Genomic DNA, 70,887 nt, shown 5'->3' with positions numbered 1-70,887 from the left:
GAAGTGGGTTTTTTAAGTGCTCTGGAGTCATTTTGTTGCAAGCGGGTTTTTAAGTGCTCTGGAGTCATTTCGTTGCAAGCGGGTTTTTAAGTGTTCTGGACTCATTTCGTTGCAAGCGGGTTTTTACATACTTCTTAGACATTTCACTGGAAGTGGGTTTTTTAAGTGCTCTGGAGTCAGTTCGTTGCAAGCGGGTTTTTAAGTGTTCTGGACTCATTTCGTTGCAAGCGGGTTTTTACATACTTCTCAGACATTTCACTGGAAGTGGGTTTTTTAAGTGCTCTGGAGTCATTTCGTTGCAAGCGGGTTTTTAAGTGCTCTGGAGTCATTTCGTTGCAAGCGGGTTTTTAAGTGTTCTGGACTCATTTCGTTGCAAGCGGGTTTTTAAGTGCTCTGGAGTCATTTCGTTGCAAGCGGGTTTTTAAGTGCTCTGGAGTCATTTCGTTGCAAGCGGGTTTTTAAGTGCTCTGGAGTCATTTCGTTGCAAGCGGGTTTTTAAGTGCTCTGGAGTCATTTCGTTGCAAGCGGGTTTTTAAGTGCTCTGGAGTCATTTCGTTGCAAGCGGGTTTTTAAGTGCTCTGGAGTCATTTCGTTGCAAGCGGGTTTTTACGTGCTCTGGAGTCATTTCATTGCAAGCAGGTTTTTACATACTTCTCAGACATTTCACTGGAAGCGGGTTTTTTAAGTGCTCTGGAGTCATTTCGTTGCAAGCGGGTTTTTAAGTGCTCTGGAGTCATTTCGTTGCAAGCGGGTTTTTAAGTGCTCTGGAGTCATTTCGTTGCAAGCGGGTTTTTAAGTGTTCTGGACTCATTTCGTTGCAAGCGGGTTTTTAAGTGCTCTGGAGTCATTTCGTTGCAAGCGGGTTTTTAAGTGCTCTGGAGTCATTTCGTTGCAAGCGGGTTTTTAAGTGCTCCGGAGTCATTTCGTTGCAAGCGGGTTTTTAAGTGCTCTGGAGTCATTTCGTTGCAAGCGGGTTTTTACATACTTCTCAGACATTTCACTGGAAGTGGGTTTTTTAAGTGCTCTGGAGTCATTTTGTTGCAAGCGGGTTTTTAAGTGCTCTGGAGTCATTTCGTTGCAAGCGGGTTTTTAAGTGTTCTGGACTCATTTCGTTGCAAGCGTGTTTTTACATACTTCTCAGACATTTCACTGGAAGTGGGTTTTTTAAGTGCTCTGGAGTCATTTCGTTGCATGCGGGTTTTTAAGTGTTCTGGACTCATTTCGTTGCAAGCGGGTTTTTACATACTTCTCAGACATTTCACTGGAAGTGGGTTTTTTAAGTGCTCTGGAGTCATTTCGTTGCAAGCGGGTTTTTAAGTGCTCTGGAGTCATTTCGTTGCAAGCGGGTTTTTAAGTGTTCTGGACTCATTTCGTTGCAAGCGGGTTTTTAAGTGCTCTGGAGTCATTTCGTTGCAAGCGGGTTTTTAAGTGCTCTGGAGTCATTTCGTTGCAAGCGGGTTTTTAAGTGCTCTGGAGTCATTTCGTTGCACGCGGGTGTTTAAGTGCTCTGGAGTCATTTCGTTGCAAGCGGGTGTTTAAGTGCTCTGGAGTCATTTCGTTGCAAGCGGGTTTTTACATACTTCTCAGACATTTCACTGGAAGTGGGTTTTTTAAGTGCTCTGCAGTCATTTTGTTGCAAGCGGGTTTTTAAGTACTCTGGAGTCATTTCGTTGCAAGCGGGTTTTTAAGTGCTCTGGAGTCATTTCGTTGCAAGCGGGTTTTTAAGTGCTCTGGAGTCATTTCGTTGCAAGCGGGTTTTTAAGTGCTCTGGAGTCATTTCGTTGCAAGCGGGTTTTTAAGTGCTCTGGAGTCATTTCGATGCAAGCGGGTTTTTAAGTGCTCTGGAGTCATTTCGTTGCAAGCGGGTTTTTAAGTGCTCTGGAGTCATTTTGTTGCAAGCGGGTTTTTAAGTGCTCTGAAGGTATTTCGTTGTAAGCGGGTTTTTCAGTGCTCTGGAGTCATTTCGTTGCAAGCGGGTTTTTATGAACTCTGGAGTCATTTCATTGCAAGCGGGTTTTTACATACTTCTCAGACATTTCACTGGAAGCGGGTTTTTTAAGTGCTCTGGAGTCATTTCGTTGCAAGCGGGTTTTAAAGTACTCTGGATTCATTTCGTTGCAAGCGGGTTTTTAAGTGCTCTGGAGTCATTTCGTTGCAAGCGGGTTTTTAAGTGCTCTGGAGTCATTTCGTTGCAAGCGGGTGTTTAAGTGCTCTGGAGTCATTTCGTTGCAAGCGGGTTTTTAAGTGCTCTAGAGTCATTTCGTTGCAAGCGGGTGTTTACGTGCTCTGGAGTCATTTCGTTGCAAGCGGGTTTTTAAGTGCTCTGGAGTCATTTCGTTGCAAGCGGGTTTTTACGTGCTCTGGAGTCATTTCATTGCAAGCGGGTTTTTACATACTTCTCAGACATTTCACTGGAAGTGGGTTTTTTAAGTGCTCTGGAGTCATTTTGTTGCAAGCGGGTTTTTAAGTGCTCTGGAGTCATTTCGTTGCAAGCGGGTTTTTAAGTGCTCTGGAGTCATTTCGTTGCAAGCGGGTTTTTACATACTTCTCAGACATTTCACTGGAAGTGGGTTTTTTAAGTGCTCTGGAGTCATTTTGTTGCAAGCGGGTTTTTAAGTGCTCTGGAGTCATTTCGTTGCAAGCGGGTTTTTAAGTGTTCTGGACTCATTTCGTTGCAAGCGGTTTTTACATACTTCTCAGACATTTCACTGGAAGTGGGTTTTTTAAGTGCTCTGGAGTCAGTTCGTTGCAAGCGGGTTTTTAAGTGTTCTGGACTCATTTCGTTGCAAGCGGGTTTTTACATACTTCTCAGACATTTCACTGGAAGTGGGTTTTTTAAGTGCTCTGGAGTCATTTCGTTGCAAGCGGGTTTTTAAGTGCTCTGGAGTCATTTCATTGCAAGCGGGTTTTTAAGTGTTCTGGACTCATTTCGTTGCAAGCGGGTTTTTAAGTGCTCTGGAGTCATTTCGTTGCAAGCGGGTTTTTAAGTGCTCTGGAGTCATTTCGTTGCAAGCGGGTTTTTAAGTGCTCTGGAGCCATTTCGTTGCAAGCGGGTTTTTACATACTTCTCAGACATTTCACTGGAAGTGGGTTTTTTAGGTGCTCTGCAGTCATTTTGTTGCAAGCGGGTTTTTAAGTACTCTGGAGTCATTTCGTTGCAAGCGGGTTTTTAAGTGCTCTGGAGTCATTTCGTTGCAAGCGGGTTTTTAAGTGCTCTGGAGTCATTTCGTTGCACGCGGGTGTTTAAGTGCTCTGGAGTCATTTCGTTGCAAGCGGGTTTTTAAGTGCTCTGGAGTCATTTCGTTGCAAGCGGGTTTTTAAGTGTTCTGGACTCATTTCGTTGCAAGCGGGTTTTTAAGTGCTCTGGAGTCATTTCGTTGCAAGCGGGTTTTTAAGTGCTCTGGAGTCATTTCGTTGCAAGCGGGTTTTTACATACTTCTCAGACATTTCACTGGAAGTGGGTTTTTTAAGTGCTCTGGAGTCATTTTGTTGCAAGCGGGTTTTTAAGTGCTCTGGAGTCATTTCGTTGCAAGCGGGTTTTTAAGTGTTCTGGACTCATTTCGTTGCAAGCGTGTTTTTACATACTTCTCAGACATTTCACTGGAAGTGGGTTTTTTAAGTGCTCTGGAGTCATTTCGTTGCAAGCGGGTTTTTAAGTGTTCTGGAGTCATTTCGTTGCAAGCGGGTTTTTACATACTTCTCAGACATTTCACTGGAAGTGGGTTTTTTAAGTGCTCTGGAGTCATTTCGTTGCAAGCGGGTTTTTAAGTGCTCTGGAGTCATTTCGTTGCAAGCGGGTTTTTAAGTGTTCTGGACTCATTTCGTTGCAAGCGGGTTTTTAAGTGCTCTGGAGTCATTACGTTGCAAGCGGGTTTTTAAGTGCTCTGGAGTCATTTCGTTGCAAGCGGGTTTTTAAGTGCTCTGGAGTCATTTCGTTGCACGCGGGTGTTTAAGTGCTCTGGAGTCATTTCGTTGCAAGCGGGTTTTTAAGTGCTCTGGAGTCATTTCGTTGCAAGCGGGTTTTTACATACTTCTCAGACATTTCACTGGAAGTGGGTTTTTTAAGTGCTCTGCAGTCATTTTGTTGCAAGCGGGTTTTTAAGTACTCTGGAGTCATTTCGTTGCAAGCGGGTTTTTAAGTGCTCTGGAGTCATTTCGTTGCAAGCGGGTTTTTAAGTGCTCTGGAGTCATTTCGTTGCACGCGGGTGTTTAAGTGCTCTGGAGTCATTTCGTTGCAAGCGGGTTTTTAAGTGCTCTGGAGTCATTTCGTTGCAAGCGGGTTTTTAAGTGTTCTGGACTCATTTCGTTGCAAGCGGGTTTTTAAGTGCTCTGGAGTCATTTCGTTGCAAGCGGGTTTTTAAGTGCTCTGGAGTCATTTCGTTGCAAGCGGGTTTTTAAGTGCTCTGGAGTCATTTCGTTGCAAGCGGGTTTTTAAGTGCTCTGGAGTCATTTCGTTGCAAGCGGGTTTTTAAGTGCTCTGGAGTCATTTCGTTGCAAGCGGGTTTTTAAGTGCTCTGGAGTCATTTCGTTGCAAGCGGGTTTTTAAGTACTCTGGAGTCATTTCGTTGCAAGCGGGTTTTTAAGTACTCTAGAGTCATTTCGTTGCAAGCGGGTTTTTAAGTGCTCTGGAGTCATTTCGTTGCAAGCGGGTTTTTAAGTGTTCTGGACTCATTTCGTTGCAAGCGGGTTTTTAAGTGCTCTGGAGTCATTTCGTTGCAAGCGGGTTTTTAAGTGCTCTGGAGTCATTTCGTTGCAAGCGGGTTTTTAAGTGCTCTGGAGTCATTTCGTTGCAAGCGGGTTTTTAAGTGCTCTGGAGTCATTTCGTTGTAAGCGGGTTTTTATGTGCTCTGGAGTCATTTCGTTGCAAGCGGGTTTTTACGTGCTCTGGAGTCATTTCATTCCAAGCGGGTTTTTACATACTTCTCAGACATTTCACTGGAAGCGGGTTTTTTAAGTGCTCTGGAGTCATTTCGTTGCAAGCAGGTTTTTACGTGCTCTGGAGTCATTTCGTTGCAAGCGGGTTTTTAAGTGCTCTGGAGTCATTTCGTTGCAAGCGGGTTTTTATGTGCTCTGGAGTCATTTCGTTGCAAGCGGGTGTTTAAGTGCTCTGGAGTCATTTCGTTGCAAGCGGGTTTTTAAGTGCTCTGGAGTCATTTCGTTGCAAGCGGGTTTTTAAGTGCTCTGGAGTCATTTCGTTGCAAGCGGGTGTTTAAGTGCTCTGGAGTCATTTCGTTGCAAGCGGGTTTTTAAGTGCTCTGGAGTCATTTCGTTGCAAGCGGGTTTTTAAGTGCTCTGGAGTCATTTCGTTGCAAGCGGGTGTTTAAGTGCTCTGGAGTCATTTCGTTGCAAGCGGGTTTTTAAGTGCTCTGGAGTCATTTCGTTGCAAGCGGGTTTTTACGTGCTCTGGAGTCATTTCATTGCAAGCGGGTTTTTACATACTTCTCAGACATTTCACTGGAAGTGGGTTTTTTAAGTGCTCTGGAGTCATTTTGTTGCAAGCGGGTTTTTAAGTGCTCTGGAGTCATTTCGTTGCAAGCGGGTTTTTAAGTGCTCTGGAGTCATTTCGTTGCAAGCGGGTTTTTACATACTTCTCAGACATTTCACTGGAAGTGGGTTTTTTAAGTGCTCTGGAGTCATTTTGTTGCAAGCGGGTTTTTAAGTGCTCTGGAGTCATTTCGTTGCAAGCGGGTTTTTAAGTGTTCTGGACTCATTTCGTTGCAAGCGGGTTTTTACATACTTCTCAGACATTTCACTGGAAGTGGGTTTTTTAAGTGCTCTGGAGTCAGTTCGTTGCAAGCGGGTTTTTAAGTGTTCTGGACTCATTTCGTTGCAAGCGGGTTTTTACATACTTCTCAGACATTTCACTGGAAGTGGGTTTTTTAAGTGCTCTGGAGTCATTTCGTTGCAAGCGGGTTTTTAAGTGCTCTGGAGTCATTTCGTTGCAAGCGGGTTTTTAAGTGTTCTGGACTCATTTCGTTGCAAGCGGGTTTTTAAGTGCTCTGGAGTCATTTCGTTGCAAGCGGGTTTTTAAGTGCTCTGGAGTCATTTCGTTGCAAGCGGGTTTTTAAGTGCTCTGGAGTCATTTCGTTGCAAGCGGGTTTTTAAGTGTTCTGGACTCATTTCGTTGCAAGCGGGTTTTTAAGTGCTCTGGAGTCATTTCGTTGCAAGCGGGTTTTTAAGTGCTCTGGAGTCATTTCGTTGCAAGCGGGTTTTTAAGTGCTCTGGAGTCATTTCATTGCAAGCGGGTTTTTAAGTGCTCTGGAGTCATTTCGTTGCACGCGGGTGTTTAAGTGCTCTGGAGTCATTTCGTTGCAAGCGGGTTTTTAAGTGCTCTGGAGTCATTTCGTTGCAAGCGGGTTTTTAAGTGTTCTGGACTCATTTCGTTGCAAGCGGGTTTTTAAGTGCTCTGGAGTCATTTCGTTGCAAGCGGCTTTTTAAGTGCTCTGGAGTCATTTCGTTGCAAGCGGGTTTTTAAGTGCTCTGGAGTCATTTCGATGCAAGCGGGTTTTTAAGTGCTCTGGAGTCATTTCGTTGCAAGCGGGTTTTTAAGTGCTCTGGAGTCATTTTGTTGCAAGCGGGTTTTTAAGTGCTCTGAAGGTATTTCGTTGTAAGCGGGTTTTTCAGTGCTCTGGAGTCATTTCGTTGCAAGCGGGTTTTTATGAACTCTGGAGTCATTTCATTGCAAGCGGGTTTTTACATACTTCTCAGACATTTCACTGGAAGCGGGTTTTTTAAGTGCTCTGGAGTCATTTCGTTGCAAGCGGGTTTTTAAGTACTCTGGAGTCATTTCGTTGCAAGCGGGTTTTTAAGTGCTCTGGAGTCATTTCGTTGCAAGCGGGTTTTTAAGTGCTCTGGAGTCATTTCGTTGCAAGCGGGTGTTTAAGTGCTCTGGAGTCATTTCGTTGCAAGCGGGTTTTCAAGTGCTCTGGAGTCATTTCGTTGCAAGCGGGTGTTTAAGTGCTCTGGAGTCATTTCGTTGCAAGCGGGTTTTTAAGTGCTCTGGAGTCATTTCGTTGCAAGCGGGTTTTTACGTGCTCTGGAGTCATTTCATTGCAAGCGGGTTTTTACATACTTCTCAGACATTTCACTGGAAGTGGGTTTTTTAAGTGCTCTGGAGTCATTTTGTTGCAAGCGGGTTTTTAAGTGCTCTGGAGTCATTTCGTTGCAAGCGGGTTTTTAAGTGCTCTGGAGTCATTTCGTTGCAAGCGGGTTTTTACATACTTCTCAGACATTTCACTGGAAGTGGGTTTTTTAAGTGCTCTGGAGTCATTTTGTTGCAAGCGGGTTTTTAAGTGCTCTGGAGTCATTTCGTTGCAAGCGGGTTTTTAAGTGTTCTGGACTCATTTCGTTGCAAGCGGGTTTTTACATACTTCTCAGACATTTCACTGGAAGTGGGTTTTTTAAGTGCTCTGGAGTCAGTTCGTTGCAAGCGGGTTTTTAAGTGTTCTGGACTCATTTCGTTGCAAGCGGGTTTTTACATACTTCTCAGACATTTCACTGGAAGTGGGTTTTTTAAGTGCTCTGGAGTCATTTCGTTGCAAGCGGGTTTTTAAGTGCTCTGGAGTCATTTCGTTGCAAGCGGGTTTTTAAGTGTTCTGGACTCATTTCGTTGCAAGCGGGTTTTTAAGTGCTCTGGAGTCATTTCGTTGCAAGCGGGTTTTTAAGTGCTCTGGAGTCATTTCGTTGCAAGCGGGTTTTTAAGTGCTCTGGAGTCATTTCGTTGCAAGCGGGTTTTAAGTGCTCTGGAGTCATTTCGTTGCAAGCGGGTTTTTAAGTGCTCTGGAGTCATTTCGTTGCAAGCGGGTTTTTACGTGCTCTGGAGTCATATCATTGCAAGCAGGTTTTTACATACTTCTCAGACATTTCACTGGAAGCGGGTTTTTTAAGTGCTCTGGAGTCATTTCGTTGCAAGCGGGTTTTTAAGTGCTCTGGAGTCATTTCGTTGCAAGCGGGTTTTTAAGTGCTCTGGAGTCATTTCGTTGCAAGCGGGTTTTTAAGTGTTCTGGAGTCATTTCGTTGCTAGCGGGTTTTTAAGTGCTCTGGAGTCAATTCGTTGCAAGCGGGTTTTTAAGTGCTCTGGAGTCATTTCGTTGCAAGCGGGTTTTTAAGTGCTCTGGAGTCATTTCGTTGCAAGCGGGTTTTTACGTGCTCTGGAGTCATTTCGTTGCAAGCGGGTTTTTAAGTGCTCTGGAGTCATTTCGTTGCAAGCGGGTTTTTAAGTGCTCTGGAGTCATTTCGTTGCAAGCGGGTTTTTAAGTGCTCCGGAGTCATTTCGTTGCAAGCGGGTTTTTAAGTGCTCTGGAGTCATTTCGTTGCAAGCGGGTTTTTACATACTTCTCAGACATTTCACTGGAAGTGGGTTTTTTAAGTGCTCTGGAGTCATTTTGTTGCAAGCGGGTTTTTAAGTGCTCTGGAGTCATTTCGTTGCAAGCGGGTTTTTAAGTGTTCTGGACTCATTTCGTTGCAAGCGTGTTTTTACATACTTCTCAGACATTTCACTGGAAGTGGGTTTTTTAAGTGCTCTGGAGTCATTTCGTTGCAAGCGGGTTTTTAAGTGTTCTGGACTCATTTCGTTGCAAGCGGGTTTTTACATACTTCTCAGACATTTCACTGGAAGTGGGTTTTTTAAGTGCTCTGGAGTCATTTCGTTGCAAGCGGGTTTTTAAGTGCTCTGGAGTCATTTCGTTGCAAGCGGGTTTTTAAGTGTTCTGGACTCATTTCGTTGCAAGCGGGTTTTTAAGTGCTCTGGAGTCATTTCGTTGCAAGCGGGTTTTTAAGTGCTCTGGAGTCATTTCGTTGCAAGCGGGTTTTTAAGTGCTCTGGAGTCATTTCGTTGCACGCGGGTGTTTAAGTGCTCTGGAGTCATTTCGTTGCAAGCGGGTGTTTAAGTGCTCTGGAGTCATTTCGTTGCAAGCGGGTTTTTACATACTTCTCAGACATTTCACTGGAAGTGGGTTTTTTAAGTGCTCTGCAGTCATTTTGTTGCAAACGGGTTTTTAAGTACTCTGGAGTCATTTCGTTGCAAGCGGGTTTTTAAGTGCTCTGGAGTCATTTCGTTGCAAGCGGGTTTTTAAGTGCTCTGGAGTCATTTCGTTGCACGCGGGTGTTTAAGTGCTCTGGAGTCATTTCGTTGCAAGCGGGTTTTTAAGTGCTCTGGAGTCATTTCGTTGCAAGCGGGTTTTTAAGTGTTCTGGACTCATTTCGTTGCAAGCGGGTTTTTAAGTGCTCTGGAGTCATTTCGTTGCAAGCGGGTTTTTAAGTGCTCTGGAGTCATTTCGTTGCAAGCGGGTTTTTAAGTGCTCTGGAGTCATTTCGTTGCAAGCGGGTTTTTAAGTGCTCTGGAGTCATTTCGTTGCAAGCGGGTTTTTAAGTGCTCTGGAGTCATTTCGTTGCAAGCGGGTTTTTAAGTGCTCTGGAGTCATTTCGTTGCAAGCGGGTTTTTACGTGCTCTGGAGTCATTTCATTGCAAGCAGGTTTTTACATACTTCTCAGACATTTCACTGGAAGCGGGTTTTTTAAGTGCTCTGGAGTCATTTCGTTGCAAGCGGGTTTTTAAGTACTCTGGAGTCATTTCGTTGCAAGCGGGTTTTTAAGTGCTCTGGAGTCATTTCGTTGCAAGCGGGTTTTTAAGTGTTCTGGACTCATTTCGTTGCAAGCGGGTTTTTAAGTGCTCCGGAGTCATTTCGTTGCAAGCGGGTTTTTAAGTGCTCTGGAGTCATTTCGTTGCAAGCGGGTTTTTAAGTGCTCTGGAGTCATTTCTTTGCATGCGGGTTTTTACGTGCTCCGGAGTCATTTCGTTGCAAGCGGGTTTTTAAGTGCTTTGAAGGCATTTCGTTGTAAGCGGGTTTTTATGTGCTCTGGAGTCATTTCGTTGCAAGCGGGTTTTTACGTGCTCTGGAGTCATTTCATTCCAAGCGGGTTTTTACATACTTCTCAGACATTTCACTGGAAGCGGGTTTTTTAAGTGCTCTGGAGTCATTTCGTTGCAAGCAGGTTTTTAAGTACTCTGGAGTCATTTCGTTGCAAGCGGGTTTTTAAGTGCTCTGGAGTCATTTCGTTGCAAGCGGGTTTTTAAGTGCTCTGGAGTCATTTCGTTGCAAGCGGGTGTTTAAGTGCTCTGGAGTCATTTCGTTGCAAGCGGGTTTTTAAGTGCTCTGGAGTCATTTCGTTGCAAGCGGGTTTTTAAGTGTTCTGGAGTCATTTCGTTGCAAGCGGGTTTTTAAGTGCTCTGGAGTCATTTCGTTGCAAGCGGGTTTTTAAGTGCTCTGGAGTCATTTCATTGCAAGCGGGTTTTTACATACTTCTCAGACATTTCACTGGAAGTGGGTTTTTTAAGTGCTCTGGAGTCATTTTGTTGCAAGCGGGTTTTTAAGTACTCTGGAGTCATTTCGTTGCAAGCGGGTTTTTAAGTGCTCTGGAGTCATTTCGTTGCAAGCGGGTTTTTAAGTGCTCTGGAGTCATTTCGTTGCACGCGGGTGTTTAAGTGCTCTGGAGTCATTTCGTTGCAAGCGGGTTTTTAAGTGCTCTGGAGTCATTTCGTTGCAAGCGGGTTTTTAAGTACTCTGGAGTCATTTCGTTCCAAGCGGGTTTTTAAGTGCTCTGGAGTCATTTCGTTGCAAGCGGGTTTTTAAATGCTCTGGAGTCATTTCGTTGCAAGCGGGTTTTTACATGCTCTGGAGTCATTTCATTGCAAGCGGGTTTTTACATACTTCTCAGACATTTCACTGGAAGTGGGTTTTTTAAGTGCTCTGGAGTCATTTTGTTGCAAGCGCGTTTTTAAGTACTCTGGAGTCATTTCGTTGCAAGCGGGTTTTTAAGTGCTCTGGAGTCAGTTCATTGCAAGCGGGTTTTTAAGTGCTCTGGAGTCATTTCGTTGCAAGCGGGTTTTTACGTGCTCTGGAGTCATTTCATTGCAAGCGGGTTTTTACATACTTCTCAGACATTTCACTGGAAGTGGGTTTTTTAAGTGCTCTGGAGTCATTTTGTTGCAAGCGCGTTTTTAAGTACTCTGGAGTCATTTCGTTGCAAGCGGGTTTTTAAGTGCTCTGGAGTCATTTCGTTGCAAGCGGGTTTTTAAGTGCTCTGGAGTCATTTCGTTGCAAGCGGGTTTTTAAGTGCTCTGGAGTCATTTCGTTGCAAGCGGGTTTTTAAGTGCTCTGGAGTCATTTCGTTGCAAGCGGGTTTTTAAATGCTCTGGAGTCATTTCGTTGCAAGCGGGTTTTTACATGCTCTGGAGTCATTTCATTGCAAGCGGGTTTTTACATACTTCTCAGACATTTCACGGGAAGTGGGTTTTTTAAGTGCTCTGGAGTCATTTTGTTGCAAGCGCGTTTTTAAGTACTCTGGAGTCATTTCGTTGCAAGCGGGTTTTTAAGTGCTCTGGAGTCATTTCGTGCAAGCGGGTTTTTAAGTGTTCTGGACTCATTTCGTTGCAAGCGGGTTTTTAAGTGCTCTGGAGTCATTTCGTTGCAAGCGGGTTTTTAAATGCTCTGGAGTCATTTCGTTGCAAGCGGGTTTTTAAGTGTTCTGGAGTTATTTCGTTGCAAGCGGGTTTTTAAGTGCTCTGGAGTCATTTCGTTGCAAGCGGATTTTTAAGTACTCTGGAGTCATTTCGTTGCAAGCGGGTTTTTAAGTGCTCTGGAGTCATTTCGTTGCAAGCGGGTTTTTAAGTGCTCTGGAGTCATTTCATTGCAAGCGGTTTTTTACATACTTCTCAGACATTTCACTGGAAGTGGGTTTTTTAAGTGCTCTGGAGTCATTTTGTTGCAAGCGGGTTTTTAAGTGCTCTGGAGTCATTTCGTTGCAAGCGGGTTTTTAAGTGCTCTGGAGTCATTTCATTGCAAGTGAGTTTTTACATACTTCTCAGACATTTCACTGGAAGCGGGTTTTTTAAGTGCTCTGGAGTCATTTCGTTGCAAGCGGGTGTTTAAGTGCTCTGGAGTCATTTCGTTGCAAGCGGGTTTTTAAGTGTTCTGGAGTCATTTCGTTGCAAGCGGGTTTTTAAGTGCTCTGGAGTCATTTCGTTGCAAGCGGGTTTTTAAATGCTCTGGAGTCATTTCATTGCAAGCGGGTTTTTACAAACTTCTCAGACATTTCACTGGAAGTGGGTTTTTTAAGTGCTCTGGAGTCATTTTGTTGCAAGCGGGTTTTTAAGCACTATGGAGTCATTTCGTTGCAAGCGGGTTTTTAAGTGCTCTGGAGTCATTTCGTTGCACGCGGGTGTTTAAGTGCTCTGGAGTCATTTCGTTGCAAGCGGGTTTTTAAGTGCTCTGGAGTCATTTCGTTGCAAGCGGGTGTTTAAGTGCTCTGGAGTCATTTCGTTGCAAGCGGGTTTTTAAGTGCTCTGGAGTCATTTCGTTGCACGCGGGTGTTTAAGTGCTCTGGAGTCATTTCGTTGCAAGCGGGTTTTTAAGTGCTCTGGAGTCATTTCGTTGCACGCGGGTGTTTAAGTGCTCTGGAGTCATTTCGTTGCAAGCGGGTTTTTAAGTGCTCTGGAGTCATTTCGTTGCACGCGGGTGTTTAAGTGCTCTGGAGTCATTTCGTTGCAAGCGGGTTTTTAAGTGCTCTGGAGTCATTTCGTTGCAAGCGGGTGTTTAAGTGCTCTGGAGTCATTTCGTTGCAAGCGGGTTTTTAAGTGCTCTGGAGTCATTTCGTTGCACGCGGGTTTTTAAGTGTTCTGGAGTCATTTCGTTGCAAGCGGGTTTTTAAGTGCTCTGGAGTCATTTCGTTGCAAGCGGGTTTTTAAATGCTCTGGAGTCATTTCATTGCAAGCGGGTTTTTACAAACTTCTCAGACATTTCACTGGAAGTGGGTTTTTTAAGTGCTCTGGAGTCATTTTGTTGCAAGCGGGTTTTTAAGCACTATGGAGTCATTTCGTTGCAAGCGGGTTTTTAAGTGCTCTGGAGTCATTTCGTTGCAAGCGGGTTTTTAAGTGCTCTGGAGTCATTTCGTTGCACGCGGGTGTTTAAGTGCTCTGGAGTCATTTCGTTGCAAGCGGGTTTTTAAGTGCTCTGGAGTCATTCCGTTGCAAGCGGGTTTTTAAGTACTCTAGAGTCATTTCGTTGCAAGCGGGTTTTTAAGTGCTCTGGAGTCATTTCGTTGCAAGCGGGTTTTTAAATGCTCTGGAGTCATTTCGTTGCAAGCGGGTTTTTACGTGCTTTGGAGTCATTTCATTGCAAGCGGGTTTTTACATACTTCTCAGACATTTCACTGGAAGTGGGTTTTTTAAGTCCTCTGGAGTCATTTTGTTGCAAGCGCGTTTTTAAGTACTCTGGAGTCATTTCGTTGCAAGCGGGTTTTTAAGTGCTCTGGAGTCATTTCGTTGCAAGCGGGTGTTTAAGTGCTCTGGAGTCATTTCGTTGCAAGCGGGTTTTTAAGTACTCTGGAGTCATTTCGTTGCACGCGGGTGTTTAAGTGCTCTGGAGTCATTTCGTTGCAAGCGGGTTTTTAAGTGCTCTGGAGTCATTTCGTTGCAAGCGGGTTTTTAAGTGTTCTGGACTCATTTCGTTGCAAGCGGGTTTTTAAGTGCTCTGGAGTCATTTCGTTGCAAGCGGGTTTTTAAGTACTCTGGAGTCATTTCGTTGCAAGCGGGTTTTTACATACTTCTCAGACATTTCACTGGAAGTGGGTTTTTTAAGTGCTCTGGAGTCATTTTGTTGCAAGCGGGTTTTTAAGTGCTCTGGAGTCATTTCGTTGCAAGCGGGTTTTTAAGTGTTCTGGACTCATTTCGTTGCAAGCGTGTTTTTACATACTTCTCAGACATTTCACTGGAAGTGGGTTTTTTAAGTGCTCTGGAGTCATTTCGTTGCAAGCGGGTTTTTAAGTGTTCTGGAGTCATTTCGTTGCAAGCGGGTTTTTACATACTTCTCAGACATTTCACTGGAAGTGGGTTTTTTAAGTGCTCTGGAGTCATTTCGTTGCAAGCGGGTTTTTAAGTGCTCTGGAGTCATTTCGTTGCAAGCGGGTTTTTAAGTGTTCTGGACTCATTTCGTTGCAAGCGGGTTTTTAAGTGCTCTGGAGTCATTACGTTGCAAGCGGGTTTTTAAGTGCTCTGGAGTCATTTCGTTGCAAGCGGGTTTTTAAGTGCTCTGGAGTCATTTCGTTGCACGCGGGTGTTTAAGTGCTCTGGAGTCATTTCGTTGCAAGCGGGTTTTTAAGTGCTCTGGAGTCATTTCGTTGCAAGCGGGTTTTTACATACTTCTCAGACATTTCACTGGAAGTGGGTTTTTTAAGTGCTCTGCAGTCATTTTGTTGCAAGCGGGTTTTTAAGTACTCTGGAGTCATTTCGTTGCAAGCGGGTTTTTAAGTGCTCTGGAGTCATTTCGTTGCAAGCGGGTTTTTAAGAGCTCTGGAGTCATTTCGTTGCACTCGGGTGTTTAAGTGCTCTGGAGTCATTTCGTTGCACGCGGGTTTTTAAGTGCTCTGGAGTCATTTCGTTGCAAGCGGGTTTTTAAGTGTTCTGGACTCATTTCGTTGCAAGCGGGTTTTTAAGTGCTCTGGAGTCATTTCGTTGCAAGCGGGTTTTTAAGTGCTCTGGAGTCATTTCGTTGCAAGCGGGTTTTTAAGTGCTCTGGAGTCATTTCATTGCAAGCGGGTTTTTAAGTGCTCTGGAGTCATTTCGTTGCAAGCGGGTTTTTAAGTGCTCTGGAGTCATTTCGTTGCAAGCGGGTTTTTAAGTGCTCTGGAGTCATTTCGTTGCAAGCGGGTTTTTACGTGCTCTGGAGTCATTTCATTGCAAGCAGGTTTTTACATACTTCTCAGACATTTCACTGGAAGCGGGTTTTTTAAGTGCTCTGGAGTCATTTCGTTGCAAGCGGGTTTTTAAGTACTCTGGAGTCATTTCGTTGCAAGCGGGTTTTTAAGTGCTCTGGAGTCATTTCGTTGCAAGCGGGTTTTTAAGTGTTCTGGACTCATTTCATTGCAAGCGGGTTTTTAAGTGCTCCGGAGTCATTTCGTTGCAAGCGGGTTTTTAAGTGCTCTGGAGTCATTTCTTTGCATGCGGGTTTTTACGTGCTCCGGAGTCATTTCGTTGCAAGCGGGTTTTTAAGTGCTTTGAAGGCATTTCGTTGTAAGCGGGTTTTTATGTGCTCTGGAGTCATTTCGTTGCAAGCGGGTTTTTACGTGCTCTGGAGTCATTTCATTCCAAGCGGGTTTTTACATACTTCTCAGACATTTCACTGGAAGCGGGTTTTTTAAGTGCTCTGGAGTCATTTCGTTGCAAGCAGGTTTTTAAGTACTCTGGAGTCATTTCGTTGCAAGCGGGTTTTTAAGTGCTCTGGAGTCATTTCGTTGCAAGCGGGTTTTTAAGTGCTCTGGAGTCATTTCGTTGCAAGCGGGTGTTTAAGTGCTCTGGAGTCATTTCGTTGCAAGCGGGTTTTTAAGTGCTCTGGAGTCATTTCGTTGCAAGCGGGTTTTTAAGTGCTCTGGAGTCATTTCGTTGCAAGCGGGTGTTTAAGTGCTCTGGAGTCATTTCGTTGCAAGCGGGTTTTTAAGTGCTCTGGAGTCATTTCGTTGCAAGCGGGTTTTTAAGTGCTCTGGAGTCATTTCGTTGCAAGCGGGTGTTTAAGTGCTCTGGAGTCATTTCGTTGCAAGCGGGTTTTTAAGTGCTCTGGAGTCATTTCGTTGCAAGCGGGTTTTTACGTGCTCTGGAGTCATTTCATTGCAAGCGGGTTTTTACATACTTCTCAGACATTTCACTGGAAGTGGGTTTTTTAAGTGCTCTGGAGTCATTTTGTTGCAAGCGGGTTTTTAAGTGCTCTGGAGTCATTTCGTTGCAAGCGGGTTTTTAAGTGCTCTGGAGTCATTTCGTTGCAAGCGGGTTTTTACATACTTCTCAGACATTTCACTGGAAGTGGGTTTTTTAAGTGCTCTGGAGTCATTTTGTTGCAAGCGGGTTTTTAAGTGCTCTGGAGTCATTTCGTTGCAAGCGGGTTTTTAAGTGTTCTGGACTCATTTCGTTGCAAGCGGGTTTTTACATACTTCTCAGACATTTCACTGGAAGTGGGTTTTTTAAGTGCTCTGGAGTCAGTTCGTTGCAAGCGGGTTTTTAAGTGTTCTGGACTCATTTCGTTGCAAGCGGGTTTTTACATACTTCTCAGACATTTCACTGGAAGTGGGTTTTTTAAGTGCTCTGGAGTCATTTCGTTGCAAGCGGGTTTTTAAGTGCTCTGGAGTCATTTCGTTGCAAGCGGGTTTTTAAGTGTTCTGGACTCATTTCGTTGCAAGCGGGTTTTTAAGTGCTCTGGAGTCATTTCGTTGCAAGCGGGTTTTTAAGTGCTCTGGAGTCATTTCGTTGCAAGCGGGTTTTTAAGTGCTCTGGAGTCATTTCGTTGCAAGCGGGTTTTTAAGTGTTCTGGACTCATTTCGTTGCAAGCGGGTTTTTAAGTGCTCTGGAGTCATTTCGTTGCAAGCGGGTTTTTAAGTGCTCTGGAGTCATTTCGTTGCAAGCGGGTTTTTAAGTGCTCTGGAGTCATTTCATTGCAAGCGGGTTTTTAAGTGCTCTGGAGTCATTTCGTTGCACGCGGGTGTTTAAGTGCTCTGGAGTCATTTCGTTGCAAGCGGGTTTTTAAGTGCTCTGGAGTCATTTCGTTGCAAGCGGGTTTTTAAGTGTTCTGGACTCATTTCGTTGCAAGCGGGTTTTTAAGTGCTCTGGAGTCATTTCGTTGCAAGCGGCTTTTTAAGTGCTCTGGAGTCATTTCGTTGCAAGCGGGTTTTTAAGTGCTCTGGAGTCATTTCGTTGCAAGCGGGTTTTTAAGTGCTCTGGAGTCATTTCGTTGCAAGCGGGTTTTTAAGTGCTCTGGAGTCATTTCGTTGCAAGCGGGTTTTTAAGTGCTCTGGAGTCATTTCGTTGCAAGCGGGTTTTTAAGTGCTCTGGAGTCATTTCGTTGCAAGCGGGTTTTTAAGTGCTCTGGAGTCATTTCGATGCAAGCGGGTTTTTAAGTGCTCTGGAGTCATTTCGTTGCAAGCGGGTTTTTAAGTGCTCTGGAGTCATTTTGTTGCAAGCGGGTTTTTAAGTGCTCTGAAGGTATTTCGTTGTAAGCGGGTTTTTCAGTGCTCTGGAGTCATTTCGTTGCAAGCGGGTTTTTATGAACTCTGGAGTCATTTCATTGCAAGCGGGTTTTTACATACTTCTCAGACATTTCACTGGAAGCGGGTTTTTTAAGTGCTCTGGAGTCATTTCGTTGCAAGCGGGTTTTTAAGTACTCTGGAGTCATTTCGTTGCAAGCGGGTTTTTAAGTGCTCTGGAGTCATTTCGTTGCAAGCGGGTTTTTAAGTGCTCTGGAGTCATTTCGTTGCAAGCGGGTGTTTAAGTGCTCTGGAGTCATTTCGTTGCAAGCGGGTTTTTAAGTGCTCTGGAGTCATTTCGTTGCAAGCGGGTGTTTAAGTGCTCTGGAGTCATTTCGTTGCAAGCGGGTTTTTAAGTGCTCTGGAGTCATTTCGTTGCAAGCGGGTTTTTACGTGCTCTGGAGTCATTTCATTGCAAGCGGGTTTTTACATACTTCTCAGACATTTCACTGGAAGTGGGTTTTTTAAGTGCTCTGTAGTCATTTTGTTGCAAGCGGGTTTTTAAGTGCTCTGGAGTCATTTCGTTGCAAGCGGGTTTTTAAGTGCTCTAGAGTCATTTCGTTGCAAGCGGGTTTTTACATACTTCTCAGACATTTCACTGGAAGTGGGTTTTTTAAGTGCTCTGGAGTCATTTTGTTGCAAGCGGGTTTTTAAGTGCTCTGGAGTCATTTCGTTGCAAGCGGGTTTTTAAGTGTTCTGGACTCATTTCGTTGCAAGCGGGTTTTTACATACTTCTCAGACATTTCACTGGAAGTGGGTTTTTTAAGTGCTCTGGAGTCAGTTCGTTGCAAGCGGGTTTTTAAGTGTTCTGGACTCATTTCGTTGCAAGCGGGTTTTTACATACTTCTCAGACATTTCACTGGAAGTGGGTTTTTTAAGTGCTCTGGAGTCATTTCGTTGCAAGCGGGTTTTTAAGTGCTCTGGAGTCATTTCGTTGCAAGCGGGTTTTTAAGTGTTCTGGACTCATTTCGTTGCAAGCGGGTTTTTAAGTGCTCTGGAGTCATTTCGTTGCAAGCGGGTTTTTAAGTGCTCTGGAGTCATTTCGTTGCAAGCGGGTTTTTAAGTGCTCTGGAGTCATTTCGTTGCAAGCGGGTTTTTACATACTTCTCAGACATTTCACTGGAAGTGGGTTTTTTAGGTGCTCTGCAGTCATTTTGTTGCAAGCGGGTTTTTAAGTACTCTGGAGTCATTTCGTTGCAAGCGGGTTTTTAAGTGCTCTGGAGTCATTTCGTTGCAAGCGGGTTTTTAAGTGCTCTGGAGTCATTTCGTTGCACGCGGGTGTTTAAGTGCTCTGGAGTCATTTCGTTGCAAGCGGGTTTTTAAGTGCTCTGGAGTCATTTCGTTGCAAGCGGGTTTTTAAGTGTTCTGGACTCATTTCGTTGCAAGCGGGTTTTTAAGTGCTCTGGAGTCATTTCGTTGCAAGCGGGTTTTTAAGTGCTCTGGAGTCATTTCGTTGCAAGCGGGTTTTTAAGTGCTCTGGAGTCATTTCGTTGCAAGCGGGTTTTTAAGTGCTCTGGAGTCATTTCGTTGCAAGCGGGTTTTTAAGTGCTCTGGAGTCATTTCGTTGCAAGTGGGTTTTTAAGTGCTCTGGAGTCATTTCGTTGCAAGCGGGTTTTTACGTGCTCTGGAGTCATTTCATTGCAAGCAGGTTTTTACATACTTCTCAGACATTTCACTGGAAGCGGGTTTTTTAAGTGCTCTGGAGTCATTTCATTGCAAGCGGGTTTTTAAGTGCTCTGGAGTCATTTCGTTGCAAGCGGGTTTTTAAGTGCTCTGGAGTCATTTCGTTGCAAGCGGGTTTTTAAGTGTTCTGGACTCATTTCGTTGCAAGCGGGTTTTTAAGTGCTCTGGAGTCATTTCGTTGCAAGCGGGTTTTTAAGTGCTCTGGAGTCATTTCGTTGCAAGCGGGTTTTTAAGTGCTCTGGAGTCATTTCGTTGCAAGCGGGTTTTTACGTGCTCTGGAGTCATTTCGTTGCAAGCGGGTTTTTAAGTGCTCTGGAGTCATTTCGTTGCAAGCGGGTTTTTAAGTGCTCTGGAGTCATTTCGTTGCAAGCGGGTTTTTAAGTGCTCCGGAGTCATTTCGTTGCAAGCGGGTTTTTAAGTGCTCTGGAGTCATTTCGTTGCAAGCGGGTTTTTACATACTTCTCAGACATTTCACTGGAAGTGGGTTTTTTAAGTGCTCTGGAGTCATTTTGTTGCAAGCGGGTTTTTAAGTGCTCTGGAGTCATTTCGTTGCAAGCGGGTTTTTAAGTGTTCTGGACTCATTTCGTTGCAAGCGTGTTTTTACATACTTCTCAGACATTTCACTGGAAGTGGGTTTTTTAAGTGCTCTGGAGTCATTTCGTTGCAAGCGGGTTTTTAAGTGTTCTGGACTCATTTCGTTGCAAGCGGGTTTTTACATACTTCTCAGACATTTCACTGGAAGTGGGTTTTTTAAGTGCTCTGGAGTCATTTCGTTGCAAGCGGGTTTTTAAGTGCTCTGGAGTCATTTCGTTGCAAGCGGGTTTTTAAGTGTTCTGGACTCATTTCGTTGCAAGCGGGTTTTTAAGTGCTCTGGAGTCATTTCGTTGCAAGCGGGTTTTTAAGTGCTCTGGAGTCATTTCGTTGCAAGCGGGTTTTTAAGTGCTCTGGAGTCATTTCGTTGCACGCGGGTGTTTAAGTGCTCTGGAGTCATTTCGTTGCAAGCGGGTGTTTAAGTGCTCTGGAGTCATTTCGTTGCAAGCGGGTTTTTACATACTTCTCAGACATTTCACTGGAAGTGGGTTTTTTAAGTGCTCTGCAGTCATTTTGTTGCAAACGGGTTTTTAAGTACTCTGGAGTCATTTCGTTGCAAGCGGGTTTTTAAGTGCTCTGGAGTCATTTCGTTGCAAGCGGGTTTTTAAGTGCTCTGGAGTCATTTCGTTGCACGCGGGTGTTTAAGTGCTCTGGAGTCATTTCGTTGCAAGCGGGTTTTTAAGTGCTCTGGAGTCATTTCGTTGCAAGCGGGTTTTTAAGTGTTCTGGACTCATTTCGTTGCAAGCGGGTTTTTAAGTGCTCTGGAGTCATTTCGTTGCAAGCGGGTTTTTAAGTGCTCTGGAGTCATTTCGTTGCAAGCGGGTTTTTAAGTGCTCTGGAGTCATTTCGTTGCAAGCGGGTTTTTAAGTGCTCTGGAGTCATTTCGTTGCAAGCGGGTTTTTAAGTGCTCTGGAGTCATTTCGTTGCAAGCGGGTTTTTAAGTGCTCTGGAGTCATTTCGTTGCAAGCGGGTTTTTACGTGCTCTGGAGTCATTTCATTGCAAGCAGGTTTTTACATACTTCTCAGACATTTCACTGGAAGCGGGTTTTTTAAGTGCTCTGGAGTCATTTCGTTGCAAGCGGGTTTTTAAGTACTCTGGAGTCATTTCGTTGCAAGCGGGTTTTTAAGTGCTCTGGAGTCATTTCGTTGCAAGCGGGTTTTTAAGTGTTCTGGACTCATTTCGTTGCAAACGGGTTTTTAAGTGCTCCGGAGTCATTTCGTTGCAAGCGGGTTTTTAAGTGCTCTGGAGTCATTTCGTTGCAAGCGGGTTTTTAAGTGCTCTGGAGTCATTTCTTTGCATGCGGGTTTTTACGTGCTCTGGAGTCATTTCGTTGCAAGCGGGTTTTTAAGTGTTCTGGAGTCATTTCGTTGCAAGCGGGTTTTTAAGTGCTCTGGAGTCATTTCGTTGCAAGCGGGTTTTTAAGTGCTCTGGAGTCATTTCATTGCAAGCGGGTTTTTACATACTTCTCAGACATTTCACTGGAAGTGGGTTTTTTAAGTGCTCTGGAGTCATTTTGTTGCAAGCGGGTTTTTAAGTACTCTGGAGTCATTTCGTTGCAAGCGGGTTTTTAAGTGCTCTGGAGTCATTTCATTGCAAGCGGGTTTTTAAGTGCTCTGGAGTCATTTCGTTGCACGCGGGTGTTTAAGTGCTCTGGAGTCATTTCGTTGCAAGCGGGTTTTTAAGTGCTCTAGAGTCATTTCGTTGCAAGCGGGTTTTTAAGTACTCTGGAGTCATTTCGTTGCAAGCGGGTTTTTAAGTGCTCTGGAGTCATTTCGTTGCAAGCGGGTTTTTAAATGCTCTGGAGTCATTTCGTTGCAAGCGGGTTTTTACATGCTCTGGAGTCATTTCATTGCAAGCGGGTTTTTACATACTTCTCAGACATTTCACTGGAAGTGGGTTTTTTAAGTGCTCTGGAGTCATTTTGTTGCAAGCGCGTTTTTAAGTACTCTGGAGTCATTTCGTTGCAAGCGGGTTTTTAAGTGCTCTGGAGTCAGTTCATTGCAAGCGGGTTTTTAAGTGCTCTGGAGTCATTTCGTTGCAAGCGGGTTTTTACGTGCTCTGGAGTCATTTCATTGCAAGCGGGTTTTTACATACTTCTCAGACATTTCACTGGAAGTGGGTTTTTTAAGTGCTCTGGAGTCATTTTGTTGCAAGCGCGTTTTTAAGTACTCTGGAGTCATTTCGTTGCAAGCGGGTTTTTAAGTGCTCTGGAGTCATTTCGTTGCAAGCGGGTTTTTAAGTGCTCTGGAGTCATTTCGTTGCAAGCGGGTTTTTAAGTGCTCTGGAGTCATTTCGTTGCAAGCGGGTTTTTAAATGCTCTGGAGTCATTTCGTTGCAAGCGGGTTTTTACATGCTCTGGAGTCATTTCATTGCAAGCGGGTTTTTACATACTTCTCAGACATTTCACGGGAAGTGGGTTTTTTAAGTGCTCTGGAGTCATTTTGTTGCAAGCGCGTTTTTAAGTACTCTGGAGTCATTTCGTTGCAAGCGGGTTTTTAAGTGCTCTGGAGTCATTTCGTTGCAAGCGGGTTTTTAAGTGTTCTGGACTCATTTCGTTGCAAGCGGGTTTTTAAGTGCTCTGGAGTCATTTCGTTGCAAGCGGGTTTTTAAATGCTCTGGAGTCATTTCGTTGCAAGCGGGTTTTTAAGTGTTCTGGAGTTATTTCGTTGCAAGCGGGTTTTTAAGTGCTCTGGAGTCATTTCGTTGCAAGCGGGTTTTTAAGTACTCTGGAGTCATTTCGTTGCAAGCGGGTTTTTAAGTGCTCTGGAGTCATTTCGTTGCAAGCGGGTTTTTAAGTGCTCTGGAGTCATTTCATTGCAAGCGGTTTTTTACATACTTCTCAGACATTTCACTGGAAGTGGGTTTTTTAAGTGCTCTGGAGTCATTTTGTTGCAAGCGGGTTTTTAAGTGCTCTGGAGTCATTTCGTTGCAAGCGGGTTTTTAAGTGCTCTGGAGTCATTTCATTGCAAGTGAGTTTTTACATACTTCTCAGACATTTCACTGGAAGCGGGTTTTTTAAGTGCTCTGGAGTCATTTCGTTGCAAGCGGGTGTTTAAGTGCTCTGGAGTCATTTCGTTGCAAGCGGGTTTTTAAGTGTTCTGGAGTCATTTCGTTGCAAGCGGGTTTTTAAGTGCTCTGGAGTCATTTCGTTGCAAGCGGGTTTTTAAATGCTCTGGAGTCATTTCATTGCAAGCGGGTTTTTACAAACTTCTCAGACATTTCACTGGAAGTGGGTTTTTTAAGTGCTCTGGAGTCATTTTGTTGCAAGCGGGTTTTTAAGCACTATGGAGTCATTTCGTTGCAAGCGGGTTTTTAAGTGCTCTGGAGTCATTTCGTTGCAAGCGGGTTTTTAAGTGCTCTGGAGTCATTTCGTTGCACGCGGGTGTTTAAGTGCTCTGGAGTCATTTCGTTGCAAGCGGGTTTTTAAGTGCTCTGGAGTCATTCCGTTGCAAGCGGGTTTTTAAGTACTCTAGAGTCATTTCGTTGCAAGCGGGTTTTTAAGTGCTCTGGAGTCATTTCGTTGCAAGCGGGTTTTTAAATGCTCTGGAGTCATTTCGTTGCAAGCGGGTTTTTACGTGCTTTGGAGTCATTTCATTGCAAGCGGGTTTTTACATACTTCTCAGACATTTCACTGGAAGTGGGTTTTTTAAGTCCTCTGGAGTCATTTTGTTGCAAGCGCGTTTTTAAGTACTCTGGAGTCATTTCGTTGCAAGCGGGTTTTTAAGTGCTCTGGAGTCATTTCGTTGCAAGCGGGTTTTTAAGTGCTCTAGAGTCATTTCATTGCAAGCGGGTTTTTAAGTGCTCTGGAGTCATTTCGTTGCAAGCGGGTTTTTAAGTGCTCTGGAGTCATTTCGTTGCAAGCGGGTTTTTAAGTGCTCTGGAGTCATTTCGTTGCAAGCGGGTTTTTAAGTGCTCTGAAGGCATTTCGTTGCAAGCGGGTTTTTAAGTGCTCTGGAGTCATTTCGTTGCAAGCGGGTTTTTAAGTGCTCTGGAGTCATTACGTTGCAAGCGGGTTTTTATGTGCTCTGGAGTCATTTCGTTGCAAGCTGGTTTTTAAGTGCTCTGGAGTCATTTCGTTGCAAGCGGGTTTTTAAGTGCTCTGGAGTCATTTCGTTGCAAGCGGGTTTTTAAGTGCTCTGGAGTCATTTCGTTGCAAGCGGGTTTTTAAGTGCTCTGGAGTCATTTCGTTGCAAGCGGGTTTTTAAGTGCTCTGGAGTCATTTCGTTGCAAGCGGGTTTTTAAGTGCTCTGGAGTCATTTCGTTGCAAGCGGGTTTTTAAGTGCTCTGAAGGCATTTCGTTGCAAGCGGGTTTTTAAGTGCTCTGGAGGCATTTCGTTGCAAGCGGGTTTTTAAGTGTTCTGGACTCATTTCGTTGCAAGCGGGTTTTTAAGTGCTCTGGAGTCATTTCGTTGCAAGCGGGTTTTTAATTGCTCTGGAGTCATTTCGTTGCAAGCGGGTTTTTAAGTGCTCTGGAGTCATTTCGTTGCAAGCGGGTTTTTAAGTGCTCTGGAGTCATTTCGTTGCAAGCGGGTTTTTAAGTGCTCTGGAGTCATTTCGTTGCAAGCGGGTTTTTAAGTGCTCTGGAGGCATTTCGTTGCAAGCGGGTTTTTAAGTGCTCTGGAGTCATTTCGTTGCAAGCGGGTTTTTAAGTGCTCTGGAGTCATTTCTTTGCAAGCGGGTTTTTAAGTGTTCTGGACTCATTTCGTTGCAAGCAGGTTTTTAAGTGCTCTGGAGTCATTTCGTTGCAAGCGGGTTTTTAAGTGCTCTGGAGTCATTTCTTTGCAAGCGGGTTTTTAAGTGTTCTGGACTCATTTCGTTGCAAGCAGGTTTTTAAGTGCTCTGGAGTCATTTCGTTGAGGGCGGGTTTTTAAGTGCTCTGGAGTCATTTCGTTGCAAGCGGGTTTTTAAGTGTTCTGGAGTCATTTCGTTGCAAGCGGGTTTTTACGTGCTCTGAAGGCATTTCGTTGTAAGCGGGTTTTTCAGTGCTCTGGAGTCATTTCGTTGCAAGCGTGTTTTTACGTGCTCTGGAGTCATTTCATTGCAAGCGGGTTTTTACATACTTCTCAGACATTTCACTGGAAGCGGGTTTTTTAAGTGCTCTGGAGTCATTTCGTTGCAAGCGGGTTTTTAAGTACTCTGGAGTCATTTCGTTGCAAGCGGGTTTTTACATACTTCTCAGACATTTCACTGGAAGCAGGTTTTTTAAGTGCTCTGGAATCATTTCGTTGCAAGCGGGTTTTTAAGTGCTCTGGAGTCATTTCGTTGCAAGCGGGTTTTTAAGTGTTCTGGAGTCATTTCGTTGCAAGCGGGTTTTTAAGTGCTCTGGAGTCATTTCGTTGCAAGCGGGTTTTTAAGTACTCTGGAGTCATTTCGTTGCAAGCGGGTTTTTAAGTGCTCTGGAGTCATTTCGTTGCAAGCAGGTTTTTAAGTGCTCTGGAGTCATTTCGTTGCAAGCGGGTGTTTAAGTGCTCTGGAGTCATTTCGTTGCAAGCGGGTTTTTAAGTGCTCTGGAGTCATTTCGTTGCAAGCGGGTTTTTAAGTGTTCTGGAGTCATTTCGTTGCAAGCGGGTTTTTAAGTGCTCTGGAGTCATTTCGTTGCAAGTCGGTTTTTAAGTGCTCTGGAGTCATTTCATTGCAAGCGGGTTTTTACATACTTCTCAGACATTTCACTGGAAGTGGGTTTTTTAAGTGCTCTGGAGTCATTTTGTTGCAAGCGGGTTTTTAAGTACTCTGGAGTCATTTCGTTGCAAGCGGGTTTTTAAGTGCTCTGGAGTCATTTCGTTGCAAGCGGGTTTTTAAGTGCTCTGGATTCATTTCGTTGCACGCGGGTGTTTAAGTGCTCTGGAGTCATTTCGTTGCAAGCGGGTTTTTAAGTGCTCTGGAGTCATTTCGTTGCACGCGGGTTTTTAAGTGCTCTGGAGTCATTTCGTTGCAAGCGGGTTTTTACGTGCTCTGGAGTCATTTCATTGCAAGCGGGTTTTTACATACTTCTCAGACATTTCACTGGAAGCGGGTTTTTTAAGTGCTCTGGAGTCATTTCGTTGCAAGCGGGTGTTTAAGTGCTCTGGAGTCATTTCGTTGCAAGCCGGTTTTTAAGTGTTCTGGAGTCATTTCGTTGCAAGCGGGTTTTTAAGTGCTCTGGAGTCATTTCGTTGCAAGCGGGTTTTTAAGTGCTCTGGAGTCATTTCATTGCAAGCGGGTTTTTACATACTTCTCAGACATTTCACTGGAAGTGGGTTTTTTAAGTGCTATGGAGTCATTTTGTTTCAAGCGGGTTTTTAAGTACTCTGGAGTCATTTCGTTGCAAGCGGGTTTTTAAGTGCTCTGGAGTCATTTCGTTGCAAGCGGGTTTTTAAGTGCTCTGGAGTCATTTCGTTGCACGCGGGTGTTTAAGTGCTCTGGAGTCATTTCGTTGCAAGCGGGTTTTTAAATGCTCTGGAGTCATTCCGTTGCAAGCGGGTTTTTAAGTACTCTGGAGTCATTTCGTTGCAAGCGGGTTTTTAAGTGCTCTGGAGTCATTTCGTTGCAAGCGGGTTTTTAAGTGCTCTGGATTCATTTCGTTGCACGCGGGTGTTTAAGTGCTCTGGAGTCATTTCGTTGCAAGCGGGTTTTTAAGTGCTCTGGAGTCATTTCGTTGCAAGTGGGTTTTTAAGTACTCTGGAGTCATTTCGTTGCAAGCGGGTTTTTAAATGCTCTGGAGTCATTTCGTTGCAAGCGGGTTTTTAAGTGCTCTGGAGTCATTTCGTTGCAAGTGGGTTTTTAAATGCTCTGGAGTCATTTCGTTGCAAGCGGGTTTTTACGTGCTCTGGAGTCATTTCATTGCAAGCGGGTTTTTACATACTTCTCAGACATTTCACTGGAAGTGGGTTTTTTAAGTGCTCTGGAGTCATTTTGTTGCAAGAGGGTTTTTAAGTACTCTAGAGTCATTTCGTTGCAAGCGGGTTTTTAAGTGCTCTGGAGTCATTTCGTTGCAAGAAGTTTTTAAGTGCTTTGAAGGCATTTCGTTGTAAGCGGGTTTTTAAGTGCTCTGGAGTCATTTCGTTGCAAGTGGGTTTTTAAGTGCTCTGGAGTCATTTCATTGCAAGCGGGTTTTTACATACTTCTCAGACATTTCACTGGAAGCGGGTTTTTTAAGTGCTCTGGAGTCATTTCGTTGCAAGCGGGTGTTTAAGTGCTCTGGAGTCATTTCGTTGCAAGCGGGTTTTTAAGTGTTCTGGAGTCATTTCGTTGCAAGCGGGTTTTTAAGTGCTCTGGAGTCATTTCGTTGCAAGCGGGTTTTTAAGTGCTCTGGAGTCATTTCATTGCAAGCGGGTTTTTACATACTTCTCAGACATTTCACTGGAAGTGGGTTTTTTAAGTGCTATGGAGTCATTTTGTTTCAAGCGGGTTTTTAAGTACTCTGGAGTCATTTCGTTGCAAGCGGGTTTTTAAGTGCTCTGGAGTCATTTCGTTGCAAGCGGGTTTTTAAGTGCTCTGGAGTCATTTCGTTGCACGCGGGTGTTTAAGTGCTCTGGAGTCATTTCGTTGCAAGCGGGTTTTTAAATGCTCTGGAGTCATTCCGTTGCAAGCGGGTTTTTAAGTACTCTGGAGTCATTTCGTTGCAAGCGGGTTTTTAAGTGCTCTGGAGTCATTTCGTTGCAAGCGGGTTTTTAAATGCTCTGGAGTCATTTCGTTGCAAGCGGGTTTTTACGTGCTTTGGAGTCATTTCATTGCAAGCGGGTTTTTACATACTTCTCAGACATTTCACTGGAAGTGGGTTTTTTAAGTCCTCTGGTGTCATTTTGTTGCAAGCTCGTTTTTAAGTACTCTGGAGTCATTTCGTTGCAAGCGGGTTTTTAAGTGCTCTGGAGTCATTTCGTTGCAAGCGGGTGTTTAAGTGCTCTGGAGTCATTTCGTTGCAAGCGGGTTTTTAAGTGCTCTGGAGTCATTTCGTTGCAAGCGGGTTTTTAAGTGTTCTGGACTCATTTCGTTGCAAGCGGGTATTTAAGTGCTCTGGAGTCATTTCGTTGCAAGCGGGTTTTTAAATGCTCTGGAGTCATTTCGTTGCAAGCGGGTTTTTAAGTGTTCTGGAGTCATTTCGTTGCAAGCGGGTTTTTACGTGCTCTGAAGGCATTTCGTTGTAAGCGGGTTTTTCAGTGCTCTGGAGTCATTTCGTTGCAAGCGGGTTTTTACGTGCTCTGGAGTCATTTCATTGCAAGCGGGTTTTTACATACTTCTCAGACATTTCACTGGAAGCGGGTTTTTTAAGTACTCTGGAGTCATTTCGTTGCAAGCGGGTTTTTAAGTACTCTGGAGTCATTTCGTTGCAAGCGGGTTTTTACATACTTCTCAGACATTTCACTGGAAGCGGGTTTTTTAAGTGCTCTGGAGTCATTTCGTTGCAAGCGGGTTTTTAAGTGCTCTGGAGTCATTTCGTTGCAAGCGGGTTTTTAAGTGTTCTGGAGTCATTTCGTTGCAAGCGGGTTTTTAAGTACTCTGGAGTCATTTCGTTGCAAGCGGGTTTTTAAGTGCTCTGGAGTCATTTCGTTGCAAGCGGGTTTTTAAGTGTTCTGGAGTCATTTCGTTGCAAGCGGGTTTTTAAGTGCTCTGGAGTCATTTCGTTGCAAGCGGGTTTTTAAGTGCTCTGGAGTCATTTCATTGCAAGCGGGTTTTTACATACTTCTCAGACATTTCACTGGAAGTGGGTTTTTTAAGTGCTCTGGAGTCATTTTGTTGCAAGCGGGTTTTTAAGTACTCTGGAGTCATTTCGTTGCAAGCGGGTTTTTAAGTGCTCTGGAGTCATTTCGTTGCAAGCGGGTTTTTAAGTGCTCTGGAGTCATTTCGTTGCACGCGGGTGTTTAAGTGCTCTGGAGTCATTTCGTTGCAAGCGGGTTTTTAAGTGCTCTGGAGTCATTTCGTTGCAAGAGGGTTTTTAAGTACTCTGGAGTCATTTCGTTGCAAGCGGGTTTTTAAGTGCTCTGGAGTCATTTCGTTGCAAGCGGGTTTTTAAATGCTCTGGAGTCATTTCGTTGCAAGCGGGTTTTTACGTGCTCTGGAGTCATTTCATTGCAAGCGGGTTTTTACATACTTCTCAGACATTTCACTGGAAGTGGGTTTTTTAAGTGCTCTGGAGTCATTTTGTTGCAAGCGCGTTTTTAAGTACTCTGGAGTCATTTCGTTGCAAGCGGGTTTTTAAGTGCTCTGGAGTCATTTCGTTGCAAGCGGGTTTTTAAGTGCTTTGAAGGCATTTCGTTGTAAGCGGGTTTTTAAGTGCTCTGGAGTCATTTCGTTGCAAGCGGGTTTTTACGTGCTCTGGAGTCATTTCATTGCAAGCGGGTTTTTACATACTTCTCAGACATTTCACTGGAAGCGGGTTTTTTAAGTGCTCTGGAGTCATTTCGTTGCAAGCGGGTGTTTAAGTGCTCTGGAGTCATTTCGTTGCAAGCGGGTTTTTAAGTGTTCTGGAGTCATTTCGTTGCAAACGGGTTTTTAAGTGCTCTGGAGTCATTTCGTTGCAAGCGGGTTTTTAAGTGCTCTGGAGTCATTTCGTTGCAAGGGGGTTTTTAAGTGCTCTGGATTCATTTCGTTGCAAGCGGGTTTTTAAGTGCTCTGGAGTCATTTCATTGCAAGCAGGTTTTTACATACTTCTCAGACATTTCACTGGAAGTGGGTTTTTTAAGTGCTCTGGAGTCATTTTGTTGCAAGCGGGTTTTTAAGTACTCTGGAGTCATTTCGTTGCAAGCGGGTTTTTAAGTGCTCTGGAGTCATTTCATTGCAAGCGGGTTTTTAAGTGCTCTGGAGTCATTTCGTTGCACGCGGGTGTTTAAGTGCTCTGGAGTCATTTCGTTGCTTGAGGGTTTTTAAGTGCTCTGGAGTCATTCCGTTGCAAGCGGGTTTTTAAGTACTCTGGAGTCATTTCGTTGCAAGCGGGTTTTTAAGTGCTCTGGAGTCATTTCGTTGCAAGCGGGTTTTTAAATGCTCTGGAGTCATTTCATTGCAAGCGGGTTTTTTCGTGCTTTGGAGTCATTTCATTGCAAGCGGGTTTTTACATACTTCTCAGACATTTCACTGGAAGTGGGTTTTTTAAGTCCTCTGGAGTCATTTCGTTGCAAGCGGGTTTTTATGTGCTCTGGAGTCATTTCGTTGCAAGCGGGTTTTTAAGTGCTCTGGAGTCATTTCGTTGCAAGCGGGTTTTTAAGTGCTCTGGAGTCATTTCGTTGCAAGCGGGTTTTTAAGTGCTCTGGAGTCATTTCGTTGCAAGCGGGTTTTTAAGTGCTCTGGAGTCATTTCGTTGCAAGCGGGTGTTTAAGTGCTCTGGAGTCATTTCGTTGCAAGCGGGTTTTTAAGTGCTCTGGAGTCATTTCGTTGCAAGCGGGTTTTTAAGTGTTCTGGACTCATTTCGTTGCAAGCGGGTTTTTAAGTGCTCTGGAGTCATTTCGTTGCAAGCGGGTTTTTAAATGCTCTGGAGTCATTTCGTTGCAAGCGGGTTTTTAAGTGTTCTGGAGTCATTTCGTTGCAAGCGGGTTTTTACGTGCTCTGAAGGCATTTCGTTGTAAGCGGGTTTTTCAGTGCTCTGGAGTCATTTCGTTGCAAGCGGGTTTTTACGTGCTCTGGAGTCATTTCATTGCAAGCGGGTTTTTACATACTTCTCAGACATTTCACAGGAAGCGGGTTTTTTAAGTGCTCTGGAGTCATTTCGTTGCAAGCGGGTTTTTAAGTACTCTGGAGTCATTTCGTTGCAAGCGGGTTTTTAAGTGCTCTGGAGTCATTTCATTGCAAGCGGGTTTTTACATACTTCTCAGACATTTCACTGGAAGTGGGTTTTTTAAGTGCTCTGGAGTCATTTTGTTGCAAGCGGGTTTTTAAGTACTCTGGAGTCATTTCGTTGCAAGCGGGTTTTTAAGTGCTCTGGAGTCATTTCGTTGCAAGCGGGTTTTTAAGTGCTCTGGAGTCATTTCGTTGCACGCGGGTGTTTAAGTGCTCTGGAGTCATTTCGTTGCAAGCGGGTTTTTAAGTGCTCTGGAGTCATTTCGTTGCAAGAGGGTTTTTAAGTACTCTGGAGTCATTTCGTTGCAAGCGGGTTTTTAAGTGCTCTGGAGTCATTTCGTTGCAAGCGGGTTTTTAAATGCTCTGGAGTCATTTCGTTGCAAGCGGGTTTTTACGTGCTCTGGAGTCATTTCATTGCAAGCGGGTTTTTACATACTTCTCAGACATTTCACTGGAAGTGGGTTTTTTAAGTGCTCTGGAGTCATTTTGTTGCAAGCGCGTTTTTAAGTACTCTGGAGTCATTTCGTTGCAAGCGGGTTTTTAAGTGCTCTGGAGTCATTTCGTTGCAAGCGGGTTTTTAAGTGCTTTGAAGGCATTTCGTTGTAAGCGGGTTTTTAAGTGCTCTGGAGTCATTTCGTTGCAAGCGGGTTTTTACGTGCTCTGGAGTCATTTCATTGCAAGCGGGTTTTTACATACTTCTCAGACATTTCACTGGAAGCGGGTTTTTTAAGTGCTCTGGAGTCATTTCGTTGCAAGCGGGTGTTTAAGTGCTCTGGAGTCATTTCGTTGCAAGCGGGTTTTTAAGTGTTCTGGAGTCATTTCGTTGCAAACGGGTTTTTAAGTGCTCTGGAGTCATTTCGTTGCAAGCGGGTTTTTAAGTGCTCTGGAGTCATTTCGTTGCAAGGGGGTTTTTAAGTGCTCTGGATTCATTTCGTTGCAAGCGGGTTTTTAAGTGCTCTGGAGTCATTTCATTGCAAGCAGGTTTTTACATACTTCTCAGACATTTCACTGGAAGTGGGTTTTTTAAGTGCTCTGGAGTCATTTTGTTGCAAGCGGGTTTTTAAGTACTCTGGAGTCATTTCGTTGCAAGCGGGTTTTTAAGTGCTCTGGAGTCATTTCATTGCAAGCGGGTTTTTAAGTGCTCTGGAGTCATTTCGTTGCACGCGGGTGTTTAAGTGCTCTGGAGTCATTTCGTTGCAAGAGGGTTTTTAAGTGCTCTGGAGTCATTCCGTTGCAAGCGGGTTTTTAAGTACTCTGGAGTCATTTCGTTGCAAGCGGGTTTTTAAGTGCTCTGGAGTCATTTCGTTGCAAGCGGGTTTTTAAATGCTCTGGAGTCATTTCATTGCAAGCGGGTTTTTTCGTGCTTTGGAGTCATTTCATTGCAAGCGGGTTTTTACATACTTCTCAGACATTTCACTGGAAGTGGGTTTTTTAAGTCCTCTGGAGTCATTTCGTTGCAAGCGGGTTTTTATGTGCTCTGGAGTCATTTCGTTGCAAGCGGGTTTTTAAGTGCTCTGGAGTCATTTCGTTGCAAGCGGGTTTTTAAGTGCTCTGGAGTCATTTCGTTGCAAGCGGGTTTTTAAGTGCTCTGGAGTCATTTCGTTGCAAGCGGGTTTTTAAGTGCTCTGGAGTCATTTCGTTGCAAGCGGGTGTTTAAGTGCTCTGGATTCATTTCGTTGCAAGCGGGTTTTTAAGTGCTCTGGAGTCATTTCGTTGCAAGCGGGTTTTTAAGTGTTCTGGACTCATTTCGTTGCAAGAGGGTTTTTAAGTGCTCTGGAGTCATTTCGTTGCAAGCGGGTTTTTAAATGCTCTGGAGTCATTTCGTTGCAAGCGGGTTTTTAAGTGTTCTGGAGTCATTTCGTTGCAAGCGGGTTTTTACGTGCTCTGAAGGCATTTCGTTGTAAGCGGGTTTTTCAGTGCTCTGGAGTCATTTCGTTGCAAGCGGGTTTTTACGTGCTCTGGAGTCATTTCATTGCAAGCGGGTTTTTACATACTTCTCAGACATTTCACAGGAAGTGGGTTTTTTAAGTGCTCTGGAGTCATTTCGTTGCAAGCGGGTTTTTAAGTACTCTGGAGTCATTTCGTTGCAAGCGGGTTTTTACATACTTCTCAGACATTTCACTGGAAGCGGGTTTTTTAAGTGCTCTGGAGTCATTTCGTTGCAAGCGGGTTTTTAAGTGCTCTGGAGTCATTTCGTTGCAAGCGGGTTTTTAAGTGTTCTGGAGTCATTTCGTTGCAAGCGGGTTTTTAAGTACTCTGGAGTCATTTCGTTGCAATCGGGTTTTTACATACTTCTCAGACATTTCACTGGAAGCGGGTTTTTTAAGTGCTCTGGAGTCATTTCGTTGCAAGCGGGTTTTTAAGTACTCTGGAGTCATTTCGTTGCAAGCGGGTTTTTAAGTGCTCTGGAGTCATTTCGTTGCAAGCGGGTTTTTAAGTGCTCTGGAGTCATTTCGTTGCAAGCGGGTGTTTAAGTGCTCTGGAGTCATTTCGTTGCAAGCGGGTTTTTAAGTGCTCTGGAGTCATTTCGTTGCAAGCGGGTTTTTAAGTGTTCTGGAGTCATTTCGTTGCAAGCGGGTTTTTAAGTGCTCTGGAGTCATTTCGTTGCAAGCGGGTTTTTAAGTGCTCTGGAGTCATTTCATTGCAAGCGGGTTTTTACATACTTCTCAGACATTTCACTGGAAGTGGGTTTTTTAAGTGCTCTGGAGTCATTTCGTTGCAAGCGGGTTTTTAAGTGCTCTGAAGGCATTTCGTTGTAGGCGGGTTTTTATGTGCTCTGGAGTCATTTCGTTGCAAGCGGGTTTTTTACATGTTCTGGAGTCATTTCGTTGCAAGCGGGTTTTTACATACTTCTCAGACATTTCACTGGAAGCGGGTTTTTTAAGTGCTCTGTAGGCATTTCGTTGCAAGCGGGTTTTTACATGCTCTGGAGTCATTTCGTGGCAAGCGGGTTTTTACATACTTCTCTGACATTTCACTGGAAGCGGGTTTTTTAAGTGTTCTGGAGTCATTTCGTTGTAAGCGGGTTTTTAAGTACTCTGGAGTCATTTCGTTGCAAGCTGGTTTTTAAGTGCTCTGGAGTCATTTCGTTGCCAGCGGTTTTTTAAGTGCTCTGGAGTCATTTCGTTGCAAGCGGGTTTTTAAGTACTCTGGAGTCATTTCGTTGCAAGCGGGTTTTTAAGTGTTCTGGAGTCATTTCGTTGCTAGCGGGTTTTTAAGTGTTCTGGAGTCATTTGTTCCAAACGGGTTTTTAAGTGTTCTGGAGTCATTTCGTTGCAAGCGGGTTTTTAAATGCTCTGAAGGCATTTCGTTGTAAGCGGGTTTTTAAGTGCTCTGGATTCATTTCGTTGCAAGCGGGTTTTTACGTGCTCTGGAGTCATTTCGTTGCAAGCGGGTTTTTTCATACTTCTCAGACATTTCACTGGAAGCGGGTTTTTTAAGTGCTCTGGAGTCATTTCGTTGCAAGCGGGTTTTTAAGTGTTCTGGAGTCATTTCGTTGCAAGCGAGTTTTTAAGTGTTCTGGAGTCAGTTCGTTGCAAGCGGGTTTTTAAGTGCTCTGAAGGCATTTCGTTGTAAGCGGGTTTTTAAGTGCTCTGGAGTCATTTCGTTGCAAGCGGGTTTTTAAGTGCTCTGGAGTCATTTCGTTGCAAGCGGGTTTTTAAGTGCTCTGAAGGCATTTCGTTGTAAGCGGGTTTTTACGTGTTCTGGAGTCATTTAAAAATTGGGATACAGAACTAAACCAAGAATTTTCAATACAGGAATATCAAGTTTAGGAGAAATGATGAAAGATATGCTTAACATCCTTAGCTATCAGAGACATGGAAATCAAAATGAATGTAGATTTCATCTTACACCAATCAAAATAGCTAAGATCAAAAATTCAATTGACAACACATGCTGGAGAGGATGTGGAGAAAAGGAAGCCTTCCTCCATTGCTGGTAGGAATGTTAACTGATACAACCACTTTGAACATTAATCTGACACTTTTTCAGACAATTAGGAATAGTGCTACCTCAAGATCCAGCTATACCACTCTTAGGCATATATAAAAAAGATGATCAAGTATAAAAAAAGGACAATTGCTCAATCACTTTCATAGCTGCTTTATTTGTAATAGCCTATTTGTAATAGTCTGGAGACAACCCAGATGTCCCTCAGTTGAGGAATGGATACAGAAATTGTGGTACATTTACAGAATGGAATACTATTCAGCAATTAAAAATAAGGAAATCATAAAATTTGCATTCAAATGGTGGGAATTAGAAAAGATCATCTTGAGTGAGGTATCCCAGAAGAAGAAAGAAAGACATGGTATATACTCACTTATCACTTCTAAGTGGATATTAGACATATAATATAGGATAATCATAGTAAAATCTGTATAGCTAAAGAAGCTAATCAAGAAGGATGACTCTGGGTAGGATGATCTATACTCATTCAGAAAGGCAAATGGGATGGATATTCAGAAGAGTGAGAAAACAGGGAACAGGAGAGGAGCCTACCACAGAGGGCCTCTGAAAGACTCAATCCTGCAGGGTATCAAAGCAGAGGCTGAGACTCATAGCCAAACTTTGGGGCAGAGTGCAGGGAATCTTATGAAAGAAGTGGAAGATAGAAAGACCTGGAAGGGACAGGACCTCCACAAGTATAGAAAAATAAATCTGACGAAAGGGATCTTTTCTGAGATTGATACTCCATCCAAGAACCATTCATAGAGATAATCTAGAACCCCTGAACAGATATATCCCATGGCAGCTCAGTATCCAAGTGTGGTCCTTAGTGAGGGGAACAGGGACTGTCTCTGACTTGAACTCAGTGGCCTGCTCTTTGATCACCTTTCCTGAGGGGGGCACAGCCTTTCTGGGCCACAGAGGAAGAGAATGCAGCCAGTCCTGATAAGTCAGCAATAAACTGCCAGGTATTCAACTTGCACACTGCTGATGCTGAGAGTGAAATCCGTCCCAGGTCCACTGCCTGTGAAGCAATCAGGGACCCCAGTGTGCCGAGTGGATGCCCAGTAGATCAGCAGCTTAGAGGATTGCCCTGGTTTCTGCTGGTACTTGGCCAAGTAGGTTTTGTTTGTTTGTTTGTTTGGTTGGTTGGTTTCTGATGCTTAAACACTCAGACTGGACGTTCAACTGATGGTGACCTTCTCTTCTGCTGACACATCCAGGGAGGATGGAAACTGGGTCATAACGATGTTCGCACTGGTATCTTCAATAATGAGCAGATATTGAAAATGAATACATACACAAAAACAGAGTATGATACGAGGATTGAAATTTGTTACTTAATCCCAACACTCAGGATACAGAGGCAGGCAGTTTTCTGTGAGTTAGGTTAGAAGCTAGCTTGGTCAATAAAGCAAGTCCAGGACAGCCAGGGTTCAGTTAAACAGAGAAACCATATATATATATATATATATATATATATATATATATATATATATATATGAGAGAAGGAAAGAAAAAAATAAAGAGAAATTATGAAATTTGTTATTTAAATGTCCTTATCATATTATTAAGAAATTATGTAAGAAATCTACACCCTGGTACAAATGTGTAAATTTCTTCCATACAAAGATGTGACCATGAAATGAAAATAACACTTTTGAATTTCTCAGCAGACACCCAGAACAGCACCAATATGAGGACCTGGGTCTGTGACTCCATCTTGCTCCTCTGACTGTCTGATATTGATCAGTTCACACGAAAAAGGCCTGCTTTATAAATTCTGAGCAGCTGTGCTGTGCTGGAGAAGCCCATGCAAAGCACTCAGCAAATACAAAAGCACATGTCCTGGCAGCATGGCTGTGTATGTGTGAGAGTGGGTGGAGACAATCAATAACTAAAAATGCTATCAGAGAGAGCATGAGCATCACAGAATGTGAGCAGTTAGCAGCTCTCAAGAAGAATTGTATTTGGTGCTCAAAAAGAAGTTTTGGGTAAAAGTCCAAGACAGCAGTTGACCTTTTCAGAAACTTTAGGGGAGTTATCTCAGATTAACAGTCCTAGGGAAATGATGTATTCAAGAAATCATAACAACAGCAGAAGAAGCACAGACTAGGAAAACATGCAATAAAAGAAAGTAAGGGCAGAGGTGAGGAAAGAAGAAATGCAAAACACAGGAAATTGGTGCTAATTTTGTTCATTGTCTTCCACCTGCAAAGCCACTCATACTGAGCACAAGGAACAGTGGCTCAGACAAGTGAGCTTCTGTTTCCAGGCTACACATGGGGCTCAGATAAAAAGAGAAGCCAAGTTGTGCCTTCATTTTCATTGAAGTTTAGGAAGTCTCTAACTTCTTTTTTTATTTCTTCCTTGACAAGGAAGACCCTAGGGAAGATTCTCAATCCTCATTCAGAAAGAAAATGTGATAGACATCAGAAGCAGGAGAAGGCAGAGAACAGGACAGGGTCCTATTACAGAGGGACTCTGAAAGACTGTACTGATCAAGGTATTGATTCAGAGGCTGAGACTCATAACCAAACTTTGGGCAGAGTGTGGGGAATCTTATGAAAGAAGGGAGAGATAGAAAGACATTTAGGGGACAGGAGCTCCATAAGAAGACCATTAGAGCCATAAAAACTGAGCTCTTGGGAACCTAACGAAAATGGTACCCCAACCAAGGACAATGCATACAGAGGGGCTAAAACTCTGGCTCAGATGTTGTTCATAGACTCAGTCTCCAAGTGTGGTTCCTAGTAAGGGGAGCAGGGACTTTCTCTGCATGAACTCAGTGGCAGGCTCTCTGATTACCTCCCGCTGGGGCATGCAGCCTTGCCCATCAAGAGAGGAAGATAATGCAACCAGTCTTGAAGTGACACGGTAGGCTAGGGTAAGATAGAAGGGAAGGAGAAACTCCCCTATCAGTAGATTAGGGGAGGGATATAGGGAGAAAAGAAGGAAGGAGAGTAGGATTGGGAGGAGAAGAGGGAGGAGGCCACATCTAGGATACAAAGTGAATAAATTTTAATAAATGATAATAAAAAGAAAAGAAAAAGAGAACCCAAAAATTCATTCTGTGGAAACTCTAAAACATATTAGTTTAATCCCGTGACCAGAGAAGCTTTAATCTCACAGAAAAGGTTAACCCAGCAAAAACTAACAAGTATTTCCCCCACAACTTTGTGGAATTGAAAGAGAGCTCTAAACTGAAACAATGGAAGGGAATGAAACAAACCAGACTTCCCCATGAAATCATCCCTGTAGACCAACATTGGCTAGCCTGTTTTAATTTCAGAAATTCATCTTCTTGGGTAATTTAGAAATCAGCAGCATTTAAATTGGGTTGTGATGGTCTCGCCTGCATAGTTAACTAGATTAAAAAAAAAAAAATTATCCAGAAGGGAGTTCACAGCCTTTTTAAAAATCAAGCAATAATATTTTAATCTTGATAAATTTTGTTATTGTTTTTATTCACAATTGTTTCATTACATATCCAGATTAAGGCCCCATCCCTAAACTCTCACCTTTCCTCTCTCTTCCCCTTATCCCCTTCCTGTAGTCCACTGAAAGGGGGAGTTCTCCATCATTGCCTTCTGCCCATAGCTTGTTAAGTCTCATCAGGACTGCTTGGATCCTCTTTCTCTGTGGCCTGGCAAGGCTGCATCCACAGGGGCAATGATCAGAGAGAGCAGTGAACTGAGTTCATGATAGAGGCAGCCCCTGCTCCCCTCACTCAGAGGTCCACATGGACTTGTATGAAAGAATCTTCAAGTATGTGAAGAAACAAATAGAACAAGATATCAGAAAATGGAAAGATCTTCCATGCTCACAGCTCAAAAGGATTAACATAGTAAAAATGGCCATCTTACCAAAAGCAATCTACAGATTCAATGCAATTCCCATCAAATTACCAACTCAATTCTTCACAGACCTTGAAAGAAAAATTCTCAGCTTGGCCCTTAGTGGCACCATGGGTCCAAACATCACAGCCTTCGGGGGCAGTGCAGGCCACTCACATCTGCCTGGTCCTCACTGCCATCAGCAGTCCCTGCAGCAGGAGAGCAGCTGACCTCATCTCTGAGAGCTGGACTGGAGGCTGCTTCTTGGACATTGAAAAGCTGCCTGTAAAGATGCTTTGAAGAACATACACTGTGGCTAATGTCTCAACGTGCAAATCAGCTCAGAACAGCTTGACTTACTGCTCAAAGGACACCTGCACTTGTGTTACCCTATGGCAGTTGGGATAGCAAAGAATTCCGTAGAGTATTTTAAGTGTATCACAGTGATTTTCTGGATGACATTATGGAATCATCATGTGCAATTATTCTGAGCTATCATGTCACAGCACTGCTGTAAAATAGATGGGGTACAGGAGCACTTTCATCCCTCAGAATTAAAATGTTAAAAAAAATTCTTTGTGCTTCTGGGTTATCTCACACATCCATTTGCCTACAGTTTTCATGATTTCCTTGTTTTTAATAGCTGTGTAGTACCCCATTGTGTAAATGTGCCACAATTTCTGTATCCATTCCCAGGGTGAGGGACATCTAACTTGTTGCCAGATTCGGGCTACCACAAATAAACCTGCAATGAACATAGTTGAGCAAATGTCCTTGTTGAACGGTAGAGCATCTACTGTGTTTATGCTAAGGAGCATTACAGCCTGATCTTGAAGAGGCACTCTTCCCCATATTCTGAGAAAGTGCCAGATTGATTTCCAAAGTGGATGTACAACTTTGCATCCCACCAGCAATGGAGGAGGGTTCCCCTTTCTCCATATTCTTTCCATCATGTGCTGTGACTTGAGTATTTTATCTTAGCCATTGTCATATGTATTGATTCTCAAGGTAGTTTAGATTTGCATTTGCCTGATGACTAAGGATGTTGAGAATTTCTTTGTTTTTCCACCATTCTATATTATCTGCTGAGAATTCTCTGTTTAGTTATGTACCTCACTTGTAATTGGATTATTTAGTTTATTGGTGTCTAATTTCTCGAGTTTTTTTTTTATATATTCTGGATATTAGCCTTTAGTCTGATGTTGGGTTGGTGAAGAACTTTTCTCTGTCTATAGACTGTCATTTTTTGTTTTGTTTTGTTTGTTTGTTTGTTTGTTTTTTTATTTTTTATTTTTTTCAATTACATTTTAGTTGAAAAGTCTCCCTTACAGACATAAATCTCTCATATCCTTTGTATTTAGGATTTCAGAAATGGACATGTAGGTAATCTGGGGCATGTCAATTATATCACCAAGATCGAGAGAAAAGGATAAATGGGTTATTATTTCTCTGTTTATTTATTTTTATTATTACTTACATTTCATTAACTCTGTATCTCAGCTGTATGCTGCTCCCTCATTCCCTTCCAACCCCACCCTCCGTCCCTCATCTCCTCCCCACCCCTTTCCAAGTTAACTGATAGGGGAGGACATTCTCCCCTTTCATTTGACCCTGTTTTATCAGGTATCTTCAGGACTGGCTGCAAAGTCCTCCTCTGTGGCCTAGCAGGGATTTAGAGACAGTCCCCATTCTTTTGGCCAAGCATTACTATGGACTTGGCCTGCCTTCTCCCTTTTCCTCCCACCTGCTTCAGTATATAGATAACCTCCTTCTTTATACTCCCTCTTTCTCTAATAGCTAATCTGACCTCACTCCTCAACTTTCTCATTTCCAGAGATTTCTGTCTCTCACCATCCAAAGCACAATTCTCCTTTCCTGAAGACATCCATCTCAAGATTCTCTCTCACACTTCCCGTAGACACTAGACACCTTACATTAAAAGCACCTTGCATATCTCCACTCCCCAGCTCTACAGTCTCAGCCAGCCTCCTCCATCACATGTTGTAGGCAGTCATTAATATTTACTATTAATTATCTTTTAGTAATGCTGCTCTTAATCCTAAACAGCTGTATAACCAAATCACCACACAGAGACTGGGTTTATTTAGTTAAACTAGAACACAATGCTGGGCAATAGTTTCTCCATCCTAAACCTCCAAGCCCTCATAGTTTCCTAAGTCTTAGATTTCCCACATTATACTTACTTTTAGTGCTATCTTAGGTTCAGTCCATCTGTCCACATTGCTCCAAGATCTCTCCTCCAGCTCTCTCTCCTAGCTCTCTCCCAAGCTCTGCTCTCCCACCCTCTCTCCTCCCACTCCTTTCCTCCCTCTGGCTCCTCCCATCACTCAACATTGTGTCTAGTGCCTTTATTTTGGCCTGTTTACACACAGTTGGGACAGGATACTTAGAATAAGTATCACAATGCAATATCCAGATTGAAACCAGAGAGTGGGGGGGGGGGAGAAATCAGCATTTGAATCAACAAGGGTAAGGTATATACATTTCAAAAGAACATTACACCAACAATCATAGATCTCTACATACTCCTGATATATTCCCTATACCATGTTACTTTTGGACCACCACTTACTTCCCATGCACCTACAATTCCTCAAACAGAAAACATTCTCTTTTCTGTTTCAGCTGTCTGCATCCCAGTTATACAGAAACTTTCCAACATTAGACTTCCACACAAGCGCTGCTCTTAGCTCCTGCTGCCTACCTCTCCACAACTCTATACAGCACAGTTTACAGCTGAACTTTTTGTCTACAACCCTTGCCACAGCTCCTCTGCTTACCACTAAATATAGCAAACAGCTATGGTTCCCTAATGGTATTCCACCCCCAACACCTGCTAAAGCTGAAGGTAAAGACAGAATCTCCAGGGTCCCCTCTCCTAATCTACTCAAGGCACATTCTCTCTCAGTTCTTGAATTACAAAGGACCCCACCACCCCTTCCACTTTCTCAGATTTCATCTCTCCATACTTCTCTTATGAAAGGCTCATCAGTCATATTCCTTTCCTATCCTTCTCCTAATCTCTCCACAGTTAAACTCTTTGCCTCAACATTTCCCAGACCCTCTCCACCACTGATCAAAAGTTTTCAAAGAACTCCTGTCTCATCCCTTTCACACAGAAGAAGGTTTCATAGCGACTTCTGCTATAATTTTTATATGGATGGCAGCTCTTTCCTGTCAGACAGGCACATCAGACTGACCCCTCCATTACTATTATTCATCCTTAGCTTCAAGCTCCTGTGCTCTTGAGATCACCCATTCCACACAAACCTCACACTCCTACTTTATTCTCACACTCCTACTTTTTCTCTGCCCAAGTGATTGCCAGACATCTACTGGCAACTGACTCCCCTAAATTGTCTAGGTGTTCTCAGACATCAAACATGCTAAACAAATCATAAATCCTACTCACCCAATTACAAGATGTAACCAAAGGAAGCCATTTCATCACTCTCTCCTTGTCACACACACACACACACACACACACACACAAACATTCATGATTAAACCCTCACCTGGGTCAAGGTCATCCAACAAAATCTCTCCTCAACTACTTAAATGCTTCCTACAGTTTTCTTTCTGCCTCTTCTTCAAATTCATTGCTTAACCATGGTCTGTTTCTCTGCTAATACCATAGTAACACTGCCCTATTCTCTCTAAGGGCTACTTATATCCTTGACCATCTAAGTCCCCCTTTAGGAACAAGAGCCAAGTGCTCTCAACATGTCCACACCACTCCAGCTCCCAAAGAAACCTCTTAAAAACTGTTCCACTTACTGTCTGTCAGTACCCTCCCCAATCTTCAATTGTTTTAGAATATCTCAATTTAATATTCTACCAGGACACACTTAAAAAAATAAAAGACTATCTTGATGCAACGAGAGCTTCTCAAATTATATTCTCTCCAACACAACCTGACCCTGCTTTCAGATTAGTTACAGCCAAATTAACCTTATATAGCCAAACTAAATTTTCATGGCTCCTCGCAAGAACTATGAAACAGATTCCAGATAAGTACTCCTGACAATCAACAGCCTAAATTATCCTGCCTATTGCCTTCTCTAAAGGGTGGGATCTCTCCCCCTTTCCCTGTGCATGGCACTCCTCTTGTCTACTACCAGGATCATGAACCTAACACTTTCAAATGTAAAACTAAGGTTGAATTTTGCTTTCTAAACTGCTTAACTTTGTTCTGGTAGGTTGCAAATCAACCACAGATTACTCTAGCAACTCCTATGCGGTCCCAGCTATTTTCTCAGAATCTATATCCTGGTCCAGTGTCAAAGGGTACACTTCCATAGCCACTTACCCGAAGCTCAGAATTGCATTTATTGGCACTGGCTATTGAAATGGAGTCCATATCAAAATGTGCTTTTAGTGTAAAATATATTCTAAAGATTTAAGTCCACAGATTCTTATTACCTGTTAAAGTGGCTAAAAATTGCCATGTCCTTATGCAGCTCTTATCATGCTTCTAAGAGCAACCAGGTGTCCTCATATCACCTGGCTCTTACACATGGAAGACCAGGAGCACTCAATGCAGAACACTTGTGTGTCTTCATGGACAGATCACTCTCCAGAAAGGGGCTATAAGGCAGACTGGGAGAGGCACTTGAAAACCAACTGGCTGCAGCCAGTTGTATCTCACAGTTGTATCGCACAGTTGTTATCTATTTTAAACACTAGGATTATAAAATTAAATTAGCCATTTTTATGCATTTTTTTACTTTTTCTAATGGACATAATATTGCCTTTTCATCAGAAAAAGTTAAACATCTTACATTTTTTATAATGTTAGAGCTGCCAAAAATTTTGACTTTCATCCTGGCCTACAGTATCAGATATCTTAAACTGTGCCATTCCTTTCATTTATATCAGGTCCAATAAGCCCAGGAGAATTTGCAGCTTCACTGTACAGAAATTACCAGTGTCATCTATATTACTCTGAATCAGCTGACATTTAATGAAGTGTTCCCATCATGAGACTTACATTTCTCCACCAGTTTCATGAAAAATAGGTGATTTTCTGTCAAACAGGAAATGGAATGGGCACATTTAATCCATAAAATGTGTCTGAGGATGAGCACCTCTCTTCTTTCCCTGTAGCCTGGGAGCCAGCCCTTTTGCAGCAAACGCTGCTAGTCATGGTCTTCTCACATTGGAGCCTGCTCATAAGTCATCTTGAATGTGATTAGTTAATGGTTTTCAGCAAAATACAGCACAATGTTTGCTCTTTTCCTTGTTGGTTCAGGGCAGCTTATTCTGGCTTGTTACCCTGTGTTTGCACACTGCTGTGTGGTGGAACCTTATGCTTCAAATGCTGTCATTTTGTCATCTGTCTTGCAATGAGGTCACTCAGATCCTAGTTTGGATTAAAACTCTGATGTTTTCCCTTCATCTGCAAGAGTAACTGGCAATGCTGCCCATCAGTGCATCTACAGCAGAACATCTAGTGTGAAGTCTAATGATGTGCGTAACTTGTCCTACTCCCAATTGTTTAACTGCACAAGGTTCTTCCACTTCTCATCTTTTCCTTGTTTTGCTCAGCTTCTACTACTTGGGATGTTTGCCCTACAATAACCTGGAATTCCTTCTTTCTCGTTGCTTATATATACTTCATTCACATAATTTTCCTTTTTGTGCCCATGAAATGTTTCATTTGTTGTTTATGTTTTTTTTGGAAGGGGGCTGTTTTGTTTTTCCTTCTTTCAATTCTTCAAGAGTTCAGTAATCAGCTTCTGTAGGATTTCTTCTTGAACTTGATTAAACTGGAAGGAATTCTTGTTTACCCTGCAGCTCATTAACTTGATCTTGGGAGGCTTTTTCCATAATGTCTTTCTTGTTTATTTGGGAATTTTGCAGCAGAAGGTCATAAAGATGATCCTTCACCTGAATCCATGAGGATGTCCATAGATTATCTTGACTGTTCTGCACTGCCACCGGAGGCCATGCTAATGTTCTTGGACTGTGCTGCTGCCAAGGGTTCTGATGGTGTCTGTGGCCCACACTGTGGCAGGGGGCAGTGTTGGTGTCTGTGGTCTGTACAGGAGACCATGCTGAGGCCCAAGGCATGTACTGACTCAAGATTTCACATGGATGTTTATTGTATATACTGTCATCACAAACCATGTGGAAGTCCATGATCAGTGCCCAACTGACTTACAGTTGAGACACAGACATAGAATGATTCTGTGACAAACCCTACAGCCACCTCAGCTGCCCCTACCCTGAAAACATAACAGCCTTAATGGAAATGTTTTATAGATACTTCGTAAGTAATGAGTTTGCAATTCAGTTTGTCCATTTTAGAAGATTATTTATTTATTTTTAATATTTATTTTTTTACATTAATTACATTTTATTCACTTTGCATCCCAGCTGTAGCCCAGTCCCTCATTCCATCCCAGTTCCACCCTCTCTCCCTCATCTCCTCTCCATCCCCTCTCCAGGTCCACTGATAGGGGAGGTCCTCCTCCCCTTCCATCCTACCCTAGCTTATCATGTCTCATCAGGACTGGCTGAAATTATCTCCTCTGTGGCCTAGCAAGGCTGCTCTTCCCTCAGGGCAGTGGTCAAAGAGCCAGCCACTGCATTCATGTCAAAGACAATCCCTCTTCCCCCAACTAGGGAACCGACTTGGATACTGAGGTGCTATGGGCTACATCTGAGCAGGGGTTCTAGGTTATATCCAGGTTATAACCTAGGTTATATCTAGGTTGGAGTATCAGTCTCAGAAAATACCCTTGAGCCCAGATATTTTGGTACTGTTGCTTTCCTTGTGGATCTCCTATACTCTCCAGGTCTTACTGACTACCTCTTCTTCTTTTATATGAATACATGCACATAGTTTGGTTATGAGTCTCAGCATCTGCTTTGACTCACTGCTAGGCAGAGTCTTTCAGAGGCCCTCAGTGGTAGGCTCCTGTCCTGTTTCTTGTTTTCTTCTTCTTCCACCATCCTTCCCCTTTGTCTAACTAAGTGAGAATTGATCCTTTTACCCCGGCTCCTCCTAGAAAAAAAATATATAAATATATTAAATATATATATATATATATATATATATATATATATATTTAACTGAGCTTTGGAAAAGGAATTCCTTTATTTCCTTCTGATGAGGTGCAATTTTTTGAGGGACACAATGTGTCATCTTTGATGCTTCTGTGGAGTTTTCAAATTCATAAATTGATGCTTCAGATTTCATCTTCAGCCTTTTTTTTCTCTCTCTCTAAAATCAATCCCTATAGCATGTTTCTCCATCTGAAGTTTTCTTATAAAACCTCTGAATTATGGGATTCAGCAAAGGTAAGTGGCTGATATGGTTGCAGTCCAGTGTTCTAGGGCAGGAGTTTGCATTTCCTCTATTTGAGCACAAAACATCTCTCCTCAATCTTTTGGCAGATGTTTTCTCTCTGCTCCTGAGGCTCTGATTGAACAGCCTTATTCTTCTGCGGCTTCTCCACAATTTTCAAACTGTTGTATCTCTCTTTTTTTGCATCTTGTTCTTTGTCAAGTCTTGCCCATTTGCATTAGTCTGCTCTCCCTGGAATTCTATAGACTACTAATCCTGATTATCTTTGTCATTCTTCTTGTGTTCCAACAGCAGTTTGTTGTTTAAAAACATCTACATCAGCTTCCATATTTCTTACTGTAATCTAATGGCCTCCTTTCTGTCCCCAAGGTTCTACAGAAGGCAAAGATAGATAGTCCTGAATTCTTTTTTTTTTTTTTTGCATTTTCAGATAAAGGATTTTCATACCAAAAGACATAAGACACTTTGAACCCATAATGTGTACTGGGTGCTGCAAACTGTTCACCATTTTATTTTCAGGCACACCTGCTATCAGGCAGAAGAAGGAAGTGCACAGGGCCAAGGCTGTGTGTGGTGCAGGCAGCTGGTGAGACACTCAAGGAGGTTTGTGTTGGAGACTGAAGCACTGTGAGAGGATGTTTGTAATGTTGCAGACAGTAATAAACTGCCAGGTCTTCAGCCTGCACACTGCTGATGCTGAGAGTGAAATCTGTCCCAGATCCACTGCCTGTGAAGCGATCAGGGACCCCAGTGTCCAGATTGGATACATAGTAGATCAGCCGTTTAGGGGATTGCTCTGGTTTCTGCTGGAACCAGACCAAGTAGTTCTTTTGGTCTTTGCTGTATAAAAGGCTCTGACTGGACCTGCAGCTAATGGAGACCTTCTCTCCTGCTGACACAGCCAGGGAGGATGGAGACTGAGTCATCACAATGTCTGCACAGGCACCTGCAATCAGGAATACACAATGAACATGCATATGAATACAAACACAGACAGTAAAAACAGTTGAAATTTGTCAATTAATATATTTGTACTATCATGTTGTCAGAGCATTATTATTGAAATATAAAATATTGAGCCTGGCAGACTCTAAGTTTCTTATCTACAAGGGAAGTGACTCTGTAAAGATTATAATATTTTGAGCTTCTCACCAGACACCCAAAGCAGCAAGGCTATGAGAAACTGAGTCTGTGACTTCATCTTGCTCCCCCTGCTGTCTGATGCAGTTCAGTTCTCACTGCAGAAGCTGGTTTATATATTCTCAGCAGCTGGGCTCAGTTTTAGGGGGCCCATGCAAAGCAGCCATCAAATACAAAAGCAAATGCCTGTGCAGTGTCCGTGAGTGTAGCTGGTGTCAATCAACAGTCAAAAATACTATTACAGGGAGCATGAACAATTAGTGAATAAGACTGCCTTATAGCTCTCAAACAGAAAGGAACTAGATGCTCTAATAGCCGACCTGGGTTAAAATCCAAGACATTTAGTTCAATTGACTTCTATAGACACATTAATAGAGCTATCTCAGATTGACAGTCTTAGTGACATAATAGGATATATAATAAAATCACAACAACAACAAAAGAAAGAGAGTAAGAAAGCATGTAATGAAAGAAAGGGAAGATGGAAGAAATGATGAATGGAAAAAAGAGAATCAAGGCTAAATGTGTTCAACATTACTCATCACCAAAGCCACTCTGATACTGAAGACAGAGAGCAAGGCCTCAGATAATTGGGCTCTTTTTTCATAGATAAACAAAGGACTAAGATGCAAAGAGCAGCCCAGCATTCACTCTGTGGATATCTTGGCAGACATTAATTTAAGAATGAGATCAGAATAACTTTAATCTCAAAGCAATGGATACCCAGCAATAACTAACAAGTATCTACCCACAATTTAAGGAAATTGCAAGAGGCATCTAAATCTGCAGAAAAAAAAAAGAAGAAGAAATACCAGATTTTTTCAAGAAGTCTTTCCTGTAGACCAACACTGCCAAGTGTTTCACTCAAGGAAAACAAATGCTAGTGTAATTTAGAAATTATCAGTATAGAAACAGGGTTAAGATGGACTTCTGAAGGCATGAAGAGGTAAATCTCTCCAGAAGGGGGCAGCGCCATCCAAATCTATGTAATCATTTTATAGAGAACAATAGAACACTGCATCAGTGATGTTGCTATCCCAAAGGTGAAAAAATGTTTGGCTTTGAATGAAAAATCAATAGCAATAAGCAGAACCATAGAACCTACGAGGACTTCATATTATTCAAATCTGAAAGTATATATGAAAAGTAAATTATGAAGCCAGAATTATGTGTAAAATATAAGAGAAAAATAAATACATGAAATATCACGGAGAGGAGTGGAGATTCACATCTGTATTCTCAAAACTGGAGAGACAAAAGCAGGAGACCCATGATTTTGAGGCCAGCCTGTATTACAGAGCAACTTCTAGGCCAATCTAATCTATACACAGAGACAATCTCTCCAAAATGTGTATCATTAATTGATTGATGATAAGGCAGCTCATGGCATTGTCTACCCAACTCTATTTATTTATCTGATGTTAATGTTTTACCATTGAGCTATATATTATAAAATAAATATTCACTTATCCAATATGCATAACCCTCTATTTTGAATTAAACATATAATTTTATACATCTATTTTTCAGGTATAAAACTTTAAATAATTTCTGATAAGCACATGCAGATCTCTGTAAACTGCTAACACAACATTGCATGAGAGAGGTAGATGGTAAGCCTGTACAGGAAGTTCCTAATCTCAGGGTCAAGAATATGACAGACAAGGAGCTCTGCTCCTGTCAGTGTCTAAAAAGTTCTTATATGCCTTTGTTCTTTACTAAACTTTCCACTTTTCTTGTGACAGCAGCAATGAACTCAGACTGTGCCCTCATGACATTCACAAGCTGATCTTTCAGATTGGACAAATGGAGACAGGGATCTTACAAATCCAAAGACTCCATTGGCTTCTCACAGTATTCCAAGGGAATGTATGTGGTCTAAAGAGGTAAAAATTTCATGTTATATTATGTATAACATAGAAAGCCCAGCAGTCCTTAGTTACTTATCAAGTTTAAACAGTATGTCCTGGTGCAATTGATTATGTTGGTTCTGATTAGAAATGGACTATAACCCTGCTGGCTGAACACAAAACTGATTAATATGCCTCCACCCTTGTAAACAAGAAGTCTGAAGCTGGTGGCCTTCATCGCCTGGGACACAGCCCCCTCTTCCATGGACACCACTGTGTTTTCAGGATCAGAAACATCAGTTTTCAGTTTGAGATGCAAACTATCCTGGGACAGTACAAAACTGAACTCAGCTTTTCTGTTCCAGGACAGAGAATCTTTTCTTCTCTGGATAAGCGGCTGTGTCTACCCAATATGTGACAAGAAATTGTAGATACAGAAAGATTTTTGAAGGAAAATTAGCAAAAAAAATATTTCTTTGCTAAAAGATTCGGATTAAGAATAAAGGGTTTATAAAACAGATTTTCAACCTGTGGTATCCGTCTGCTTTTAGGTCAAGGGGTTGCCTAAGACCATGTGAATTACCAGATATTTACATAATGATTCATAACAATAAGGCACTTACAGTCATGAAGTATCAATGAAAATGTTTTGGTTTGAAGTCACCATAACCTGAGGAACTATACTTAAAAACGTTTCAGCATTAGGAAGGCTGAGGACCATTGGTTTATACGAAATTCTTACTTTATATTCTTTGCCAAAGATTTTCTTTAATTTGTAAAAATAATATCCTACATATTTTCAAAAAATTGAATAAAGTATATAGAGTTCATAAGCTTACATCTAACTAAAAGTTCAACTTTGATACACTATAATGTTTTAAAATCTTTGTGTTAACTGACATGTGTTTGTCTGTAAGTTTATTAGGGAGAATCCTTTAAATTTTTTTCAGTTAATTCTTTTTATCTTACCTCCAAGAAATGTTTTTAAGGTTAAAGCTTTGAGTTTAATATTTTAAAATTTTTCTTAGTCTGTATTATGTAACAACTTCAAGAGGCTTGAGAACAATATATTTTGTGATAATAAAGTGTGGATCCTCAGTTTTTATTTACAGCCACTAGAAGAATGAAACAAGTACGAGTTGGAGGACTAAGAAAACCCAGTGGAATGACCTACCCACTGTGATGGGGCCAAGTTGGCCCAGCATAAACTTTGAGACCATCACTTTGGGTGATGTGCTTAATCCACAATGAAGCAAGGTCTTTCACTAGGTTAGGTACCTAGCCTTGGTACCTATCGCTATTACATGTTCATGCCTCTCAGACTTTTCTGCTCTGGATAATATTGATAGATTGTTGAAATAAAGACATCATAGTGACTACAGGAACAGGAAGATCAGATGGGGAAATGGAAGGGAGATATGGTTGTGGGACTGAATGCAAGAAAAGACAGCTGGAATTGGGGGCATTTGAAGGATAATATGGTAGGAAAAACTAGAGCAAAGGAAACTTTCTATACTATATGAAGGCAATCTGGCACAGCCTTATATTCTTTCGAAGTGGTGAGAGTCACAACACCAGCAAAGCTACTTGACACAGTCCCAGCAAAGCTGAGCAGAATGATGCAATCAATGTCTTTCTATCTGTGACTTCTGTGCTTGGTTTCTGAATGCTCTATTCTTAAGGACTTTCACCATTATGGTTCATTTTATGTCTTTTCCTGAGACAAATGATGCCTGAGTCTTTTTAGAAAAATCCTAAAATTAACCTTATGTGACCATTATTTGGAAGTGTTCCTAATGTCCTGGAGACCATTAAGCACAGGTAAGCACATAGCTTTGGGAGGCCATTACTCCAGGAATCTACTTAGGATATCTTCTCCTGAGCAAACTAAAACCTAGTTGGCACAAGGTAAAAGACAATATACAAACCCTGACAGGTCAGGAAAATAGCTGAGATATTCAAGACCTCTTTTTAATATAGTTTTAGAGGTTTCTAAAAATGAGGTTTAATGACAGAGATCCATACAGGACACACATCTGAAGAAATGAAACTAAGTAAGTAAGACAGCTAGAGTAAAATAAGCTTTTTGTATAGATTGTGATACATATAGCAAAAACTGTTAGTTGCTATTCATAAAAGACCAGTTCAGCTTTTTTCTGCTTTCTGAAGTGCTCGTGGACTAGAAATATTGCCTGTCATATATCAGGCTGTCATATATTAAACATGTTCGCTTTGGAGGAGACATTTTTAGATCATTTAAATTAGAGTTACAGGGGTAATAAAATAATAAAAGCTGTTCTGTTTTATTTTCTACTTGTGACTGACATTGTAACCCTAGATATGTAATGAAAAAATCAAACACATAATCTGTACCACTTGGATAATCATTACTCTGTCTTTTTTTTTTTCTGTGAAACTTGTATAAATAAAAGAGCACCTGGTTGCTAGAAGTCAGATCCAAAGTAGCATGACTGTTAGTCAGTCAGCTTCAAGATTCCCCTGACCATCATCCTTCCCTCACTGACTCCTTATCTCCACTGTGGGCTGCTCTGTCAGCATCAGCAAAGACCCTCCATATCTCCTCTCTGCCCTGCAGAAATCCCATAGAGAAGGCCCTTGGCAGCAATGTTAACAATGTCAACACTCACAAGAGTGGTAAAACCCTAAAGAAAGATAATGATAAAACACAAAATAATAAGAATGATGAAACACAAAATCTTGTCAGCAAAAGAGGATTTCAGTGTTTCATACATTTGACTATGTAACTTAAAGAGTCCCAAAGAAATACCCAATAAAGCTGCTACAAACATGGTTGAGCAAATGTCCTTGTATACTTGAACAGTTAAATAGCAACAAATCAAGAAATCAAATTTAAAAATGGGGTATAGAGCTAAACAGGGAATTTTCAATAGAGGAATATCAAATGGCCAGGATAAACTTAAAGAACTGCTCAAAGTCTTTAGTCATCAGGGAAATGCAAATCAAAATGACCCGGAGATTTCACCTTACACCCATCAGAATGGCTAAGTTTAAAAACTCAAGTAACAGCACATGCTGGAGAGGTTGTGGAGAAAGGGGAACCCTCCTCCACTGCTGGTGGGAATGTAAACTTGTACAACCTCTTTGGAAATCAATCTGGCTCTTTCTCAGACAATTAGGAATAGTGCTTCCCCAAGATCCAGCTATACCACTTGCAGGCATATATTCTCGATGCAGTTTTAGGCATTTTTCCATTTTATCTTTGAACATTTTGCTTTGTCATTTTTTGCATTATAGACACAATCTTTGACATGGAAAAGTCCTTAACTAGTGCTGTCTATTTATGGAAATAAATTCCCTTTTTTGGTTTCTCAAGTTTTTCTCTATACATGAAATTTTCTGTTTTCATTTCATTTAATGTGTTCTGTAGACTTTAGGTTTCATATAAGTTTTTCTATATCTTACAGTTCTTAGGACTGTTCTCTTCATCATATGCTAGAATTCTTTGACACTATAGTCATATATATATAGAGAAAGAGAGTAATAATTTGGATATATATGTATATATTGTTTTATATTCTATATTATTTTATATTATAAATTATTACTATTTTAATGCTGTGTTTTTTTGCTTCAACTTTAATTCAGGATATTCTTTCTTCCATTTTATTGTTTTGTATATAAGGCATTGAAATTTTAATTCCCAGCATTTCAATTGATTTTCTCCCCACCTCACTTTTTCTGCCATGTTTCTGATTGTTGTTTTCCATCTTGCTTGTTTTTGTCTATATATCACTACCCTTCCTCCCACCTTTGAATGACTTTTTGAATCTTCTTTGGTAATTCTTCATTTTATAAGTACATATTTGAAATCTTCACCCACAAATTTTACCCATTTAAGTATCTTTGAGTTGAATTCTTGAGGGAATTATGATGCTTTGGTGGCTTTATTTATGACTTTACATTTTATGAGCTTGTGTTTTTGTAGTTTGATTAATATCTGTTGGTTCAAGTACCCCTTTTGGCTAATTTGGGGCTTTTTTAAAATTTAGTGACTTACTCTCAAGAGTTTCCTGCCCAGAATCACTCAGAGAGCCACTCAGTATTAAGATATCCAGAGATCTGCAGCAAATTCATGTAGTCTGTAACACACTTGTTTCCTGCCATACCTCCAAAATAGATGTTAAATAAGTTTTTCATTAGAATTTTATACTTACACTTTTAATCTTTCAGTCTGGTAGCCTTGCTTGGTGGGACCACTGGTCGCAAGAACTCAAAAGCAGAGGAGCCTTGGATTTGAACCCTGAACCTGCAGACTTCAGGTCTGATGCCTTGCCAACTGATCTTTTGGACTTTTAGCTCTTAAGCTGCAGGAGCCACTCTTTAGTTAAGGGCTTTTTCTTTTTCTTTCTTTTTTTTTTAAGATTTTAAAAAATTTTTATTCCTTAAAATGTTTTTAATTTTAATCACAGGTCATTTACTTGTATTCCAGCCTCAGCTCCCTCCCTCTTTCCCTCCCAATCTCTCCCTACCTCCCTCAACTCCTCCCTGCCCTCTTCCTAGTCTACTGATAGGGGAGGTCCTCCTCCCTTTCCATCTGACCCTAGTTTATCAGGTATCTTTGGGATTGGCTGCAATTTCCTTATCTCTGGCCTAGGAAGGCTGAGTCTCCCTTGGTGGTGGTGGGGAGCTCAATGAACCAGTCATTGAGTTCATGTCAGAAATAATTTTTGTCCCCCTTACTAGGAACTCACTTGGATACTGAGCTACCATGGGCTACATCTGAGCAGAGATTATAAATTATATCCATGCATGGCCATTGGTTGGAGAAACAGCCTCATAGAAGACCCCTGTGCCTTGATATATTTGGTCCTTGTGGGGCTCTTGTCCCCTCTAGGTCATTCTAACTCCCCCTTCTTTCATAGGATTCCCTGCACTCTGCCAAAGGTTTGGTTGTGAGTCTGGGCATCTGTTTTGATACACTGCTAGGTAGAGTGTTTCAGATGCCCTCTGCGGTAGGCTCCTGTCCTGTTATTTGTTTTCTCCTACTTCTGTCCATCAGTGGAGGAATGGATACAGAAATTGTGGTACTTTTACACAATGGAATACTACTCAGCAATTAAAAACAAGGAAATCATGAATTTTGCAGGCAAATGGTGGGATCTATAGGACATCATTCTGAGTAAGGTATCCCAGGAGCAGAAAGATACACACGGTATATACTCACTTATAAGTAGGTACTAGACCTATAAGATAGGATAAACATGCTAAAATCTGTACACCAAAAGAAGACAAACAAGAAAGAGGAGCAGGAGTAAGATGATCAATACTCACCTAGAAAGACAAAGGGGATCAATATTGAAATTTCTTTTCACTTTTAGTTTTTTATTAAAATTTATTCACTTTGTACCCCTGCTATAGGCTCCTCCTTCTTCTCCTCCCAGTTCCTCTTTCCCTCTTTTCCCCCATGCCCCTCCCCTAGTCCACTGATATGGGAGGTCCTCCTTCCTTTCTAGCTGACCCTGCCCTATGAGATCTCATCAGTACTGCCTGTATCCTCTTTCTCTGTGGCCTGGCAAGACTGCACCCCCAGGGCGAGGTGATCAAAAGAGCCAGCCATTGAGTTCATGGCAGAAACAGCCCCTGATCCTTTTACTAGGGAACCTGCTTGGAAACTAAGCTGCCTATGGGCTAAATCTGAGCAGGGGTCTAGATCTTTTAATATATGGTCCTTGGTTGGAGTATCATTCTCTGCAAGCCCACGTGATGGGTTAATAAAAAAGGAACTCAAAGTTGGTTGAGTGTAAAATGAATGCTGTGTGTGGATGTTGGATTGAAGAAGCTAAACAACAAGAAGGATCCTAGGGAAGATCTTTAGTACTCATTCAGAAGGGCAAACAGGATAGATATCAGAGGTGGAAGAAGACAGGGAGCAGGACAGGAGCCCTCCAGAGAGGGCCTTTGAAAGACTCTAATGATCTGGGTATCAAAGCAGTTGCTGAGACTCATATCCAAACTTTGGGTAGAGGGAATTTTATAGAAGAAAAGGGATATAGAAAGACGTGGAGGGGACAGGAGTTGTAGAATGAAATCAGCAGAGCAAGAAATCGGGGTTGTTTTTTGTTGTTGTTGTTTGTTTTGTTTTGTTTTTAATTTTTTATTTAACTTTTATTAGTTACACTTTATTCATTTTGTATCCCCCCTTAAGCCCCTCCCTCCTCCCCTCCCAGTCCCACCCTCCCCCCCCTTTCTGCATGCATGCCCCTCCCCACGGGTTTTTATTTTTTTAACAGCAGGCAGTCCTAATGAGATTGACCAAGGGCCCCTGGCTTGTCCCCTCAGTTTATTTATTTCCAAATGCTAGAGCCTGGACCATGAAGCTTTTGACTACTTGGAAAGAAGGCCATGGTCAAGTGAAAATTTTGTTGAAGCTAACTGCTCCAGCAAGGAGAAACAATTATAACTGTAAAAAAGGAATCTCAGCCCCCATCTTTCAATGAAGCTAGCTTCCATAGCAACATGCTGGAAGTGAGGAAGTTGACTGCAGAGGCCGAGAAGGGATTCTGGACAGTCTACCACTACCTACTGTGTCTGGAAGAGCATATCCTGTATTTGAGACCAGGCTCAACACTGTGGATTCTGTACCATGGAGTCCTCCCTAGGAGGGTGCCTCAATCAAAGTTCAATTGCCTGGATTTGGAAAGCAAGGGGCAAATGGTTACCAGCTGGCAGAGGCTTGGGCTTCATTAAATCTGCAATGATGGTGTTGATCTTAACTATCATCTCCTCTATAAAAACTGCAGCAAATACAGGCTGTCCTCAGGGAAATCTCATTCCTGATCAGCTGTTGGGGACATGTCCATTGTATCAGCCAAATGACCAAACATATAATCCTGTACATATTTATGCACACATCAGTAAACAAAACAGAAAAGGAGCTCCATACAGACAAATTGACATGCATTCATGTAACATATATATGAAAAACAGATGGACACATTTACATGCAAATACATTGTTAGGATAGTGCAGTGGAGTTCTACCCTGGTTCATAAATGACACCACTAACAGTTTCCACATGGGATATTTTATTAAAGAAAGAGGGACAGGGTCACAACGACTGTCTCTGGGCAAGGCAGGAAAGAGAGAGAGAGAGAGACAGGGAGAGAGAGAGAGAGAGAGAGAGAGAGAGAAGGAAGAGCAAGTCCTTTTACAAGGTGACCTAGTACATGCTCAGAACTGCTGTGTTGCAGGTGGTCAGCAGGTGGTCCAAAGTCACTGCCAATTCTGGAGTGGCCTCACTGATGCCTGATATCCCACTTAGCAGGTGCCCTGGGGGAAGACCATAGGGCTACCTGCTTACTGAGCCCACACATGTATATACATATTTACATATATTTATATATTTACAAATTATTGATTAAGCTATTTTTTGGGCTTTAACATTTATTCTATGAATTTAGTTCTATTTATATTCTTAACATTCAGTCCTTACCTCAGAAGAATAATTGCTTCACAGCTATTAGTATGATAATGGTTTACATGGCATTTTAAACATACTGCATTCCAAAAGGTTCATAGTAGGTACAGAGCAATAATAATTCATGCTATGTGTTAACAAAGTCCATGTCTTAGTCTATTAGGCCAGACAATTGTTTATATGTCTATGCATTAAGAAATTCTTTAACTATATCTGGATTCACAAGTTCATCTAAGGTTTAAACAATAATTTTTAGAGGCCCAATGCACACTGAGACTCACTGACCCAAGGGAATGTTTACTTTAGGACAATAAATCCCTGTCAGGCTTTTCCTGTCTCTGGTGAGATGGACATATTTGGCATTTAGAGGCTCACAGAGGTTTTATTATTGTAGCTATAACTTTCTATCAACTATCTAACTTCTTAACTTCAAACATTTAAATCAAAACAGTAAATGTATAAAATCATTATCAGGCTCTATTAAATCATTAATTAATCTGAACTTCAGTAAGTCTTCATAACATCCTATAGGAGATCTCCTGAGGATGAGTAAATACCCTAGGAACAATGGCAGTGAAGCCTCTTTCATACCATGCCAGAGTTTGGAGAGATACAGTAAAAGCAGCACAGAAAAAAAGGGTGTCAGTTAGAGCAAGAAAATCTAGAGGCACAATTTCTGCTTTAGACTTACCTCTAGTGTAGATCTTGGGAAAAAGAAAAACTAAGTTCCCTTGCAAAAATCCCAGATGTCTCCTGTATACTTTTCTCTGAATGCCTCCTGACTGGAAAAAAGAAATACCGGGAAAGGGAAAGCAAAATGAAGTTTAGTGCATATGGTCAAAATACATGATATATTGGAAGACATGGCTTTCATGAAATTGTGTTCAATGAATTAACACCCATAAAATATTTTAAGGGGCAGCAAGATAATTCATATGGCAAAGACACTTTCCACCAAGCCTGATGTCAAACCTGAGGTTGAACCCCGAAACAAAATGGAAAAAAGAGAGTCAAGTCTAAATTGTCCTCTGACCTCCACAAATATGCCATGTCACATGTGCACCTATAAATATGCACACACAGACACACTAATGCACACTCACATGCAAGCAGACAAACATAAATAAAAGTGTAATAAAAATTAAAATGCTTTATGGAAAGTAAAAGAATAAGCAGCAGATATGGGCACCACGAAGGAAGGAGGTAAAGAAGGAAGAAAGGAAGAAAAGAAGGAAGAAAGGAAGAAAGGAAGGAAAGAAGGAAGGAAGGAAGGAAGGAAGGAAGGAAAGAAGGAAGGAAGGAAAGTACTATATAATCTAGAAAAACCAGGAAACATACCCTTTCCTAGAGCCTCCAAATTGAAATAAAGTTTTCCATCACCATCACTATGTTGAATATCAGAACTCCAATATTATAAAATGAAAAATCTCTTATACTGAAGCAACAGAGTTTGTAGTACTGTGTTAGAGAAAGAACACAAAGATAATACTGAGTTCTTTTTTGGATTTTCATATAAAAGATATGGGCTGGCTCTTTGAACATCTCCACCTGAGGGGGGAACAGCCTTACCAGTTTACAGAGAAAGACAAAGAAGCCAGTCCTGATAAGACCTGATAGACTAGGGTCAGATGGAAGGGAAGGAGAACCTCCCCTATCATTGGCTGGGGGAGGGGCATAGGAGAAGAAGAGGGAGGGAGGATGGGATTCAGAAGGGATCAGGGAGGTAGCTACAGCTGGGATACAAAGTGAATAAACTGTAATTAATACAAAAAATTTAAAGTATTCAAAAGAATCATTGAACCCATAATTTAATATAGGACTCTTGAACTTTACATCATGTTTTCAGGCACACCTGCTATCACACAGAAGGGGGAAGTGTGCAGGGCCAAGGCTGTGTGTGATGCAGGCAGCTGGTGAGACTCTCAATGAGGTTTGTGTTGGAGGCTGAAGCATTGTGGGAGGAATACTTTTATCCTGCATACAGTAATAAACTGCCAGGTCTTCAGCCTGCACACTGCTGATGCTGAGAGTGTAATCTTTCCCAGATCCACTGCCTGTGAAGCGATCAGGGACCCCAGTGTGCCGAGTGGATGCCCAATAGATCAGCAGCTTAGGGGATTGCCCTGGTTTCTGCTGGTACCAGGACAATAAGTTCTTTTGGCTTTTAGAGCCTAAAAGACTCTGACTGGACCTGCAGCTGATGGAGACCTTTTCTCCTGCTGAGGATGGAGACTGAGTCATCACGATGTCTGCACAGGTACCTGCAATCAGGAACACATAATGAACATGTATATAACCACAAACACAGATTGTAAAACAGTTAAAATTTGTCATTTAACATCTTTTTACTATCATCTTGTTAGAGTATTATCAAGTTAGATATATTGAGACTGGCACACTGTTTCTCATCTACAAAGAAGTGACTCTGCAAAGATTATAACATTTTGAGTTTCTCACCAGACACCCAAAGCAGCAGGGATATGAGGACCTGGGTCTGTGACTTCATCTTGCTCCCCCTGCTGTCTGATGCAGTTCAGTTCTCACTGCAGAGGCCTGGTTTATAAATTCTCACAGCTGGGCTGGGCTGTAGGAGCCCATGCAAAGCAGTCAGCAAATACAAAAGCAAATGTCTGTGCAGTGTCTGTGAGTGTAGCAGGTGTCAATCAACCGTCAAAAATGCTATTACAGGGAGCATGCGCAATCACTGAAAAAGATTGCCTTACAGCTCTCGAACAGAAAAGTACTAAGTGCTCTAACAGTAGATCTGGGTTAAAAGTCAAGACATTTAAATCAATTGACTTCTGTAGAAACCTTATTAGAGGTATCTTAGATTGACAGTTTTTGCAAAATGATAGGCTATGTTCAAAAAAATCACAACAAAAGAAACAGAGTAAGAAAACATGTCATAAAAGAAAGAAAGGAAAGAGAAGAAAAAAATGAAAGAAAAAAAAAAGAATTGAGGCTAAATGTGTTCCATACTACTCATCTCCAAAGCCATTCTTATACTGAAGGCAGAGAACAGGGCTTCAGACATTTGGGCTTTAGTTTCTTAGATAAACTAGAACTAAGAGGACTAAGAGGCATAGAGCAACCCAGAATTAACTCTGTCAATATCCTGGTGGACATTAATTTAAGATTGAGATCAGAGGAACTTTAATTTCAAAGCAAAAGAAATCCAGCAAATACTAACAAGTATCTTCCCCACAACTTCAGGAAATTGAAAGAGGGGTCTAAATCTGGAGATACATAAAAGGAAAAAATAGATTTTTATGAAGTCATTGCTATAGACCAACACTGCCATGAGTTTTTATTCAGGAAATAAAATCTTTTTGTATTTTATAAATTAGCCGTTTTGAAACTGGGTTAAGATGGACTTCTGACTTCTGGATCGGGTGGGTCTCTCTAGAAGGGGCACAGCCACCCTAATTTATGTAATGATTTTATAGAAACCAATAGAACACTGCATCAGTGATTGCTGCTATATAAATGGTGAAAAAGAAAAGTTTGTATATGTACAAAAAAAATCAATAGCAATAATAGAAATCACAGAGTCTGCCGGGAATTCATATTATGGAACTCTGAAAATATATTTAAGAGGTAAATTGCAAAGCCAGAATTATGTGTAAAATATAAAAGAAAAACAAATAAATCAAATATCATTGCAAGGAGTGAAGATTCACATCTGTGCTCCCAGAACTGAAGAGAAAAAAGCAGGAGACTCATGATTTTAAGGCCCACCTCAGGAACAAACCAATTTCTGGGCCAATCTAATCTATACATGGAGACAATTTCTCAAAAACCTGTATCATTAATCACCTGGTTACAATGCAGCTCATGGCATTATCTACCCAACACAAATTATTTATCTGATGTTAATGTTTCACCATTAAGCCACAAATATTATTGAAAAATAAATAAGCATTTATCCAATATGCATATCCTTCTATTTTGAATTACATACATAATTTTATACATCTACTTCTCAGGTATAAAAAGTTAAATAATTTCTGATGAGCACATGCAGATCTCCTCTGTAAACCTCTAACACAACATCCTATGAGAGATGTTAACCGTATGTGGATACAAGAAGTTCCTAATCTCAGGGTCTAGACTATGACAGACAAGGAGCTCTGCTCCTGTCAGTGTCTACCAAGGTGTCATATGCCTTTGATCTTCATAAAACTTTACACTTCTCCTTGTGACAGCAGCAGTGAGCTCAGACTCTGCTCTCATGAGGTTAACAGCTGCTCTATCAGATTGGACAAATGGAGACAGGAATCTTACAAATCTAAAGATTCCCTGGGCTTCTCACAGCATGTAAGGCAGAGTATGCGGTCTAAAGAGATAAAAGTTTCAAGTTATTTTATACATAATATAAAAAGCCCAACAGTCCTTAGTTACTTATCAAGTTTTCACAGTATGTTCTGGTGCATTAGATTCTGTTGCCATTGATTAGAAATGGACAATAACCCTGCTCTCTTAGCATAATACTGATAAATATGATTTCACCCTTGCAATCAGGAAGTCTAAAGCTGATGTTCTTCAGCTCCCGGAACACAGAACCCTCTTCCATGGACACCACTGTGTATGGAGGACCAGGGAATCTCAGATGCAAATAATCCTGAGACAGTACAAGCCTGAATTTGGCTTTTCTGTTCCAGCACTTAGAATCTTTTATTCTCTGGATGAGTGGCTATGTCTACTCCATATATGTGACAAGAAATAGTACAAATAGAAAGATTTTCAGTAACTCAGATAAAAAATTGACATAGTATTCTCAGTTAAAATCAGCAGCATGGTACCAAGGACATAGAAGTTCATTCTTGCATTCCAGGAACACGTAGGTGGTCATTATACAGAGTGACAATCATGTACAAAAACTGTTCTGCTTTAGGAGCCTAGAGTCCACAGGTACTGCTTCTCTCTGGAGGGCCTGCATAGATTCTCTGAGTCAGTAGGGGAGGGTGACCTGTCAGAGCTGAGTGTTCTTTGACAGTTGTCCCTTGATGTACTAAAGAGAAACGCAACAGTGACCCTTCAACTTCAACAGCTGTGGACAGCATCCTGGTAAGCAAATAGAGATGATGTGAGGGTCTCCTTTTTAATATTTTTACTTCTGTAACTATTTTGGCTGGATGAAAGACTGTGAACAAATTGTGTACCTGGTGTTGGAGTTATGGATCGTTGTCACCTACCATGTCTGATGGGAATCGAACAATTATTAGACAATTAGACAAATCTCTATCCAACAACAGCCTCTCAGTAAATAGACATGATGGAGAATGAGGGAGATACATGAAAAAATAAAGACCTATGTGCTGCTGAAGCCTCTGACTTGGGAAGAGAAGGGCATTGGAAAGAGGGGGATGTGTAAATGATTCCCAAAGGCTCCTTGTGAGTTGTAAAGTCTGTGTTTCTTTGAAGCTAAGATAGAAAGGAAATTAGTTACACATGAACCTAGCATCATTTGATACAACTAGTAAGAGAAAATCATGGGAACAAGTCAGTGTTTGTATTTAATCTTACCCTCCTCTCTTCTTAGTTCAGGGTTTAGTGGGGATGTCATAATGATGCAAAATCCTATCTTCTTCTCAATCTTGCATGGAGAGCTGGCAAGCTTCCATTTCCTGAAGAACCACATCAGTGAAAACACCACTTTCAGATTTATTGGGATGGGCCTTAATCTCTTTTTGTTGTGATAAACTATACTGATAAAAGCAAGTCAGGGAATTATGTTCCTTTTTGGGCTCATGGTTTATTTGGGAACACAGTTCAAACATACACCCTACTATACTGTGGAAGACAAACTGGAAGGAGCATGCAGCAGCGGCTCACATCACATACACAACTGAGAAGTAGAGTGTGCAGAATGCTACAGCTCAGGCCACTTTCTCCACTCTATAGAGGTCAATATCCACATGCTGGGAACAGTCTTGCCCAGAATAGTTATTGTTTTCCTAGGTGAATTCAACTAATCAAGATCATCCCTTTCAGGCATTCCCAAAGGCTAACCTTCATACAGATATCTCACAAGTATGCCCAGAGCCTTACCTTCTAGATGATTCTAGAATCTGCCAAATATACCATCCACTATAGTCATAATGCAAATGAAATTTCAATGAGGGAGTGGTATGTTATGAATCTGTCATTAAGTGTTTTTTTTAATATTCAAAAATTAAAAAACCTGTTGATGTAAAATTGTCAAGTTCATGAGGTTACACTCTCTGTGAAGTTTCAAAACAAGTGTGCATGCATGTATAATTAGCATATACCCTACTTCAATCATTTAGAGTTTTTGTGGTACATGAATTAAACACATAAAGTAAAATTTCAATATATATCTTTGATAAAAATATTCATGTTATCAATAGATCAGCAATACTTAATCCTTCTGCTTACAGCATTCCATTCGTTTATTTAGGTTCTTTTTGTTTTCAATAATGATCCTCACCAAATGAAATGGACTTTAGATCCTCTCACACATTCTCACCAAATCCAGGAGAATAAATGACCATCCAAAAAGGGATACTGATGTAATGATATATCTCATAATGTACTGAGCGAAATGGCCTCTCAGGAAAACTGCATTTATGAGGGAAAAAGGCTGATCCAAAGACAAAAAAGGCTGGCTGGGAAGTTTAAAAAGAAAATTAGTAGAGGAGTTCAAGAACTGTGTCTCAGAAAAAAAAAATTACATTCAGTGCTACATTGTAGTAGAAGGACCCTATAAGAATGTGAGTTTCTGCTCTGCCTCTCTGACCCAGTCACTTTCCCCAAGTTAGGCCATGGGGAGCCAGTCCATTAATCCTATGGACTTTGAGGGACAATCCAGATCCAAAGGCTGTAGCTGAAGAGAAATACACTGATAGCTACTCATACACTTGAACTGTAAATGTGTCACATGAATGCCTGTAAGTGATACCTCCTGCCTGGTAAAATAGCTTTACCTAACATTTATGTCTGTGCTGTCATCTTAAATTCCCACCCAAACATGCCTTATAATGAGACCCATGAGGACACTGCAGAAGGGAGAAGTGATTGTTCGAAAAGAACATTACCTCAGATATGACTGGGATGTGTTAAATGTTTTAGTTAGTGTGGAGTTGATGGCAACTCCACTGAGAGTATAAAAGTACGTTGTCATTAGCTTCCCCTTGATTCATAGTGATCCATGTACTATGAATTGTGTGGTTGTTGTCTTCAGTAATGGAATCTTTTTTCAGTTTGCAGAGAGCAACAGCCTTTATTGTTTGGAGCTTTCTTTGGGACTGTTTCATCCAATAAGTCAAATGTATGAAACACCGTCATGACACCGAATTCTTTGTTTGGCAAATATGAGTGATACCTTCCTTATTATTTGGTGACATTGATGAGATTGCTTCCAGGGGCCTCCTCTGGGGCTTTCTCTGTGGCCTTCATTGAGCACTGAGGGGAGATGGGGAGGGTCTTTGCTGACGCTGACAGGGCAGCCCACAGAGGAGATGAGGAGTCAGTGCGGGGAGGGGGTGAGCCAGGAATGATGATCAGGTATGATGATGATGCAGCTGATGAATGACTAACAGTCATTCTGTTTAGGTGGTTCTGAGTTATAGCAAACACGTGCTTTTTATTTAGACAAGCTGCAAAGAAAAAAAGACAAACTAATCATTATCCAAGTGTAACAGATTATGTGTTTGATTTTTCATTACGTGTCTAGGCTTACAAGTTCAGTAACAAGTAGAAAATAAAAACAGAACAGTTATTATTATTATTATTATTATTATATCATCATCATCATCATCCCTATAATCCAATTTAAAGAAACTAAAGAATGTCTGCTCCAAAGCAAACATGCTTAATACTTGACAGCCTGATTTACAATTGGCAATGTTTACAGTCCTATAGAACTCCAGAAAACGGAAAATACTTGAAGTGGTCTTTTATGAACAGCAAATAGTAATACCTATTTTTCACTATATGTTTCATAATCTACTCTCTAAAGTAAGAAGGGGTTATTTTAGTCATGCTGTCTTATTTACTGAGTTTCATTCTTTCAGGAGTGTACCCTGTATGGATGCCAGTCTCCAAAGTACATTTTTAGAGACCTCTAACCTATATTAAAAAGAGGTCTTGAACCTTTATCCTCTTTTCCTGCCCAGTCAGGGTTTGTCAATTATCTGTTTACCCTGTGGCAACTATACTGTTTTAACTTTGCTCAGCGTCAGAGATCCTAAGAAGATTCCTAGAGTAATGGCTTCACAATGCTATGTGCTTATCTGTGCTTAATGTTCTCCAGGACGTAAGGTAGACTTCCAAATAAAATTACCTTACCAGGGAAAGGTAATTTTAGGATTTTCCTGAAAAGACTTAGGCATCATTTTTCTCAGGAAATGACATAAAATGAACCATACTGCTGGAAGTTCCTCATACTGACATGCAGAGACCAAACCCAAAGGTTAGAGATAGAAAGCCAGGGATTGTAGCAATGTGCTCACCTTTGCTGGAACTGTGTCAAGCAACTGTGCTGTTGCCATGCTCTCGCCACTTCCATTGAATACATGGCTACACCAGATTGTCTTCATATATTATAGAAAGTTTCCATTGCGCTCGTTTTCTCCATCATATCATTCCTCAAATACAGACAGTTTCAACTGCCTTTCCTTGCATTTACTCCTTCAACCATATTTTCCTTTCTGTCCCCCTTCCCCATCTGAACCTCCTGTTCCTGTCTTAACTATGATGTTTTTATTTTAACAATCTATAAGTGTCACCCAGAGTGGAAAATTATGAGACACATACACATGGAATAGTGATCTTGGCTGGGTACCTAAACTAGTGAAAGAACTTGCTTCATTGTAGATTAAGCACCTCATCCAAAGTGATGGTCCCAAAGTTGATGGTGGACCCACTTGTCCCCATCACAGTGACTGGGTCATTCCACTGGGTTTTATTGGTCCTCCAAGTCATAATTGTTTCATTCTTCTAGTGTCTGTAAATAAGCAGTGAGGATCACATTGTATTATCATAAGATGTATTGTCCCCAAAGCTCTTGGAATGGTAACATAAAACAGACTACATTAAGTTTTAAAATAGTAAACTTAAAGCTTTTATCTTAAAAATGTTTCTTAGAGGTAAGATAAAAGAATTAACTAAACAAATTTAAGGGATTCTACCTAATAAATTTACAGAGAAACATGTCACTTAACACAAAGGCTTAAAAGTATTATAGTGTAGGAGAGTTGACCTCTTTTTAGATGTGAGTTAATTTATTCTATATACTTTAATCATTATTTTGAAATTCTATATGATATTATTTTTACTAAGTAAAGAAAATATTTGGCAAAGAATATTAAGAAGGTTCTTCATATAAAGCAGTGATCCTGAACCTTCCTAATGCTGCAACACTTTAAGTATATTTCCTCAGGTTGTGGTGACTTCCAACCAAAACATTTTTTCATTGATACTTCATGACTGTAATTTTCCTATTGTTATGAATCATAATGTAAATATCTGACAATTCAGATGATCTCAGGCAACCCCAGTGATCTTTCCTTTTGACCTCAAATGGGGGTGGGAACCACAATTTGAAAACCTCTTAAATCACCTGGCCACGGTGATAGACAATTGAAACTCCACATCCCCCATCACTAGGAGTCCTCATTAGTGTCACCTTTGTAGATTCCAGGAAGTTTCCACTACACTATGTTTCTATACCACCACAATGTAAGCCTAATACCATCTGTGTCTTTCTACACTCTCCCCTTCATTCCTTTCCCATCACAACTTATTCCACTCCTTCCATCCTAACCTCTCCCTTGTCTGCCCATAAAAATCTGCTCCATTTCCCTCTCCCAAGGAAATCCATGACTCTACCCTAGATACATCATCTTTACTTACATTCTTTGTGTTTGCAGAATTTAGTTTGGTTATTTCTTGGTTAGCAGCCACTATCTACCTATACATGAATACATAACATATTTAACTTTCCCGATCTGCATTACCTCACTCAGTATGATTTTATTTCTAGTTCCCTCCATTTGCCTGCATTTTTCATGATGTCATTTTTTTTCAATAGATGAATATTATTTCATTGTTTACAGGCACAACATGTTTTTATCTGTTCTTCAGTTGAGAGACATATAGGTTGTTTCCATATCCTGACTATCATGAATAAAGCGAAAATGAACATGGTAGAGTAAGTTACCTTGTGTTAGGACAGAGTGTCATTTGGGTACAAGTCCAAGAGTTGTATAGTTTGATATTGAGGTAGATAGAGTATGAGTTTTCTGAGGAAATGTCACAGTGATTGCCAAGTGGTTTAACAAGTTTGCCCTCCCACCAGAAATGGAGGAATGTTCTCCTTGCTTCACATCTTTGTTAGCATGAGGTAACTTGTGGTATTGATCATAGCCTTACTGATAAGGGTAAGATGGAATCACAAAGTAGTTTTGATTTGCATTTCTCTGATGACTATAGTTGTTGAACATTTCTTTGTTTCTTACCCATTTGAGATTCCTGTTTTGAGATATCTCTATTTAAATCTGTACAGCCATTTTTTACATTGTATTACTTGGTTTTTAATATCTAGCTTCTTGAGTTCTTTATATATCTTAGATATTAGCCCTCTATTGAATGTGGAGTTGGTGAAAATCCTTTCCCATACTCCAAGCTGCCACTTTGTCCAACTGATGGTGTTCTTTGTCTTACATAATTTTCAGTTTCATGAGATCCCATTTATTAATTCTTAGTGTCTTCACTATTGGTATTCTGTTTAGAAAATTGTCTTCTTTGTGAATGTATAAAAGGCTAATCCCCACTTTCTCTTCTAAGAGGTTCAGTATGTCTGGTTATATGTTGTGGTCTTTGATCCACTTGTACTTGAGGTTTGTACAGGGTCATAAACGTGATTCTATTTGCATTCTTCCACACAGAGGCAATCAGTCTAACAAGCACCATTTGTTGAATATGATATCTGTTTTTGGTTGTGATTTTCTGGTTCATTATCAAATATTATATGTCCATAGGTGAGTGGATTTTAGTCTGGGTCTTCAATTTTATTTCATTTATCATCATGTCTATTTGATTCCAAACTTGTGCTTTTTTTTCTATAGTTCTGTAGTACAGCTTGATATTAGGGATGGTGATACCTCTAGAAATTTTTATTGTTCAGGACTGTTTTAATTATCCTGTCTTTATTTATTTATGTTTGTGCTTTCATATGACACTGAGATTTGTCCTTATTAAGGTCTGTGAAGATAATTGTGTTGTAATTTTGATGAGGAGTACATTAAGTATGTGGACTACATTTGATAGAATGGCCATTTTACTAATCCTACCCTTCCATAAACATGGGAGCTCTTTCCAACTTCTGATAACTTCTTCAATTTCTTTCTTCAAAGAATTGAAGTTTTTCATAAAAGTCTTTTATTTGCTTGGTTCTAGTCACCCCAGGACTTTTTATATTATATTAGGGTATTATGAAAAATTTCCTTAATTTCTTTCTCTGTCTGTAATTGTATATAGGAGGGCTACTGGCTCTTTTAAATTAATATTGTAACCAGCAACTTATGTTTACATCTGTATACTTTCATATCATCTGCAATGTTGTTAATTATCAATATTTATTTGATTTACCTTTTAGTTAATCACCGGTTATTCCTAAATCAGTGGTATATGCAAATCACCACATAGAGACTAGGATTTATTTAATTAACCCAGAGCACAATGCTGTGCAATAGTTACTCTATCCTAAACCTCCAAGCCCACATAGTAACCTACCATTCATATTTTACCCATTATACTTGATTCTAGTCATATCTTATGTCTGGTTCATCTCTCCTCATGGATTGAAGTGTTCTCCTGCCTATCTCTGCTCTCCTACTCCTCCCACTCACTTCCTTCTCCTCCCTTCTGGACCAGGATACCCCACCCTATTCTGTTCATTGCACAGCATTGACTGGTTGTTTTATTGACAATACAGAAACAAATGGTGGCGTTTTCACAAACTTGAGACAGGTGATGTTTAGTATGAGCATCACAATACAATGTCTGAACTGAAATTAGATAGTGGGGTAGAGAAATCAGCATTTGAATGAACAAGGGAAAATTGTATACATTCCACAAGAACATTATACCAACATTTTTATACTTTCATATCATCTACAAACAAAGATATTTTGACTTCTCCTTTTAAAATTTGTTTCCGGTTGATCTTTTTGAATTTTCTTATTATTCTAGCTAAATTTTCAAGTACTATATTGAATAGATGTGGGGAGAATGGACAGGTTTTTGTTCCTGCTTTTAGTGGAATAGCTTTGAGTTTCTCCCCACCTAAGAGGATGTTGAATACAGGCTTTGTGAAAACTGCCTTTACTATCTTTAGGTATGTTCTTCCTAACTCTAATTAATTTGGGATATTTATTATGAAGGAGTTTTGGATTTATATGAAATTAGTTTTTTAGCGTCAGAGAATGAACATATGGGTTTTGTAAATTTTATCTGTTTATTTCAGTTTATTTATATGGTGGATTATCTTGATTGATTTTTCTATGATGAGCAATCCCTGCATCTCTGAAATGATTAATTGATTGTGGTGGATGATCTTGTTGGTGTATTCTTGGGTTCAGATTCCAAGTATTATATTGAGTATTTTTACATCTGTGTTCATAAGAAAAATTGGTCTGTAATTCCCCATTTTTGAGTCCTTATGTGGTTTGGGTAACTGTTCTCATAAAATAAACTTGGCAATGTTCTTTCTGATTGTATTTTGTGGAATAATTTGAGGAGTACTGGCATGAATTTTCTTTGAAAGTATTATAGAATTCTGCACTAAAGGCCTCTGGCCTTGGGCATTTTCTATTTAGAAAAAAATTTAATGACTGCTTTTACTTCTCTAGGACTTACTGTTCTGTTTAAATTGTTTGTTTTCTCTAGATTGACCTTTCTTAAGTGATATCAAAAAATTTCAGTTTATCTTAGATTTTTGGTTTGTTGGAGTACAGTTGTTCTTATGGTTCTCTAGAATTACTTGGTGTCTTTTGTTATGTCCTCATTTTTTTTTTCAATGCAGTTTATTCAGGAACCTTGAACAATCATCGGACCCCTGAGGAAAGCCAGCCCACAGCTTAAATAGCCTCTGGGTAGCCAACCAGGCGTGCCACGGGGGCAATGCAGATAGGTCCACATACATGGAAGCAAGCCAGATCCTCAGCCTTAGCCAAATGTGGAGTTGTTTGTGACAGAGAGCACTCACCATCGGGAAGGTGGAAGGCGGGAACCAGCTCCATCTTTAAGGCGCGGCATTCCGCAGCTCTCTACAGTTCCCCCTTTTTGTTTTAGACGCATCAGGCAAGAGTAGAGGTCTGATCTCTGATATTAGAAATGAATTGGGACTTTGTACTGATGTTCATTTAGGTGTCATCCACCCAAAGAGCATCAGACCCGTCTGATACCTTTTTCTCAGAGGCGGGACCTGGGGCATCAACCCGCATGCAATCAGACTTGCTCTTCTCTGGGTCGAAAGCGGCTGACCCTGAGTGCAGTGCTTAGCCTTGCATCCTGAGCGTAACATTTTGGCTTTTTATGGTAGCCAACCATGCTTGGGGAGACTGTCCTGCTTCAATGGCTGTAAAGGCCTGAATGATCATGGCTGCATTACGCTGTTGTGAGACTCTAATCTTGCATATACACCACAGGGAAACCAAGGAGACCAACACCAGAAGGCCTGCTAATGCTCCCATGCCAGCCCATTCCTTCAGATGATTCATGGCTGCAGCAATCCATGGTGATAATCCTGTGGCTAGTCCTGCGTCCACTCTGGTAGAATTTACTGTGATAATGGCCACTGTCAGCTGCTCCATCGTAGTATCGAATTCCCCAGTCCAATTACCTAAAATATAGCTAGACAATTGTTTAGACAGATTTTCAGCACAGGAAAAATTCTCATGTTGTATGCTAGTGACACAAAGTCCATCATACTTTCATTGACAGCCCGGTTGAGCCATTTGCCATAGGGTATCAATTTGCTCCTGCACGAGGTCAATCCTCTGATTGAACACCATCAAGCCTCCTTTTAGTTGAGCATTAATTCCTTTTTGTACATCTAAGGCATGAGCTACATTGGCTAAAAGATTATTCAGGGTCTGAGCAGTCTGCACAGTATGACTCATGGCTAATGCCACAGTGGTAGTTCCAACAGCCGCCAATGAGATGGCAGTAACAGTGGCGGCTGTAGTTCCAAGATCCCTTTTCTGTCTGAAGAGAGTCATAGCGTGAGGGGCATCAATGGGCACAGGCACCCAGCGAGGCATGCGAGTAACCAGGGCATACCTAAATTCAAATTCACTAGCATTCCAGCATTGGGCAAAAAAGCAAGTTTTTATTTCTAATTTTGTTAATTTGGATGTTATATCCCTGTTTTTTGTTTTGTTTTGTTTATTAGTTTTGATGTGGGTTTTACTATCTTGCTGATTTTTTTAAAGAACCTACTTTCTTATAATGGTTTTTTAATTTTTGATTTTTTCTATTTTATTGATTTGACACCCGATTTTGATTATTTCTTGCAATCTAGTCTTCTTGGATGCAATTATTTGTTTGGGTTCTACAATTTTCAGTTATACTGTAAATTGCCAATGTGAAGTTTCTCCAATTTTTTTATTTTATTTTAGCATTTACTGCTATGAACATTCATTTTAGTACTGTTTTCATTGTATTCAATAAATTAGGGTGTGGTGTGTATTCCCTGTCTTTGAATTACAGAAAGTCTTACGTTTTCCACTTATTTATATCTTTGCTTAATTTTCATTCTGTGAAAAAAAAAATGTTCAGTTTCCAAGCTTTATGTTTGCAAGCTTTATGTTGTTTCTTTAACTTGCGTTTCAGCTATGATGGATTATTCAGGACCTGCTCTCTAGGATAGCTGAACACTAGTGAAGACATACTCTCCTGACTGTTTTTGATTATGTTTTTACACTGGCATCTTGGCATCTGAATTTGTGGTGATTAAAAGACTGGGTGCAGATTTCTGGACTTGTCTTTGTTGAACCAGTATTTTGTTCATTGGTTTCTGTTACATTTCTGGATTTTCAAAGTGTCTTGGCCATGTCCTGCACGTTCTCCCGAACTGTTCACCTACTGTGTTCACATGAACACCTACAGTTATTGGAGCTTCTGTAACTTGGATCATTAAAAATAAAAAGATTGGAGTAAAGGGGTTTGTAATTCTTGAGGATCAGGTCAACAAGTAAACCGTGTTT

General features: G+C 41.4%; 1 gene segment (V, D, J or C); it reads right to left on the bottom strand.

Moving 5' to 3' along the window:
• Positions 1–35,220: 35,220 nt before the first annotated feature.
• Positions 35,221–46,406, bottom strand: LOC132649580 (immunoglobulin kappa variable 4-1-like). The segment is given in 4 exon segments: positions 35,221–35,300; positions 43,683–43,782; positions 45,832–46,151; positions 46,358–46,406. Coding segments are annotated over 4 exon segments (549 nt in total).
• Positions 46,407–70,887: the final 24,481 nt, after the last annotated feature.

The sequence above is a fragment of the Meriones unguiculatus genome, chromosome 20 (genome assembly GCF_030254825.1).
Source record: "Meriones unguiculatus strain TT.TT164.6M chromosome 20, Bangor_MerUng_6.1, whole genome shotgun sequence".
NCBI classification, from domain to species: domain Eukaryota; kingdom Metazoa; phylum Chordata; class Mammalia; order Rodentia; family Muridae; genus Meriones; species Meriones unguiculatus.
The sequence above is the reverse complement of the archived record's forward strand: the minus strand, read 5'-3'. Positions and strand labels throughout refer to the sequence as shown.